The sequence below is a fragment of the Eriocheir sinensis genome, chromosome 5 (genome assembly GCF_024679095.1).
Source record: "Eriocheir sinensis breed Jianghai 21 chromosome 5, ASM2467909v1, whole genome shotgun sequence".
In the NCBI taxonomy this organism is placed as follows: domain Eukaryota; kingdom Metazoa; phylum Arthropoda; class Malacostraca; order Decapoda; family Varunidae; genus Eriocheir; species Eriocheir sinensis.
In genome coordinates this window covers 19,639,741-19,698,220 of record NC_066513.1, presented here as the reverse complement: position 1 = coordinate 19,698,220, position 58,480 = coordinate 19,639,741, and the positions used below count along the sequence as shown (strand labels likewise).

At 43.1% G+C, this 58,480-nt stretch overlaps 5 protein-coding genes, 1 long non-coding RNA gene and 2 other non-coding genes across 14 annotated transcripts; 6 read left to right on the top strand and 2 right to left on the bottom strand.

Moving 5' to 3' along the window:
- The first annotated feature begins 5,965 nt into the window (after nt 1–5,965).
- Nucleotides 5,966–11,110, top strand: LOC126985036 (uncharacterized). Of its 5 annotated transcripts, none has more exons than XM_050839317.1 (2): nt 5,966–6,124; nt 9,859–11,110. In XM_050839317.1, exon 2 carries the CDS (start codon nt 9,911–9,913, stop codon nt 10,886–10,888), a length of 978 nt encoding a protein of 325 aa, XP_050695274.1. In that variant the 5' UTR covers nt 5,966–6,124; nt 9,859–9,910; the 3' UTR covers nt 10,889–11,110. The 5 variants fall into 5 exon arrangements, with proteins under 5 accessions (XP_050695274.1, XP_050695264.1, XP_050695284.1 ...); XM_050839307.1 differs by lacking the exon at nt 5,966–6,124 and adding an exon at nt 6,440–6,578; XM_050839327.1 differs by lacking the exon at nt 5,966–6,124 and adding an exon at nt 6,547–6,567.
- A 1,419-nt stretch (nt 11,111–12,529) lies between these two features.
- On the top strand, nt 12,530–18,025 carry LOC126985024 (immunoglobulin A1 protease autotransporter-like). Of its 2 annotated transcripts, none has more exons than XM_050839276.1 (3): nt 12,530–12,951; nt 15,187–15,311; nt 16,496–18,025. In XM_050839276.1, exons 2-3 carry the CDS (start codon nt 15,195–15,197, stop codon nt 18,008–18,010), a joined length of 1,632 nt encoding a protein of 543 aa, XP_050695233.1. In that variant the 5' UTR covers nt 12,530–12,951; nt 15,187–15,194; the 3' UTR covers nt 18,011–18,025. The 2 variants fall into 2 exon arrangements, with proteins under 2 accessions (XP_050695233.1, XP_050695225.1); XM_050839268.1 differs by having other exon boundaries at nt 12,533–12,898.
- A 1,614-nt stretch (nt 18,026–19,639) lies between these two features.
- LOC126985002 (uncharacterized) lies at nt 19,640–32,272 on the top strand. Its single transcript, XM_050839232.1, has 4 exons — nt 19,640–19,779; nt 21,612–21,762; nt 21,940–22,442; nt 30,122–32,272. Exons 1-4 carry the CDS (start codon nt 19,650–19,652, stop codon nt 30,355–30,357), a joined length of 1,020 nt encoding a protein of 339 aa, XP_050695189.1. The 5' UTR covers nt 19,640–19,649; the 3' UTR covers nt 30,358–32,272.
- LOC126985010 (uncharacterized) lies at nt 25,264–27,301 on the top strand. 2 transcript variants are annotated; one of them, XR_007738278.1, is made up of 3 exons: nt 25,264–25,341; nt 25,618–25,875; nt 26,331–27,301. XR_007738278.1 is itself a non-coding variant. In XM_050839245.1 (2 exons), the coding sequence occupies exons 1-2, from the start codon at nt 25,669–25,671 to the stop codon at nt 27,015–27,017; spliced, it is 894 nt and encodes a 297-aa protein (XP_050695202.1). In that variant the 5' UTR covers nt 25,587–25,668; the 3' UTR covers nt 27,018–27,301. The 2 variants fall into 2 exon arrangements, 1 of the variants encoding a protein (XP_050695202.1); XM_050839245.1 differs by lacking the exon at nt 25,264–25,341 and having other exon boundaries at nt 25,587–25,875.
- LOC126985017 (uncharacterized) lies at nt 30,311–54,892 on the bottom strand. Its single transcript, XR_007738279.1, has 5 exons — nt 54,134–54,892; nt 41,287–41,381; nt 34,913–35,053; nt 31,984–32,119; nt 30,311–30,454 (listed from the first exon to the last, which is right to left on the bottom strand). It is a non-coding gene; the product is annotated as an uncharacterized LOC126985017 (long non-coding RNA).
- On the bottom strand, nt 42,271–42,343 carry Trnav-cac (transfer RNA valine (anticodon CAC)). The gene has a single exon. It is a non-coding gene; the product is annotated as a tRNA-Val (tRNA).
- Nucleotides 42,570–42,642, top strand: Trnav-cac (transfer RNA valine (anticodon CAC)). The gene has a single exon. It is a non-coding gene; the product is annotated as a tRNA-Val (tRNA).
- LOC126984994 (leukocyte elastase inhibitor-like) lies at nt 45,167–51,026 on the top strand. Its single transcript, XM_050839224.1, has 3 exons — nt 45,167–45,520; nt 49,253–49,361; nt 49,481–51,026. Exons 2-3 carry the CDS (start codon nt 49,254–49,256, stop codon nt 50,609–50,611), a joined length of 1,239 nt encoding a protein of 412 aa, XP_050695181.1. The 5' UTR covers nt 45,167–45,520; nt 49,253; the 3' UTR covers nt 50,612–51,026.
- Nucleotides 54,893–58,480: the final 3,588 nt, after the last annotated feature.

The following is a 58,480-nucleotide window of genomic DNA, read 5'->3' as shown; positions in this document are numbered from 1 at the left end:
TGGGAGATGAAATGTCTTATAATACAACCCAAAGAGCATTAAGTCATTTTATTAGTTGTAGATTAAAGAATGTTGTGGTAGAATCATCATAGCCATTGGGAGAGTAAAGCAAACACCGATAGATAAATTGATAGATAAAATGAATGTGATGTAAAGATTGGTAAGAGTTGAAAGAAAAGATGGATTGATTGAACATAAGAGCGTAAGGAGTCTGCAAGAGGCCGGTGTAAAAAGATAGATAGATAGGTTGATAGATAGATGGAGTAATGGACAGATAAATAGATAGATAAATACCTTCAATAACAACTAACAGACAAGAGAGGAAGACTTTTAACAATGGCTGAAAATTTATAAAAAGGAGGATAAGAAAAGAAAAAAAAGAGGAAAAAATAGTAGAGAATGCAAAATAAAAAGTAGCCAGTTAAGGGAAGAAGGAAAACAGAGGGAGGAGGAGGAGAAGGAGGAAGAAGAGAAGCAAGAGGAGGAAGAAGAGGAAGGGGAAGGGGAAGGAGGAGGAGGAGGCAGGGGAAGAGGAGGAGGAGGAGGAGGAGGAGGAGGCAGGGAAAAGGGAAGGGGAGGAGGGGAAGGAGGAGGAGGAAGAGCAAGGTTATGTCATTTAAGTGAAGGTGTATTTTTTCGAGTCGTTTTTTCCCTCGTCCGCAGGTCTTTGATGAGTCTTTTTTCCCCCGGCCAAGAAACAGGGCTGAAGAGGCGGCTAATTAGTTTACCTGACGATGCCGCGGGACGGAAAACTCAGGTGGGCGTTTTTGAGCAATGATATGAGTCAGGTGAGGGAGTGGGGTGATTGGCCGGGGCGGGAGGGCGGGAAAGGGGTGGGTAGGGATGGAAGGGGACGGGAAAAGGGGTGGAAGAGAAAGGGAAACAGTATGGTAAGTTAGAGTGGAAGAGGGTGGGTGGAGGGGAGGGTAGAAGAGGGATAGAGGAAGGGAAAGGGTGGAAGAGGAAAGGAAACAGTAGGGTAAGTTCAAGTGGAAGAGGGTGGGTGGAAGGTAGGGTAGAAGAGGGATAGAGGAAGGGAAAGGGTGGAAGAGAGTGGGTGTAGGTGACAGGTGATGGTGGAAGAGGAAGGGAATGGAGGTCGGTAAGAGTGGAAGAGAGCATGAAAAGAGGACAGGTAGAAGGGCAGGTGAGGGTGGAAAAGGGCGGGTGTATAGGTGGATGAGGATGATGGTGGAAGAGAAGGGGACAGGGTGGGGTAACAACAATATCTACCCACAATAACTTTCCCAAACATGTCTTGCCACCCCTGCACCAGAGCGTAAATGAACTACTTATATATACACAACCATACTTAATTACTTGTACATCGCTCCTCACACACATTACCCTTAGAACTTCATCCACTTCATCCTATATACCCATACATAATTATTACTTCCCCTACATCCCCCCCTCACCCCCCCCCCTCACACCACACGGGTCAAGATCTTCAGCCTCTTCATATTACACATTTATACGTTGTTATTTCTTCCCTCACAACGCCTCTACTTCACCACCTCGAATACATCCATACCTCTACCTCTACTAATAAAATAACATAGTGATCTTTTTCTCTCCCTCCTTTCCCTGTCTCCACTATGCAGTTATCAATCAATCAGTTACTCGTTCTTTTAATCCCCCTTCCCGTCCTCCTCCTCCTCTTCCTCCTTATGCACAGTCATGTTCACTTTACGTTCTGAATATACCTGTTGCTTTCTATAACTACCTGCGCACTGATATATTTCTCCCCGCATACGACACCTCTGCACACACACGAAACTTCATTTTATACATCTACATACACTTCATACTCCCCATACACAGAAGCTTAGAAATATGGAACACTTGCCCACTTATATGTCTACCGCGGAGCTTATCAGTCAATATTGAATGGAAAAATGTTGTGTCTATTTGGCTACGAAGATTATGGTGTCCCTTCCTTCCGCCCCTCTTCCCGTTGCCAAATCATGTTCCCTTCGTGTGGCTACCCTGAACGCGGCCTGGTACCCTCCTACTCCCTGTGCCCATGTTTATCGTGTAGGGTGTGTTGTTACATGTTAAATTCTTCCCCTATTATTTACTTCTGAGGTTTGTTATTCCTTCGCTTCCTGTGTTGTTATTCTCGTGTGTTATGGTGTAATCTGAGTAGGCTGAGGGCTGGTACTTTCTGTTGTTTATCATGTGTTTACGTTTATGCTCGGAGGTTGTGATGTTATGTTCAAAATTCTTCTTCTTTATCTGTATCTTAGAGGTCTATACTACTCCATTGCCTCTTATGTTCTTATTCTTGTGGGTTAGGCAGTAATATAAGTCTGGTACTCCATAGATTATTGTGATTATATTATTGTGGGCCTTGTTGTTATCTGCAAAATTATTCCTCTATCTCCATCGCTTCCTGTCTCTTTATCCTTGTGGGTTTTGCTGTAATCTGAGCGCATTTCACCGTACCAGTTCCCTCTTGTCACCATTTACTACTAGGGCGTCTTGCGAAACCCTCTGAAGTGTGTTAGCCCCGACTCACGTGATAGCTATGTTCAATCGATGCCAAGTACCTCCTGTTAAACGTCATTTGGAAAAGAAACAACTACTTTCTTGTACAATTGTTTACTTCACAATATTATGAAAAAGAAATCCTGTAACGAGACATTACACAGCACAGCTCTTTCGTATAAACATCACTTGCTATGGAATTACTATCTTTCACACGTGCAATTTTATTTTTTATCGTGTGTAACTGCAATATTCGTACATTACAATAAAACTACATGATAATATTATCCGCACTTGTGGCGTTCATTCTGCCAACACTTGTATCACCTGTAGAGGATTGTTTTAGTTATTTTCATTCGTCAGACATTGCACCACATAATACCAGGAATCAGGTCTTTTTTTCATGTTGACAACGCTTGAATCACTTACAAGGCGGGAGAGGATCTAGAAAGACATAGCCATTGCATTATTTAAGCCACCTATGTCCGTCAAGCAATGCGCAACACAATTATATACTTACCATGAATCAGTTCTTTACTTCATGTTGCTAACTCTTAAATTACTGGTCAAGAAAAAAATCAAGAAAACATGGCCATTGCACTTTGGATATTTAAGTCACTGTGGTCCGTCAACAACACAATTATACACCATGAATCATTTCTTTACCTGCTTCATTAACAGCTACAGCAACACTCCTTGAGACGCTCGGCAAACAGTGAACCAGCGAGTAGATTTCAGCACCGAGGAGGCCGCGGCTGAGGTCTTCATTTGCCTCGACTCATATTGGACGCTTAGCAGTGATTTTTGTAAAGGTTCTGCGGGAAAGAGTGTCTGCCAATATCCAGAGTAATACGGCACCAGATTAATACGTAATAACTGCTTCCCTTCGCCTTACTGCCGCCGCCTCCCTGCAGAGTACGTTGTGGGTAAGTCCCTCTGTGTTACCATGATCACACACACACACACACACACACACACACACACGCGTAGATGTATACACACACACACGAAGATACATATACACGCAAGGCTTCTTCCACACACACACACACACACACACACACACACACACAGCCACTTCCCTCCACACACAGCGCCACCTCCCTCCACACACACCCACCTCCCTCCGCCCACCACCTCTCCGTGTTGACCAAAGATCTAATCCGACTTAGCCCGGTCTAATAAAATCTGCGCGAGAGCAATAATGGGCGAGGGAGAGTGCTTTACTCTTATTATGTCGGCCCCCCTCCCCCAGGCCCCGCCCAAGACTTTATTAAGGATTATTTTGCCTTCATGTGGCGTGGGAAATGAGCCTAAGCGAGATATATATTTGGGAAAACTACCCGATGAGCTCCCGCCATGTTTGCTGTGGTGAAGGGGAAGGAAGGAAGGGAGGGAGGAAGCAGCGTCTCTCTCTCTCTCTCTCTCTCTCTCTCTCTCTCTCTCTCATCGTCACTTCTGTTCTTTCGTCCTTTTCACTCCTTTTCCTCCCTCTTTCCTTCCCTTTATCATTCCCCGCTTCTCTCATCCCTACCTTCTTCCCTCCCTTCTTCCTCCTCCTCCTCCTCCATCTCCGACACACGCATAAGCACACATATACACGCAGCCCTAGATGAGATATTGGCCTAGGGTTAGTGCACAAAGGTTTAATATCAATCGCCTCTCGGTCCGGAGTTAGAGGGGGAGAAAGATGGGGAGAGGGTCGCCGGTCTTCATTAGTCACCGCTCAAAGGGCTCGTTGGAGTTCGTTTTCTTTAACTTGGCTTGTTTTGGTTGCCATTATGCTGTTGTTGAGTGCGTGTCAACTCGGTTATGAAGACGGTGGAGATATTCAAAGGTAATGCAAGTAAAGAATAAGGTTTGAATTATTGCCTTAAAATTTAGTAGTACTCGATCGGTTATAATCTTGTTTGATCGTTTTATTTGGATCGTTTAATTTATTGATTGATTGATTGATTGTTTTTAAATACTTAAACATGATACAAGCAGAGAACGAGGTGTGTTTCATTGTTTCTTAATATAATAGCACTCGATTATAGTTTTGTTTAATCAGTTATCAGGATAGTTTCATTTCTTGACTGATTGCCTGATTGTTTTTAAATACTCAAACTTGATACAAGCAGAGAACGAGGTGTATTTTATTGTTTCTTAATATAATAGCACTCGATTATAGTTTTGTTTAATCAGTTATCAGGATAGTTTCATTTCTTGACTGATTGCCTGATTGTATTTAAATACTCAAACATGATACAAATAGAGAGAGAGGTGTATAATTTTGTTTCTAAATGTAGAAGTATTGATTGATTGATTGGTGGTCAACTGTTGCCAAAGTACACGACAAAAGGGAAGGGAGGAGCGTGTCATCCCGACCCTCAGACCCCGACGCCCCATAGTGTGATTTGCAGCAATACAAGAATCATGTGCACAGTAAACATATCACTATGCAGAGGAATTAAGAAATGATGAGATTCGCAATATGATAATAGAAAACAGGTAAACAAAACAAGAAAGTGCATGAAACTAATAAAGTAAATAAGTAACTTCCTAAATTGGTAAATAGTTGACTAATGGAAGGGAAACATGCCGTCTCGACCCCAAAATATAAAACAGAAACAGGTGTATATTTTTTTTTATATATATAAATGAAGTAGTGATGAATAATAATCTTGTTTGGTCGTTTATCAGCATCGTTTCATCGTTTGACTGACTGATTGTTTTTAACGTTTCAGGAGAAAAATCAAGAAGGAAAGTCTTTGCTCTCCTAATCCCTAAAACACTAAATAAGTGGTATAAAACAGAGGAAGGTGTTACATAATAGAAAAACACGGATATGACACACGCTTCGTACTGGTTCGAGCCAGGAAAGAACAACCAACGCCAGATGCATCGAGACTCTCAAAACGGCCGTCCCTTCCGCTGACATTTTAATTACCACTCCGTCAACCTCTTGACGAGTTAGTGATAGAACAAGTATTTATGTTGTGTAGAGTTTATACAAATACTGGAGAAGGTGGTTATTGAAAGTATCAACCCAGGAATACAATGTTATGTTCGATGGCTCAGTAATCGAACAGTTATTTACGCTGTGTAAAATATATACAAATAATGGAGAAGGCAATTATTGAAAGTATCAGCATCGGAATTTTATGTTAGTTTCGATGTATATCGGTAATCGAACAAGTATTTATGGTGTGTAGCGTTTATACAAGTACTGGAGAATGCATTTGTTAAAAGTATCAGCATAGGAAAACAATTATGTCATTTTCTTTATTTTTTACGTACGTTACTTTGTCAGCCCTGTGACTCGGGCCACTAAACAAAGGATGTAGCTATGAACTCTCCTTGCTCCGGATATCAAACATGAGTCAAAGGCTCGTACTAACGCCTCTATTTTCCTAGACTTTTTCTAGATGTTAACTTTTGCCTCCCTCGGTCTGGTACGTAGTCATCCATTAGTGAAGAATCGGCGACCCAGTGAGACTGTGAAAGATTGGGACCAGTGCCTTGAAGAACCCCACCCGAAACAACACAAGATCTGTAGCCCAAACCTAAAGGGTCCAAAGGATACCTAATAGCCACTGTATGGACAAAATTTGGACTGGTCTTTCTGGTTGAGGGCGTATCATTGGTAAAGGTAAGTGTTTGCACCTTATTGGGGTAAAAGGGAGTGAACTACAGGAAGGAGAATGGATTGAGGATAGAATATAAGAGGTGGAGGAAGTTTTGATGAAATGGCTGGACTTTATAAGTGGTCAGGTGAGATGAGGTGAGATAAAGTGAAGTTGCATTATCAGGAGGTTAATATATATAAGCTTACGTGCTGTCAAGCTTGGCACTAACACACACACACACACACACACACACACACACACAAACAAACAAACAGGTATATCTATCTTATCACTGTAGCATCCGTGTCTTAGAAAATTCCCACCACGTATCGTAGAGGTGTCAAACAAACCCCTGACGTAAGCCTTCCTCGACGTCACTTCACAACAGGTCCTGGTCTTGGCTCTGCGCTCCACGTCTATCCTCCCGACTTGCGTTAACCTGCACAGGAGGAAATAACTGCAGTGGGTCCGTATAAGGCAGGTAGTATAATGAACATGTGGGGCTGCGAGGGTAAAAGCGTTTGTGACCTTGGGAACTCATTGTGACAACACGCGGAACGATGCCACACGCCACCACTGACCAACACACAAACACACACACACACACGAGGACAACATAGGACAGTGAAGGCTCAGTATTCTTGACATCATCCTGTCGCCCGATTTACAACAGCTCTCCTCCTCCGCCCGAGTTCAGAGAGTGGTGTGGTGAGTGGTGACGGTTGCGGTGGTGGTGGTGGTGGTGGTGGTGTCATAATCGCCAGAGAGTCCCAGTGTGGATAACAGTGTCCGAGCTTCTGGGTGTGTGGACGAGGTATTGCAAGGAGGAATCGAGGTATGGGTCCACTGAAATGTTGTATAGTGGGTGTGGGTGTAGGTGTAGATGTGACAGAGAGAGTGAACGGCCTATATAGCTAAACATTCTATAAATCTGCTTCATGTTCTTATCTTTAATCATAAACAAGAGCAGACTTGAGTTGGTTTTGATTGAATTTAATTACTGTTTCTGCTGACTTAAAAGGGATAACATTATAGAGGAAGTCTTGGAAAGTTTTTATATTATATTTTTTTACAAGGAGAGCAGGAGGGCTTTTTTGTTTTGTTTGTTATTTGTCCATAGTTTTTTATTTTTTATCGCGGTGACTCATTCATTCTCGCGTAAAACGTACAAACTTTACGCAACACAACGTGCCCCAATAATTGTATAGACATACCTCGCCAGTAAAAAAAAAAAAAAAAATGAAAGGAAGAAATGTAGTATATGCCCAAGAGAGTCGATTGAGTCACTTAGGACACTTTATCTTCATTGCTGTTGTTGTTCATTGATTCTATGAAGTGAAGGGAAGGGAAGGGGAGGAAGGGAAGGGTAGGGAATTAAGGGAAGGGTAGAGTATAAGGATGGGAAGGGAAGGGAATTAAAGGTAGGGAAGAGAAGGGAAGGTAAAGGAAAGGGAATGGTAGGGTAGGGAATTAAGGGAAGGGTAGAGTATAGGGATGGGAAGGGAAGGGAATTAAAGGTAGGGAAGATAAGGGAAGGTAAAGGAAAGGGAATGGTAGGGAAGGGAAGAGAAGGGTAGGAAAGGGAAGGGAAGGGGAAGGAAGGGAAGGGGTTCGTTTCGTGTAAGCCTTCCTGTAGAGACGGATGGCTCCTGTGTGACGCCACCGCTCAGACATAACGTGACTCGACCACTGCATCCGCTCATGAAAGCTAAATAAGTAGAGAAACAAAAATAACAACGGTAATAATGGTAACAACAACAACAACAACAACAACAACAACAACAACAGCAACGATGATGATAATATTAAATAAATAAAAAGCCCAACAGGAAAAGAAAGAAAAAAAGTACAGAAAAAATAAATGTTTTCATGGATGTCACCTTGAGAGGAAGTTGGGCGATGCGTGTTTGGCTGCTGCAGAGGACGAGAGGAGGAGGAGGAGGAGGAGGATTAAGAGGAGGATGTGAAAAGTGAGGCTCAGAAAGAGGAAGGTAAAAAATGAAAAAAACAGAAAATACGAATCATGCAGATATGTTGAATACGTTTGCATGTGGGATGAAAAGGAATAAGAGAAGGAAAGAGGAGAAGGAGGAGGAGATGGAGGAGGATATTTAAGGCGTAAGGATATATTGTGGAGATATGCCTAGAGGAGGAGGAGGAGAGGTGGGTGGAGGAAGATATGACATTAAAGTGTAAACGTAAGGCTGAAGGGGGTTGTATGTATGAAAAATGAGGATAAGAAGATGATGATGATGATGAAGAGGAGGAGGAGGAGGAGGATAAGATGATGAGTAAAGATTTCGTTGCATGACTGTGAGATAGTGAAGTGCTAGGCTGCAGAGAGTGATAAGAGAAGGAGAAGACGGACACATATTACAAAGAAAACGAGTACTTGGAGGAGGAGGCGTAGGAGGAGAAGAAGGAGGGAAGAAGAGGGGATGGGGAGGGGTACTCAAAGGGACATTGGCCTGAAAAGAAGGAAAAGAAAAAAGAAAGGACACGGACGTTGAGTATATGCATGGTTTACAAGTATACGCTAATTGGGCAAGGCACGGACGTCATCGCATATCTAAGAAGAGAGAGAGAGAGAGAAAGTAAAATACACATCTTAATCAATTTCGAGGCTGAATGTTTGTGAAGATCAATTTGTCTTAACGAAATAAACAAACAGCTTTCGTAAGAGGGAGGAGCGTTTGTCTGTGTTTGTTGATGTTGGTGATGGCAGCCTCTTGTTAGACTTCATTGTCCTCGGAGCAAAAAACTACTCTCTCTCTCTCTCTCTCTCTCTCTCTCTCTCTCTCTCTCTCTCTCATCACCTGCGGATGGTAGAGTTCAGGTGATATCGTTATGCCTGCCCGTAGCTCCGTGCGCCAGGAGATAACGTGGTGTGATGACTATTGCTTATCACGCTCTTATCACGGGGAGACGGGGGAAGGGGGAGGGAAGGAAGGTACGAGGACGAAGGGAAGGAGGAGGAGGAGGAGGTGATGGTGGTGGTGGAGGAGAGCCGAGGTAGAGAAGAAGGAAAAGGAAGTAAAAGAAGAGAGACAGTGGTGAAGTAGAAAGGGTGAAGGAGGGGTGGATGGCGACACGAGAACGAAGGGAAGGATCGAGGAGGAGGAGGAGGAGGTGGAAGAGAACAGGGGTAGAAAAGGAGGAAAGAAAGATTAAAAGAAGACAGACAGTGGTGAAAAGGAAAGGTGAAGGAGAGAAGGGGGCCGAGACACTAGGACGAAGAGAAGGAGAGGAACAAGAGGAAGAGGAGGAGGAGATGGAAGAGAATCGGAGTAGAGGATGAGGAAAATAAAGGAGGATAAATGAGGAGACAGACAGACAGACTTCTTCTATGCCAACCATGGACGCCCGAGGAGTTTGAAGTTAATAATTGTCCTGACTCAATACAACAGTTTCAAAATTAACGTCGATTGGGACGCTTCAAGTCAACAGAGGATAAACTTGACTCGGCACGTGTCGCTAACAATGAAGTTTATATGACCGACGCTCACGAACTTACGCGGAGGACTGCCATTTATTAGGCTTTCCTGGGGGGCCTCCCCTCGCCTACCTGCTGAAGAGACGGGCTAACACGATTGACAGCATAAGCAGGGTGCCTGTAACTTACGTGCGCTCCTTTAGTTTTGAGAATCTCCCCTTCGCTAATGTAGATTCTTTGTGTGTTGCAGGATTTATATTGTTCATCTTTTGTTTTATCTTCGTTGGTAGTTTTTGAAGTCACAGTCTGACATCTCTTTTGCAGGTCCGAGAAAACGCTTCAGACCACAGCCTTCTTTCTGAGGTCATCGGCGGGGATGCGGCAACTCCCTCAAGAGAGTCCGCCCTTCGTGGATGGCGAGGGCTTCCCGCAGGGCACTGAGGTGGGGTTGGCTGATAGGCGGGACCAGGAGAGCGGGGAACTGCTGTGCACCAAAGTCATGTGTGTAAGGAAGCGGCCAGAGTTCCGTGTGTCGCCCAGAATCCAGTCTTATCTGTCTTCCAAGGAGTTGTACCGGAGCCACGGAGATGGGCGGCAGTTCAGCGGCTTCAGGATACCACAGTTCCACAGCGACAGGATGCGGGTTTGCCGCCCCGGCAGACCCAAAAACCTGGTGGGTCCACAACTCCAGACGTGCGTGTACCTGGAGGGAGGAATGCCAGTCCACTACACCAGGAGGCCCCTAGACCCTCACGGACCGTCCTTGGGAGTGGTGAGAAGGCATGACGGCTCAGTGAGGGAGGCCTTTCGAGTGCCCAAAGACAGCCTACCCAAAGCCACCGATGAGCAGCCCTTCAGGAACCCAAACACCCTCTACGTCAACATCTGGGAGGAGTTCATCTTCGGCAAGTCTGTGATCCCCAAGAGTAAGACAAGCAGAGCACACGTGAGGGAAGTTGAGGAGGAAGGATGCTTCAAGTTCATTCATAGAATCCTCAGTTCATTTTTACCAAAGTTCGCCGTCGATTTGTTGACCTACATTGTCTACTTCTTTTTGTTTTTCGTCTCATGCGTCGGGTACAACATGTTCTGTGATCTGGGCTGCTACATCCTGTTCGCCCAGCACCTCAAGATCCACGAGAGGGCGGACGAGGAGAAGCTGGAAGTGGTGTTCACCGGCAGCCTCTTCCAGGGGCCCCTGTACGCCATGACGAGGAACTGGTGTGAGCACTGCAACCAGCGGGAGCGAGCGAAGGTCATGTGGAAGCTGATGAGGAAGATGAAGACTGATATCCTGCCTCCCTCCAACCCGCCTGACGCTCCTCTGACGGGCGCCGTGCAGGCCCCCTCCTGAGGACCACTGCAGACGTGTGTACACAGCGAAGAACTAGATGCTTAAAGTCAGTGTAACATGTGTCGTGTTTCCTCAGGACTCGCATTTTTTATGTTAAATATATTATTATCATTATTGGCGCTATCGTTGTCGCTCTCTTCATTATAGGCCGCATTATTTCATAAAGGGCTTGGTGTGATCACACTCTGGCAGGAGATCTATACAGTGTTGCACTGCTGCCCACCCATGGGACGCTCTCTGGAGTATATCTAAATTGCAGAATCAACAAGATCTCAAGGTAGAAGAAGATAATACTAGTGAGTCTGGACCCCAGGGGCGAAACGAGATCCGGATGCACACCAACCTCCCTTGAGATGTCAGTGAAAGTTGTGTGCTTGCTATGTGAGCCGAGGCTGATCTCGGTAATCAGAGGTTTGGCGTTTGTGGCTCGTACTGTAACTGTTATAGTAACTCACTGTGCTGCTGCAGGGAATACTGTGCGGGTCACTGTGTCCTCAAAGTGAATGGAATAGCTTAGACGCATTCCGCATCCATGTACATGAAAGAGTTCAGTGATAAGACTACTAGTAGTTGTCCCATTGAAGTTGATACAGTGTGAGGAGAGAGAGAGAGAGAGAGAGAGAGAGAGAGAGAGAGAGAGAGATTTACATAGATATTTAGACCACAGACTCTACGGTCCAGACTAGGTGGTCTGTCCAGAGAGAGAGAGAGACCTTGTTACTTCTTGTTACAGATGTATTTAATAAATTATTTTTTTCTTATCCTTGTGTCTATTTACATAATCACACATCTTTATAGCTTATAATGTTATATTGATTAAATAGTAGTAGTGGTAGTAGTAGTAGTAGTTATGTATAGAATAGTAGTTATAGCAGTTCTATCCACCCTTTCCCAATATATGACATGGGACAAACGAATGCGACACGGAAAAATTGATGAATGAGAGAAAAGGCATATTTTGAAAATTTACTTGAAGAATATGCATGACAGCTGTTACAGGAAAAGTTAAAATTACAAACAGGTTAGGTGAAAAATACAGAGGGTGACGCAAGGGGGCTCCTTTGCATCATCACCTGTAATTTTCACCTTCCTCAGTGTTACCTGTTACGGAGTCCACCCCGATACCACGAAAGGAGGCGTAGAACAAGAACACAGAAGTAAAAAAAAATAACAGGAAAAAAGTAAAGAAAACTCAACAGAGCAGGAAATAAAAAAGAACAAGGACAACTTTTTTGGGAGCCGTTGTAAAGGCTCGCCCCACGACGACCACCACAATTTTACGAGAAATACCTCCTCGCAGAAATAAGTCGCTCTGCTATCCACTACGCATGCGCACTGGGGAATACACAGTCGGAAAACCTATCAATTTACCTGGTTCTGTCCTACTTTTGTCCACTTGTGATCTTTGTAATGGCTGATATTGTCGTCAGGAAAATAACACACCAGACTAACACACCAAACCAGCAGGAACTGAGTGAACATTAACGTGCGGGTAATTCTGTCTAAAAATCTGCCCTACTCGTTTGTTATAAAGCCTTTTCTTAATTAAAAGTGTTGCTCTGGTGTTTATGCCGTACATTAGATCCGTAACTGAAGTAAACGATAGCGAAGAGTAAAATAAATAAACGGTAAGCTAGTTGAACCTCTCTCTGCGAGCTATTTTCCGGATGCGAAGTATTCCTCCAGCCGCGGCCGCCCGCCCCGCCACAACAACACGCCGCCGCCGCTGATCAATGCCACGCCTCGCCCCTCAGGGCCCAGCCAGCGCCATGACGGCCTGAACGCGCGCCGAGGCCTGCCTGAAGCACCGAGCAGGTCACGACAAGGGACAGGCGCGGTAGCCTAGGCCGCGCCCTCCCTCCCCGGGGCGTGGGGCGCAGGGCCGCGTGTGCCGCCGGGCCTGTCACTGCCGTGGCCTTGACGCCCAGGGCTCGTGTCGTCAGCCTGTCCAGTGTTGTTACCTCTCCTGGCCCAGCCATGTGCTCCTAGCCCTCACCTGCTGCTGCCCAGGTGTGTGTGTGTGTTGCTGAGGGACTCGGGTCAGTGGACGACACAGTTCTGGGGTAAGTTTCGGTTTTATTCCCTAGCACGCCCCGCTGCGAGGACAGCTTTGTGTCATACGTATGAAGTACTTCGTGCACATGGAACACTGCCGTAATGCCTTGCCTTAGCCAGTCACGGTAAAACTCCAGTCTCCAGGTGATATAAGTAAAGTACTGAGAATTAGCCAGCAGGATAGAACTCGCAGTAATGGATTTAAATTAGAAAAGTATAGATTTAGGAGAGATATAGGCAAGCATTGGTTTAGTAATAGGGTGGTGGGGGAATGGAATAGACTCAGCAATCACATAGTGCGGGGACGATAGCTTGTTTTAAGAGTAGACTGGATAGCTACATGGACGAGGACGACAGGTGGCAGTGAGGTGTGGGTGCAGTAAGGTGACGGGGTGCTGGATGCGTGCCTAGGTACCGCCGGTATAACGAGGATCAAGCCTCTACCTGTAACCCCTGTAACTACACCTCACCCACCGTGAGTAGTGGGGGGGATTCTGGAGCTGCCCTGTGTAGGCCACCCGGCCTCTTGCAGTTTCCCTATGTTCTTATGTTCTTATGTTCTCCAGTCCTACACTGACCTCACTCATGTTGACTGATTGGCTGCACCAGGTTGCCACACACAGTGTTGCCAACTCAAAATTTTTAAATCCGCTAGGATGGCCTAAAAAATCCGCCAGATGATAGGTGAAGCTATAAAAATTTGCCGCTAGATTGGACTTGAAAATCCACCAGTTACTCTTGTCAATTCCAAAATTTTTCCCGCTAGATAACATGCAATTCCACCAGATCTAGTGGAAAATCCGCTAAAATGGCATCACTGCACACACAGCCAGGCTCATGGTAGCTAGTATTAAAAGACAGGCAGTTTATAACTGATGCCATGCCAGCCCAATATTAGACAAACAACAAAGAGTGCACCATGGCATAGTGTTTAGGATCATGTGCCATGTGCAGAGTGATGCAAGTCACCACTACGTGAGTCATTGGCACTTTTTAACACCAGACGTAACTTAATCTTACCACTGATTGTTTGCCATGCCATGTTTTGTCCCAAGTTGCCATTTCTTGCCAGTCACTGTCAGAACAAGCCACAATTACAGACAATGAAATGGGTTGCAAACAGGTATCAAATTTAATTATATAAATCTTACAAATAGATCTAGACTAAGTCCTAGCTGGAGGGTTTTGCCCCCCTTTATCCCCACCATCACCTCCTATGATGGTTTTGTCCCCATCTCACCCCCTCCTCCCCACTCCATTTTAGTGAACACAAAAAAAAAAAAAAAAAAAAATCAGAGAAATGAGGAATTTGTGACAGGCTGTATTATTGAAGGACTTAGGACACATTGAGATCTGCTGGAAAAAAAAATAGTGTACCACCCGAGTGAGGTTGGTGTAAGACTGGAATATATAATACTCTAATCACTTGTTCATAAGATACTAATTACTTAAAATAGGGTCTGTTGGTTTCCCCGAAAGGGTAACAGGTAGGATGGCCCATGCTCTCCGAGGATAATAGAATATGGGAGAGTTGGAGGTATGTCTCTACGGGGACATTGTGGAATAGTGCACCAAAATGGGTCACTGTCTAAAAAAAAAAGGTCTCAATACACAGAAATTAATCTACATAGGGGGGAAAGCCATGTAGTGCGGCGACGGCCTGATGAACGAGCCTCCCATAACCCACTTAGCCAGGGGGGTACCTCTTTGGCCGACTTGGTAAGGAGTGGCTCTCCCGTCACGCTGGTCGCTGGTTCAATTCCCGCCCAGGCAGCCGGCGAATACCCTCACCTTGTTGTGATTAATTTCTCATGTGTTTCGATACACGCAGAGGACGTGTGGGACCGAGAGAGTAATAGAAAAAAGAGAATAGAAAATCTCGTCATTAAACTAATACTGTAATGGTAGTTACATTGTAGACTTTAATTACATTGTTTTGTCAGTGTAGGTTAGTTTGAGAACTGGTCATAAACTATGCTCCAACACAAAACAAAATGATACTTATTCATTCAAAACTCGCAAATTTTTTACCTAATACAAAAGTTTAGAAAAAAACTTATGTTGATGTATTATCTGAATCTTCACTGACACTCTTTACCTAGGTACCAATTATACTAGGCATCTTTCACTGTGCCTTGCATTATTGTGATTGTACTAAATGTACCACTACTCTGTGTGTATGACTGAAGCAAAGTTATCTGCATCATGCTAAACCTGCTCACTTTTCTATTCCTGATTCACAGATACAAAAATGATGCGACGTATGAAAATTCGACCCAAACCCAACTTTGGGGGTGGTGGCGCAGCATCCCGGAGCAGTGCAGCAAAGCCTGCCAGTCAGGGCAGTGCTGCATGCCAGGAGCCTCAGGTATATATGCACCTAGTTGTAGTATGCACTATGCAGGATCATGGTTAGTCTGATACTGTCCTGCATCCATATGCATTTTTAATTTATTATCCATTTTAGCTTTAAAATTCTGGATGTTCCTTGTCTGTATGTACCACTCTTCATCTAGTTTATTCCAAACATCAATATTTCTATAAATTAGATTTCTTGACATTATTACTACCTATAGATTTCTTCTAGAGCACCTCCAAGGTAATGTTATGCTGCTTTTCACCAAAGTGGACAAATTTATTGTTTTTTTGTTTTTGCACATTTCATTTGTTAGAATCATCTGATAATTGCTTCTTTGTTAATTTTTGTTTGATTTCTACAAAATTTGCTCCTTTAAAATGAGGCAGCAGTATTTTTTTTTTTTTTTTATCAAGCATGAGCTCAGTTTTATACCAATGACATTATAGGATCTCTCAATAAACTCAAAAGTATTAATTTGCAATAATAAATAAAATCATTTAAAGTAAAAAAGTACAAAATGAAAAAGTTATGAACCTCAGAATTAAGAAATTGGAAAAGAACTTAGAAACTCCTCTTCCTCACTCAAGTGAGTGTAGTGAGGCGATCTGACACTGGGAGGAGTTATAAGATTTTGGTTGCTCACTTTAATCAGAGAAAAAGAATATCAACTTAATCTGAGTCTTTACCTTCTTTCTGGTCTTGTACATTTGGAAGGAAGGTGCCAATGTCTTAATTTTGTGCACGACAGTGCAACTGCATGTTTTATTTGGACCCAACTCTTTCATGAAATCTGAACCAATAGGCATAGTGTTGCTCTCTATTTACAGAGCTTTGGAAGTCCCTCATTCTCCAGAAAGTGGTTGGTTTAGCTGCCAAGTATACTTACCTACCCCTTTCTTCCACTCCCTGAACAGTCTCTTCTCTCACTGCAGTTTTGACTCATTTCTCCACCATTTCACCTCGTAACTAATAAGACAAAGCAGACCAAAGTGTTAAAATAGGTCTTTGAATGAAAGTTATCTTAATTAGTCTGAATACTGTTGGAAGCAGCCACATGCTGGCAAGAGGAAGCTGATGAAAGGATTACATTTTAAACAAGTATGTCATTGCATGATTTTATTTCTTTACATTCTTTGTAGATTTATTATATATATCAATAGATCATTATTGAATTTATGTAATATTTTTTTCAGGAGAACCTCAGCCCACCCAAGGATGATGAAGTAGCCACTCAGCCATCAAGCAGTGACAAGCCTGTGGAAGAGAGCGTGGAGGTGATCTCTACAACAGAGAGTGTGGGCAAGGCTACTGATGCCTTGGGTGCAGAGTTTCAAGAGGAAAGCCGTCAGTCTTGCGACAACACTTCTTCAGTCTCCCCACTGGACATGACTCTTTCATCAAATAAACCAGATTTACAAAAAAAAGAATCAATTAAAGCTGCAGAGGATAGTGAGGAGCATCAGCAGGCAGCTCCAGGATTAAATAGTACAGTAACTCCTGTTACAGAGACTAATGTGAGCTCTGAGGTCACAGAATCAAATAACTCTCCAGTGCCATCCCCTCAAGCCCAGCAATCACCACAAGAGCATTCAGATGACGCTGTGCCTACAATTATTTCTCAGTCCATGACCCAAACTCTGGAAGTGATTGATGACAAATCAGTGGACAGTGTTCCCTCTAGTGCTGAAACACCTTCAAGTGACAAATCAAGTGAGGCATCTAAAGAGACTCAACAAGACATTGAGGCAAAGTCCATAGTATCTGTGAGGAGGAAGAAGCTGAAGGTTAAACCAGTGTTTGGTGGTACAAGGAAGGTTGGGGTGATGGACAAGCCCAAGATGAGGGGGTCAGATCAGACTATCAATGAATCTGGTGTAAAAACTGAATGTGTTACAGAGAAAGTTTCACATAAAAATACCGTGGAATTGTCAGATGTGAAGAGTGAATGTGTTAAAGATAAAACAACAAGTCAGGCAACCAGTCAAGATGCGGGTAATCCTGGAAAAACACATATTAGAATCATGAACGTAGAATCACCGATAGAAATAGATGCCGATGTTAGTATTGTATCAAGAGATCCTATAGATAGTCAACCAGTGGAGATATTAGAATCTGACAAAAAGGCAGACATAACCTCAGGGCCTTCAGATCCCTGGAAGGTGTGCCCCTCTGAAGAGAAAGTACCTGTTGTAAGAAAACTCGCCATGAATCAGGAAAGTAAAACCCCTGCAGTGGAGGACAAAACTGACACCCCTGTGATCGTGAACGAGAAGCCAAGACCTGTGGGGGAGAGTAAGCCCCTGCACACTCCCCTTGACAGTAGTGCCCCAGTGGTGGGCAGCAAAAGGCGACCAAGGATCCGTGCATTGCCCACAATTGTAACCAAAAAGAAAAAACAGGAGGACAAGGTTGTAACAGCAGAACTTTCTAAGGAAAGCTCAGAAGTACAGTCATCCAGGGAAGTGTCACCCCATGAAATTTCAAAAGGAAGTGACGGTGCAGAACCCAGCACGGCCCCAGTAGAGTTGGGTGCTGAGAGCAGTGCAGATAATCAAACAGAACAACCAAAAGTAGAATCCCGTTTTGCTGCCTCAAAGAAACAGGTGAGTTTTGTTAAAAGAGAAGTGGTGGACAGGAAGCACACTCATCTAGTTGATTTGACAGACAATAAGATAGAAAGCAAGGGTCGAGAGCAAGCAAAATATTAAGAAATGAAGGACTTAATGTCACATGCAAAGAAAAGGCTGAGAGTCCTCTTCAAAGCAACATCAAACCATGTAGGAAAAGAAACTTATTGAAAATAATGAAGCAGATCCAGAATTAGAAGTAGTTAATGTTGTGAACAGTGATGCAGATAAACAAGGAAAGAAAAGATTACAGAAAGAACATTGTGAAGAAATAGGAACAGTGATGATAGCACTGGAGACAAGGAAAATGCTTCATCAGCCATTACAGAAGTGTCCAATCAGGAAAGGGCTGTCAGAGAAAACAAACCACTCACCACACAGAAACCCAAAGTAAAGACTCCATCAGAATTTAGTTCCGAGAAGTTATTTGGGAAACTTGAAAGGAAAATTAAAGTTGAAGACTACTGAAAAGGCAGCCAACCAGGTGTTCAGGAAAAGGAAAGATGAATTTAGGAAAAAGCCGTCAAAACGAGACCTGGAGCCAGGCAAGATGACAATGTTTGACCTTAATTACTGGAACCCAGCAAGCAATCCTATGCCTGGCCGCACCGCCTCCCCCAAGATGCCAGTCCTCTGGCAGTAGTGACACAGACAGCATTGCATCGGAAACATTAGAGGATCAGAAGGTTGATGACCTTTGACTGTACCCAAAAGACTCTGAACACCAGTCTCGTCCAGAGTCCCCAGAGGTGGTAGAGGTAAGACTCAAGAAAAGCCCCTGGAGGAAAACAATGATGTGGAAGAGGAAAAAAGGGACCCAGAGGAGGATGCAGCCACCAATGAAGAGGATTCATCAGCAGCAAAGGATATTTTTCCCCAAAGGGTAAAAATTGGGCCCAATGGGGACATTATGATTGATGAGCAGAGCATCAAGATTCAGACCACAGCTGCCAAGAACCGAGATGAGGTGCTGAAGAAGGCAGTGGTCGTGGAGGAGAGTGGAGACTCGTCCCACACTACGGGAAATGGAGCAAGAGGCGCGAAGGTCATTTGAGTGGACAGTGAAGGAGACGGCACTGTTCTACAAAGCGCTGTCAACTGTAGGGACGGATTTCTCCCTCATGGAGACACTCATCAAGTGGAGGACCAGCTGAGCTCAAGACCAAGTTTAAGGAGGAGCGCAACAACAGGGAGCTGTTGGACATTGCACTCAATGACTCCACACAGTTTGACATGACTGTGTATGAGGACGACTCATGAGACCTGTATTCTTGCTCAGTAGGGATCTAGTTAGATTCAGTTAGCACGCATTTCTACTGAGACTAACTATTTTCTTGTTTCTCCCTAAGTTTAAAGCATTGCACTGTTTGAAGAAAAATGTGAACTGGCATGGGTAGTGGCATAGTGCATGAAAACCTCGTGGCATGATACCCTCTTGAGGGAAAATCCCTTGAGTAATAAAGCATCACAAGTATGAACAAAGAAGTGTAATGAAGCACATGCATTTGTTAGTAGTATGAAACTTTAAAGGCCAGAATCATTGAATTACATAATAATTTTCATAACACCTTTCTTCTTACAAAAACTTCAGTAGCATTTTTTTACTCACTCAGATGACAGAAGTAACTTGTTTTTTCCCTCAAAAAGGTTACGATCCTAAGGAGGACCGGAAGGCTGCACGGCAGGCTGAGAGAGCTGAGGCGGGCGGAGACGCTTGGAGATGAAGCAACAGGACAAGATAAAGGAGATGGAAAGGAAGAAACAGGAAAACAAGAAAAATAAAGTTGAAACCATGAATCGCAAGAAAATGCTTCGCAAGGCATACAGGAGCAGGGCAAAGAAAAGAAAAGGTATGTATGAAGAGGCTGTTTGGCATTTATCACAGTGCCAAAGAAAGTAGTGTAAATTGAAGACAGAAGATTACAAAAGCTGCTTATTAAACTTGTAGAAAAGTGAGTGGCAGAAAAAAATATCCATTGCAGCATAACAAAACCATTTTTTTTTTTTTTCTTGTAAAATCAAATAAGAATGAGAAGATCCAAAGAATGGAAATGTAAGTGTTTGCATTTTAGGTATCACTAACAGAACCAAATTAAGTTTGGCAGAGTTGATTCAGTCAAGGTTTTCAGACTTTGAATCCTAGTGAAAGAATGACTCGGGACATATCTTATTGGCAAGTTCCTCATGATATATTTTCTTTAAAATGTAAAATGTGATGGCAAGTTCCTCATGATATATCTTCTCTAAAATGTTTAATGTGATGGCAATTTCCTCATCATATATTTTCTTTAAAATGTAAAATGTGATGGCAAGTTCCTCATGATATATCTTCTCTAAAATGTTTAATGTGATGGCAATTTCCTCATCATATATTTTCTTTAAAATGTAAAATGTGATGGCAAGTTCCTCATTTTATATTTTCTTTAAAATTTCCTGTAGGATTGTCTTGTTCTCTTTACTTAATATGGTGATGACTTCATTTGGCATCTTGTTGCTGAATCATGATTTTGAATCCCTGACCCTTCAAGGGTATTGGAGTGAGATGTCTCCTTGGTGGTTGAGATGAGAATGGCTGAGGCAGGCAGCCTGCACTGAATTTTAGGTGTGGCTTTGTCTGCCTCCGTGGTCTAGTGGTCAGCGTGCCTGGCTTCTACTCCACGGGCCCGGGTTCGAATCCTGGCCCGGGCAGTCGGCGTGCAGCTCACCCAGCTGTTCATCCTCCCTCTTGGGCTGGTCAATAAATGGGTACCTGGGGAAACCCGGATGTCACACTGGCCCTGTGTCCCGGGATAATGGGCTCCCTCCCACCACAGGCTTAAGGGCCAATGTTACAGAGATGAGCACCAAGGCCACGCACTGCTACAGCGTATGCCCCCAACTTTACCTACCTTACCTTTGTCTGCTCAAGCACACACCCTTACTGCTGATCGCCTGGATAGAGAGGTTGCATTTCTTTTCATGTGAGGGAGGGCTACTAGGTCCTCAGCTTGTTTGTTTATCTGTTGAGAGTGGGCTCCATGTCTTTGATGTACAGGACTTATGGAATGGGGAGGTATCATGAAGCAGTTTTGATGATATTTGTGGATTTTTCTATAAAATAAAAGCACACTGACAAACACTGGAAGAATCCACAGATATCACAGTGTGTACCAACTAATGACACCTCCCCATTCTAGAATCCAAATATTTCAAAGACATGGAGCCCACCCTCTACACACAAGCCGACAGCCTGCAAGCCCTTCATTGTCAGTGAAGAAAGTAGACCTCTCATTCCAACCAGTCAGTGGGACTTTGTCTGCCTCCAGCAAGCTCACAATTAACCAGTGTCTGTAGTTTGTCTGCTAGTTGTACCATACACTCACTATCTGATTGGAAATTATCAAGGCCTGGGGCATTCATTGTATCCCATTTTCTAATAAATTATTTACCTGTGAGTGTATAAATAATAGTAATAATGATGATAATAAATGGTGTATTCAGTATTGACAGCTGTTAGGCTGAAAATGCATGTTACCCATAATAAGTACATTCTGCAGAAAATAAATATATAACTACAAAATTGAAGGGATTAGGGACTGGCTGGGCTTAGATATCTGGAAGAGTCAGGGTGACGGTGGAGCAAGTGGATGTGTTGTGTGTGTGTGTGCATGTTCAGATGAATAAAAGATCCCTTTACATTCAGCAACCTTTGAGAGTGACAATGAAGACTCACCCAGCCTCTATGACTCGGAGAATAACCTTTCTGAGGACTCGGCACCAGAGCAGCCAAACCAAGTTGTCAAGGTGGAAGTGAACCCAAGACCAAGACTTAGAGGGCGGCAGCCAAAGAGGCGGTAGGTATCAAGGACATCAGAAGTTTTCCTGATATTTACAAACTGCCGATTCAAAATTACTTCTGATCCTCATGAACAAAGTCTCCAAGACAGTCCCAAATATTTCTTATAATCTGTAGTACATACATTCTTAACTTTTCATGTGATACTTGTATGAAAAAATTATTGTTATTTCAGAAACTCCTTGGTGATCAGTGAAGTGACTGTTACAATGGAAACTGTGAAATATGACAAGCCAGCAGAACAGACAATAGAAGAATCTGAAGCATCTCAAAAAAGCAAACCACCCTCCCCAGGGGCAGGAGAACCCATCAAGGGTGATGACCACAATCCTCAGGAGGACCCACAACAAAGCAGGTTGCCAGAGTGCATCACCCTGGAGATGGGTGATGAACATGTTTCCAGGGAAGAACAGAGAGATGAAGATGAAATGACCATGCTCGAGTACTATGATCCTGTGAATGAAGGACTGCCGGAAAGCAACATTATTGAGAGCATAATCTCGGATAATGATGAAACCAACCCAGATATCAACCAGATGGATGACTTGGAGGACAATGTTCCCAGCAGGAATGAGGCCAGGTCTGGTGATGAGGATGGGGGTGCCTTGAGTGGCGAGACCACCACTGTTCTGGAACCTTATACCCCTGCAGTAGAACCTGCAGCAGAACCAGCATGTGGTGAGTACTCAACCCCATTGATAAGTTTTTTCCATGGTGTAAATATGTAGGTATCTATTATCTAGTCTTCTATCAAAAATATATGCATCACCCTTTACCCTCCAAGAACTCTCCTCGAGTGAATAGCCATGACAGTTCTCTCGAGCTCTCCCTGTATATATGCTCCCTTTAACTATATAGTACTTTGTTATTATTGGAGTCCATTCACCTAAGCTGTATCCATCATACCAGTGACTGGATTCCTCACAGGAGCAAGTAAAGACACTGCTGATTGGCTTGGCTGTTAGCAGGTGGGGTGTCTGATGTCTCCGTTGTCCAATGCAATCACTTGGGTTCAGAAAATATTCACATATCTTTATTTACCTCATTTTACGCAAGATAAATGTTGACACCATTGGATTAAGCAGTGAGCTAAAAGAAATAAGTAATTCTGGTGAGAATAACTTCTAGGTAATGTTTATACTGCTTTTTACAAATCCTTCCTTGTCCCTTCACTCACACTCATCTAATATCTGGAGGTATCATTGTATTCAGGAGGATTTTGAGAGCAAATGGTTTATTCTAAAAGCGATTCTATAATTGCTGCAAACATTGATAAGTAAAAAGTGGTAGAAACATACCAACGAAAATGTATTTTTTCCCTATCGAGTTTTTGAAAATAATGTTATAGTTGTACAATCCCTGCTTGGTCTAAAGATGTCAACACAATTTACCTATTTCATGCAGCAGTTGAGCTAAGTAAAGAAATATGAAGATTTTCTGAATCTATGCTAGTGTATTGGGTGACAGAGATGCTAACGCACCCCGTCTGCTAGCAGACAATCGGCAGCAATCTTACTTACTTGGCTAAGAGCCAAGGATCCAGCTCAAGTGAATGGACTATAGTGAAATTATGTGTGAAGTAGCCCACAGCCCCACACTAAATGAAGATCTTAATTAAATCAACAGAATAATGGCAAATTCATCCTACAGGAGTTGATGAGGTCTTTAGTATGATGATTGTTCCAAGGCATGCAACGTAAGTTTACTGTGGTATACCATCGGCCTCATCCCCATGCCTGGCTCACCCACTGTTGTCAGCATATCATCAGACCCTTACAATTACCACAGAGCACAAGAACTTAACTAGTGGGTGATGTGGCCAAGGACAAGAGATAATGATTGCATTGAACATTGCCATACACTTGCGATCCACATGAATACACAGTATCAAATGTTAATTGTGCAGGAACCCAAACTGTGAGAATGGCCATTTTATGCAGATTAGTGCAGAATGTCATCAGGATGCCACACAAGCCTGTACTTGCATTTGGCTGGACCTGGGTGAAACAATGCTCAGCTAATTACCCTTTGTCTCTTGTCCTCGGTCATAGCCAGGTTACTCTTTGGCCGAGATCTCACACAGTGTGGTTTGATGGTTTCAAGTAATGGTATATGTGCCACAGGGTTGCCAGGTCCGCGGTTTTCCCGCCCAATTGGGCTATTTTTCATTGGAATTGGCGGGAAGAAAATGGTATTCGCGGGTTGGCGGTTTCTTGGGCTGTTTTTATTGTAGTACGCGGTATTTTGGGCTTTTTATATTGGAAAAATTATTTTATATCGTTTTTTCACAAGCTCAGGCACAGCGCCACGCCAGGTGTGTTGTTGTCAGGTGACGATACCTGACGCGCCTGGCCATCTGCCTGGGTGTGACCTCTTTCCCCTCTCCCCAGGGGGATTATCAGTATTTATCATGAGGGCACGACCTCGTTAACACCGTCGCATGACCTCTCCCCGTGACCTGGACAGTATGATGAAGCCAGCAGTCTCTCTTCAACCACCACACAGTCACAACCAGCACCTTGGCTATCAGAAACAGTTTACTCTCTGTCGTGCAGTGAAAATGGGCAAGTGGGCTAAGTACGGCAAGAAATACAAGAAAGAATGGGAAAAAGAAGATGGTCTCAGAGAATGGATTTCTGGTGTGCCTGGTGATGACTCTGTTGCAGCGTGCAAGTTCTGCAAAACAACAATTAGAGCCCATCACAGTGACCTTGTCAGTCATAGCTCAACTGAAAAGCACAGAAAAAATGCAGCCCCATTTTCAAACATGAGAACATTATTTCAATCCGGCATTAGAAAAACAAATGCCAATAACAGCATGAAAATTTGTGAACTGATATTAGCAGCTCACATTGCTTGCCATTCAAGCATTAACACTATTGATCACCTGGCTGAAGTTGTGGGAAAAATTTCAAATAAGGAAATCTCACTACATAGAACGAAGTGCACAGCACTTATAAACAAAGTACTGGGACCCTCTATGCTGAAGGAACTATGCAGTGATATCGGTGATAATGATTACTCATTGATAATTGATGAAAGCACAGACATCACCACAAAAAAGAAACTGTGTGTTGTTGTTCGCTATCCCAGCTACTCAAAGAAGAGAATTATCACTTCGTTCTTGGGTTTGGTGGAATTGGAAAGGGGCACAGCTGAGGTGGTCACAACATCTTTACTTGACTTCATAGAAAATCATGCCAAACTGAACGTCAAAAAATGCAATGGTTTGGCAACTGATGGATGCAACACTATGTGCGGGACACACAACTCTGTTATGTCAAGATTTCGTGCATTAAACCCACACGTGACACACATCAAATGCATATGTCATTCATTGCATTTATGTACGTCATATGCAATGCGAAAGTTGCCCTCTCACCTTGAATTCATGGTGTCACAGACATATAGATATTTTTCACACAGCACGCTTCGTCAACAAAAGTATGCAGAACTCTATTCAACAATCAACGTGGGAGAACAACCACTGAAGTTGCTAGGGACGCGATGGCTGGCTATTGCACCATGTATAACAAGGATTCTGGAGCAGTATGATGAGCTGAAACTCCATTTTGAGGTAAGTTAATTATCGTTCATGTAACCCACTTGAATTACTTGTATATACGCATTTGCCCATCCCCTTAACCTCTGATTGTTTAGTGTGTGTGTGTGTGAGAGAGAGAGAGAGAGAGAGAGAGAGAGAGAGAGAGAGAGAGAGAGAGAGAGAGAGAGAGAGAGAGAGAGAGAGATAAAACATAAGTAGTTATTACAGTGTCTAAGATAACATAAATCATAAATAAGTTATAAAATAATAATAATAATAATAATAATAATAATATGTAACTTCTTCCAGATATCCAAAGATGAGGAGGAGAAGAACTACACTGCCGATTTGTTGTACCAGATGTACTCAGATCCTGCCAACAAGTTGTACTTGGCTTTTCTGCAGCCTGTGGTGTCCCAGGTCAACCGGGTTAACAAATTGTTTGAGTCAGACCGGTGCAATGCCAACAGACTCCTGGAAGATTTGATGTCCCTCTACAAGTCCATTCTCCAGCGACTCATGATGCCGCGAACTTTCTGCACGTGGAAAGCTGTGGCAGATTATGATGTAAGTAGCAAATGTGTTTATTTAACACGATTTAGTTTTCTGTAATAATATTACGAATAATGGTAGTAGTAGCAGCAGTAATAGTAGTAGTAGTAGTAGTAGTAGTAGTAGTAGTAGTAGTAGTAGTAGTAGTAGTGGTAGTGGTAGTAGTAGTATTGTTATATTGTTGTCTCACAGCATTGGCACAACTCTATGTACTCAGGCTATTGTTTTTCTTCGAGGCTGACCTTCAACCTATTCCTATTAGACGAGGAGCTGCTCTGACATGTTGTTAATGGGCCCTGATAACGGTCGGTGTAGGAGTAAACATTCACGTCTCCCCTCCTTATCCTCCCTTCTTCCTATTCTAATCTTATCCTAGCTCTTCTCTCTTCCTTCCCTCTTCTCATTTCGGTTCTTCACATCTATTATTATTATTATTATTATTATTATTATTATTATTATTATATTTATAGGTGAACGACGAACGGAACCATCTGCCGCTGGAAGCTGTGGACTTCGGTGTGAAGTTCTACATCGAACTGGGTCAGAGCAGGTTGGACAGCGGAATTGTTCACACCGTTAAGAAGCACGGGCGTGACTTCCTGATGAAGCTTCTTCAGGAGCTGCAGCAAAGGCTTCCATCAAATATTAACCATCTCCAGAGCTTGGATGCCCTGACCCCAGAAACCGTTCTCGGAGTGAGGAAACCAAGACTGCAGGAGCTGTCTTTCTTACCAAAATATTCGGGGGATATTGGTAAGCTCGACGAGCAGTGGCAAAGACTTGCAACTGTCAGCTGGCCAAAAGATGTGATAAACGACTCCGAAAAGTTTTGGTTAACTGTTCACAGCCACCAGGACGCCTCAGGGGAGCGGGATTTTAAGGAGGTAGGGCAGTTTGCTCTGTCCATGCTTTCGCTGCCCATTAGCAATGCCTCTGTTGAACGGGTTTTTTCCCAAATGAACTTGATAAAGAATAAACTTAGGAACAGGATGCAACACAAGAGTCTAGAAAACACATTACATGTACGTGCATTCATGAATAGAAACAACATGTGTTGTAGGGAGTTCGACCCCACACAGGAAATGCTGTCAATGTTCACAAAGGACATCTATACCAATGTTGATGAGCATGAGTATGTTGAGGTGCCTGATGTATAAATGTACTGAAAATAAACATATAGCATGTATGTTAATATACTCTAGCATGTAAAGTATAATTAGGTAGGCATTAATGTTAATAAAGGTACATAATTTGTCAAATATTTTTTTTCCTGTTATAATATAGCTATACGTCTCAGTCGTCTTGAGCATCATACTACTGATAATTCTAATTTTGGGCTGCTTTTGGGCTGTTTTTTGTGACCGAGGTCGCGGGTTTTGGGCGGGTTTTGGGATGGAATGGCGCGGGATATCAGTCCACGACCTGGCAACTCTGATGTGCCATTGTATTACATTTTTCCCTATAAATAAGTACACTAATCCCCCATCATTTGTGGGTGTCAGGGAACACAGAACGCCGCAAATAGCAAACTTTTGCTAATGTTTGGTGCACCCCCCTCCCCCCAGCACTTTTACACCAACTATACCTAACAGTATTTGTCACCTGAAAGCAACACAAAATATCAAAAAGAATAATTTGTCAGACATAGGCACTGTGAACTTTACTGCCATTTACGTAAACTTCTTACAAATACTACATAGTCATGTTGGGTACTCACTACAAAGTCTCCTCCGTTTTATTTTTCAACTTCAGATGCTGAATTATTTTTTTTAAATTAATATGAATCGGGTAATAAAAAACAACGTTTAGCAGCAGTTCAGCAGAGAACTAAAAAGACTATATTGGCAGGCTCATTTACCCGAGGCAAGTAGAGAGCCAAGTCTAGTAGCCTGCTCTCATTATTGAAAGGCAAGTAGTTATAGCAAGTGGCCAGTGGTGGGCACCGCTAACTGAAAAGTTAGCTTCGCTAACTAGTAATCCACTATAATCTTCCAAACATGTTGAGGCTGTTCTGGCAGGGCCCTGAATGGGGAAGTCCCCTGGTGCGGCGTTGCCAGATGTACTAGCAACAATTAAAGGCTTAGCAATGTTGGGTGGGGGTGAATTAAGTTACCTCAAAACAGAACTGCTGACTATTCACTTGCCTTGCCTGGGTACTTGCCCCTTACTTAACAAATTTTTGGCAGTACACGTGGCATGTAAAGTAATAAATTACGTGCACACTTCACTTGTCTCTCTCCTTGCCCCATGTGAACGAGACTATCGCAGTGCCAAGACATCATTTGTTTGTTTACAGTTTTCAGCTAAATAGCTGCTTGTAGTCTTGATCCAGCTTTTATCACCCATTTCATTTTATTTATTTATTATCATAGAAAACAGCATTTAATAGTAAATATTTTGCATGGCATAATATGCTTAGGCACCTGAGGTAGAAAAAGAAAATGACAGATTTTGTGGTGAGGACCTTATCACTAAAGTGAGATTTTAATGACTACATATTTGCAAGAAGTATACACAATTTATAGTTCATATAGCTGGTGAGTGATGCTCTATGTGATTTTTTATGCTGCTTTATGCTTGTATGCATTGTCCTTTCCATTAATAAAATCCACACTTGCAGATACAAGATGTATGTTTACCAAAACACATCAGTGTACACTGCAACCATCTTCATTGGTGAAACTAAGGAGAGGAAACGAGAAGTCAGTACAGATCTCACTTTATACAAAGACGAATAGGTAAACATGAGTGGGGGGGACAGGACAGGCAAACCACTATCAGACAGATCCTGTAGTGGGAGTCAGATCACCTGTCGCCCCATGCTGTGAGGGACAGGGGTGGGAAGAGACCTTCCACCCCTTAAACCTCCCCTGTCTGTCCATCACAGTGTGTGTGGGGGAAAGTGACGCGACTCCAGCTCTGTGACCTGCCAGATAGGGGTTTGCCCACCCCTCCCCGCCCCACCTTCTTATGTTTACATGATCATCTTCGTATAAAATGAGATCTTTACTGACTTTCTACACCTTCTTTCCACTGAAGATGGTGGCAGTGTCCACCAACTCTACATCTGTCATCTGTAAGTGTAGGTTTCATTCACATCAAGATAAACAAACACGTCAGTGTGATTATCCAAGTATCTTCCATACCTGAGGAATGACGGAATCGTTTGCCGGCGGACTGTGAATGTTTGGGGTGGCGCATTTATGGAACTGGGGTAAAATCCGTGTATGTGCGAATATTGAACCCTCAAATATGGGGGAACAGGTGTAATTGAGGGTTGGCTCTGACTATATATTGATGAAAGTTGTTGAGACAGGCTCGAGAGGACAAATTTGAGACAGGGCGAGAGGCACACCACAGTAACCTCTTATACATAAACTTAAAAAATTATCACACCAAACACCTCATTAACTTCTGAAGACTTAAGTTGTAATATTATTTGTTTTGATTCAATAACCTTTTCTATTACTCAAAGTTAAAAAAATATTGGTCATCTGCCAGGCTGGGACCGAGTAATTCAGGACTGTCACAAAGAACTAGAACCCTTCTGAGGAGGGATAAGGAGAGGTATGTCAGAGGTCTTGCTGAGGGCTGTCTAAATGCAAACAACTTCAGGCCCTCAGACGCAAGGATACTGAGCATATTGAACTGATTTGAGACTCGCTGCATACTCCCGAGTACATGCCAGGTCTTTCAGTCTCAAGATAAAACAGTATAGTTACATCTATTTGACCTGGCATAAAGCTTGAGTGTTGCAACAACAAGCCTATGATCAGTTGCAAATAACTCTGCACTCCGGAAAACCCTGCAGATCTGAAAGATTCTCCAACGAGTGCTTACAAGGGTATGGTCAGTTTACTTCCCTACCCCTCCGGCAGTGCAACTCGGATTTCTGGTACCAAGAACCCGCAATTTTCAATGTCCTGGATTTTGCAAAACTCAGGAGGAGAGAGCTGTTGGTGTACTTGGTACCAAAACCATGGTAACCAACACACACAGTCAACTCTATCAGTGCCAGTATTGTTATGAAGTGATTAATTAAGATGCCGGTAAATAAACACTATTCAAGATGCACCCAGACGCTTCCTTTCAGCGATATAATCTGCTGTTCAAAAGAAAACAAATGTTATTGTAGAAATATGGTATCTATTCTAACTGACAGTTGTCAATAACATTATTTTGGAAAATTGTTGTTGGTGAGATCCTACTTAACTGTGTCATGCCAAAAGGACTTTGGGTGATTGCCTGTTTTTCTCCACAGAGGACGACAACCAGAAGATGTGGCACTTCCCCATCTCAGCCATCCAGACTCTGGAGGACGGCCAGCAGGTCATCCCTGTGCCCACCCCCAATGGGCATTATAGTGTGCCAGTGCCAATACTGCCCCCAGGCACCTCCAATGTGGTGGTGGTGGCCACGAACATGCCAGACTGCCCCGGGGAACACATTTATCATGTTTACGTTGTGTCTCCTCTTGAGGCTGTGGACTCTTCCTAGTGCAGCATCACCGCCTCAGGGGCAGGGTGGGGGTGGCGTGCAGCTCAGCTCAATCCCACACCATCACCAAGTATTGCAGAGGCGCTGCTGTACAGATCTGGTGATGAATTCAAAATGTGATATTAAAACATAAGTATTTTTACTTTGTATAGAGAAGCAAGCTTTGCCTAGCTAGCAATATCAAATGTAATATTGTATAAAAGGAGCATGTTTAAAAGTAAAGTAATTAATGTTTTAAAACTTAAGCTGCCATATTTTATTTATTGTAGTCTCAGGTAAGTATGGGTTGGTGTTACAATGAGAGGGTGCAAAGACTTACAGAAGAGAAAATCAATGAAGAACAAGGAGGCTTCAGGAAGGGAAGGGGATGTGTAGATCAGATATTTGCCTTCGGGATGGTAGTAGAAAAAATATTAGCAAAAGGAAAGAAACTATACGCTGCCTTCATTGATTTGGAAAAAGCTTATGACAGAGTCGATTGGATTGCATTGTGGGATGTTTTAAAGATATATGGTGTGGGAGGAAAACTGCTTAGTGCAATAAAGTCTTTCTATGAGGATGCATCTGCATGTGTCAAAATTAGTGGAGAAACAAGTGAACATTTTGAAATAAAAGTGGGCTCATGGGCTTAAGGCAGGGGTGTGTCATGTCACCATGGTTGTTCAATATTTATATGGATGGTGTTTTTAGAGAAATGAAGGGGGAAGTTGGAGTAAAAATGTACGCTGAGGGACGGAAGTCGGTGCTGAATTAAATCTTATTTGCTGATGACAGTGCTCATTGCAGAAAATGAAAGTGACTAACAAAATTTGGTCAGTGTTTTTGATAGTGTATGCAAAAGGAGAAAGCTGAAAGTAAATGTCAACAAAAGTAAAGTGATGCTTGTGAGCAGAGTAGAAGTGAGGTTGTGGATTTTGTATGCCCATATAGAGTGGGAATTGAATGTGAAAAAAATGCAAAATAATTTTGAATAGTGAAGAAATGGAGGAGGTCAGTGGGTTTAAGTACCTTGGATCAGTTATGTGTAAACATGGTGGTATGGAGGGAGAGATAAGAGAAAGGGCATTGCGAGGAAGAAGGGTGGTAGGGTCTTTGGGACGAATCATGAATGGCAGAAGTGTGAGCATGGAGGTAAAGAGGGATTTGAGAAATACAATAATAGTACCAACCCTCACATATGCAAGTGAAATGTGGGCCTGGAATGAAAGTCAGGTCTAGAGTGCAGGCAGTGGAAATGAGTTATTTGAGGAGTGCTTGTGGTGTGAGTAGAATGGATGGAATGAGTAATGAAAGTGTGTATGAGCGTTTTGGAATGTGTCACGAGGGTGAAAGGAAGAAGTGTGGAGTGGTGGAAGAGGTGAAGCGACAGACTTTATGTATGCAAGTGAGATAGAGGGAGGGAATGTTAGAGGACTACCTCCAGTGAAATGGAGAGAGAGGGTGCAAGACTACGTTAGGGAGAGGGGGGAAAAGATCCTTGAGAAACTTTAAGCAGGCAAGGAAGGAGTGTCTGGATAGAGAAAGTTGGAAACTCTTATTTCTTGGCCATCACCTGGTGTAGTTCCTAGGAGCAGGCGTCGATGAAATGATGATAAATGGTGTTACAATGGTATGAGTGTTACTCACATTCAGGACCAAGTTTTCCTTTCAGGCATGCTGAAGGGTTTGCCAACTTCTTGCCCCACTGGAAGTCTCAAGTACTTATTGAAGCTAGTCACTTTTTAATGGGAAGTCCTTGAGTTTTATTTGCAGACCACACAGCCTGAAAGGAAGAGTATATTGTGAGAACAGTTTGGTTTGGGGGGATTTGGAGAATAAGTACTCTGGAATCATTTTGTATATTAACCGATACAACATATGTATTGACATGTAGTGCTGACTGTGCATACAGAAGTAATATATGTTATTGACATGTCTTATTTTCTCTTTTCAACATTCCTTATTTCAGAGGTGATGTGATTGCATCATACCCCATTTTTTGCATGTGAAAGCCAGGAAGGCCAAGTAAATATTGATGGAATGGTTTCCTCAGGTTCCTCTCGTAACCTATACACTACTCTTAATGTTAAATGTTTCGCTTGTATGGAAAAGGGATCAATTGTAAAATATCTCCATGGAAACCATCTTTAGTTTTATTTCTTATTATTAACCCTCACAGCGTCGGCGTCGTACATGTACGACACAGGCTGAGTCACCTTCCCAGCGTCGGCGTCGTACATATACGACGCGACAATTCTGATTTACACCGTGACTCAGATGTCATTTTTGACACTTTTCATGACTTAAACCTATGTTTTTTCAGCATTTCTTACATAATGGGCGAAAAAAAAAAATTTGAAAAGTGCCGACGCTGGGGGGGGTCACGGGTGGGAAATGTTCCGACTCCATGGGGGTTAAACAACACAGGTTAGCTGAAATCATTCCTACTACAGAGGCCTTCAGGACAACCCAGTAACAAACCTATCCCTAATAACCACTGACACATCCACATCTCTTCACCTTGCCAATAAACTTATCTGCCCAACACCTTACACCTTCTTCCCTGCCATGTTCCCCATTTAGTACTGCCTCTGCACATTTCCCCTGCCCTTTTTCAGCCCCTAACAAACCTAATCTATACAAAATAAAGTAGTGCTGACCTGTATGATGGGTTAGCCTCCATAACTCACTCTGCAAGAAGGGTACCTCTATGGCCGACTGTTTAGGGTGTGGCTTTCCCATCTCACTGGTCATGGGTTTGATCCCTGGCATCATCACCAGCAACACCCTTTCCTGGTCTGGATTAATCTTGTGTGGTTGTGTGGAGATACAGGGAAGTGGGCAATACAAAAGGCACTACCCTAATTATACAAAACTAAAGAAATTTTCCTAATCAATAGCAAACTGAAGACTAAAAATTTATACAAAACTAAAAACCTCATCCTTATTTATACAAAAATACTTATCCTTACTTATATAGTTTTGTAAAGATGTTATCCTAATTTATACAGGACAAAAGACATCCAAATCTTTTGAGCACTTAATTAAGACGGTATACTAATTTAAGACATCCTAATCTATGCAAAATTATAGACCTTATTTCAACCTAAAGGCATTATCCTAAAGTTAAATACTATCCCTATCTATACAAAACTGAAGACAGTCAATCTGTACAATACTAGATATTATTCTAATCTATTCAAAACTAAATGCTTTATTCTGATCTTTACAAAACTAAAAACAAACGGAGCTGAAAAATACCAGACAATCCTAATCTAGACAAAATTAAAGATGCCTTTCTATTTACAAAACTAGAGAAGTTATCTTAATCCATAAAAAAGTGTAGGCACTATATCTACGAAAACTCAACAATGTCCTAATCCAAACAAATCCAAAGATGCTATCCTAATCCTTCCAAAACTCAATGTTATCCTAAATCCAAAGATGCCATCCTAATCCTTCCAAAACTCAATGTTATCCTAAATCTAAAGATGCTATCCTAAACTTTCCAAACCTCAATGTCATCCTAATTCCAAAGAAGCTATCCTAATCCTTCCAAAACTCAATGTCATCCTAAATCCAAAGACGATATTCTAATCTTTCCAAAACTTAACACTGTCCTAATCTATACAAATCCAAGACGCAATCCTAATCCTTCCAAAACTCGATGTCATCCTAAATCCAAAGATGCTATCCTAATCTTTCCAAAAATCGTTATAATCCATACAAAAATAGATTAAAAAATAAAGATGCCATCCAAACCTATACAAAACTACAGACCGTATCCTAATTTCTATATATCAAAGAGGTTATCCTTATTTATACAAGACTGAAGACAACCTATACACAATCTTGAAAAAAATTATCCTAACCTTTACAAAATTAAAAACGTTATCCTAGCCTATTCAAAACTAATTATCTTTTTTATCTATACGAGACTTGAAAACGTTATAATCTATACAAAACTATAAACGTTATCCTAACCTACACAAAATTAAAGATGTTATCCTAGCCTATTCAAAACTAATTATCATTTTTATCTATACAAGACTTGAAAACGTTATAATCTATACAAACTATAAACGTTATCCTAACCTACACAAAATCAAAGATGTTATCCTAGTATATTCAAAACTAATTCTTTGTCATTATCTATACAAGGCTGAAAACGTTATGCTAATCTACACAAATTTATAGACATGCTAAACTATACAAAAATAGTACAAGTTTTCGTACTCTATACAAAACTGACGACATATAATCCCTACAAAAGTAAAAAGACCTTATCCTTACCTATGAAGATAATAGACGCAGTGCTAATCTACACAAACTATGATTATCCAAAAACGTGCAGAAAGATAGTTATTTTTCAGCATTCGATATTTCACTATTTTTTATGTAATGCCCTCTAGTTTACAATTTAATATAAACTGATTTAACTGCCCTTATTAACTAGCCAAGAAAAAAAACCTAAAAGATTCTCATAAATCATATCTTAGCTGCTTTGATCCAGTTAGAATACCAAAGAAGGTTATCGTTCAGAATTTTACATTTGTCATATCGCTGGATTTCTTACCCTCGTGTCAGCCTCCCTCCCAGCATCCTCCTAGGGAAAACCTCATCGCCGCACGCAGGGCCACGGTGCCAGGAAGCAGAGGGTAGACCGGAGCAATGGAGGCGTGCATGACTCACCGCTGACGTGGGAAGTGCCTGGGCTCTGAGGATGGGAACAGAGGGATAACCATGAGACGTGACTGGGAGGGGTAAAGGGGAGGGTTGAGGAGCTTCGAAACATTAAACCCTTCACTTACCCACCAATTAAATTCTTTTCGAGTCCAGGTAAGTCATCCAAACCAGCGTTCAGAATCATGTAGCAACGATCCAAGATTCAATACATACGACGTTAACTATAATACTTTGTCAGGAAGCTTTAACACAGTGATGGGAATGGTTGATGGGCGGAGGAGCTTCGAAACATTAACCCTTTACTACCTACCACTTCCATTTGTTTCCAGATGTCACCCAAACCAGCGTTCAGAGTCATGTAGCAACAATTAAAAGTTTTCAGTACATACCACGCCAGCTATAACATGTCAGGAAGCTTAGCACAGTGATGGGAGGTGGAGCTTCGAAACAATCTGCTCCCTTAGTTAACAAGTCCACCTTTATACTTTATCTCCAAGGACATATTCCAAACAAGTGTTCAGAATCACCACAAAGCAACTATTGCAACTAAAAACTCCGACTCGGGCAACTTTTCACGTAACGAACTTTAAGGCCTATTCTGAAACGCTTTTGCCTCCATTCAATTATATCCAACGGCCGAAAAGGACATCATTTGGGTTATAATGTTTTTTTTTCTTTTTTTTTAAGTTCAACCGCCAAGACGGTCATATAACTACCTACCCCTGGAAATGTCCTAAACTTCTACGAAAGCCTTTTCAAATTAGTGTGCTTGGGCGCCGATATGCTTAATAAGAATTTGACCCTTACTAACATAACTGTGACGAGTGTTGATAGCGGGCAGTGGAGCTTCGAAACAATTGAGCCTCCGGTGCTTCGCTATCAATTTCCTTTTCAGTTACAATCTAGATCAAATGTCCTGAATCGGCATAGAGCAATGATTGGATCGTCAGCATTCATGACGATACCAAACGAATTCCTCATCCAATATCAATCAACCCTGAAATGTTCACCACGCCCGGACTGATGCACTGCCGGGTTAATGAGGTAGTAACGAGGGGGTAATGATATATGCTGAACTGATAAATGCACGCCCGGACTGATGCACTGCCGGGTTAATGAGGTAGTAACGAGGGGGTAATGATATATGCTGAACTGATAAATGCACGCCCTGACTTATGCACTGCAGTGTTAACGAGGTAGCCAATTAAGGTGGATACATGATAGTAATATATGCTGGACTCAAGGACACGCTGAGGACGTTAAGGGTTGTAATGGCAAAAAAGTCATTAACGCTAGAGCTCTGACTGTCGGTCTCTATCCTCGTCTATTTGCAGGAACAGCACTAGCGGGCTTTTTCGCGTTTTTTTCCTTGGGTTGCCTCCTTAAAAAAGGATCTAATTAGAAAGTATCAACCCCAACTCCTTGACACAGCCCCCTAAAATAGTAGCCTAATCTCGTTAAACACTTTTGTTTGTTTGCTTGAAGAGGAAAGGATAGAAGGCGCCGGTCGGGAATCGGTCTCGGAACGAGGAGGAGGAATGGCGGGAGGAAGAAATTGCTAAAATATTATGTACACGAAACGAGGACTTGCTCGTTTAAAAGTAATTGTGAACTACTTCAGTGAAATTTGATCGTATTAAACATTAGAACTTTATTCGTCCTCGCTGTATCTAGGGTACCGATGCAGAAAACGATAGATAGGTGTGTGTGTGTGTGTGTGTGTGTGTGTGTGTGTGTGTGTGTGTGTGTGTGTGTGTGTGTGTAGTTTCTCATAATTGCAGCTGCTATAATGACAGTCGAATTAGATTATTAAAATAAATACGAAAAAAATAAACATTTGGTGTAGTGCACGTAAAGATAAACAAAATCATTACATAATATTCATTGTCCTCAGAATCACCTTCACATGCTTCTTTTAATTATATACTGGCGAGATTCGGAACACTCAAGAATCAGGCGTCATGCTTTTTTCTCAACATTGCTGTGTGGGTGACTGAGGGAGAGGCAGACTTTTCTTCGGTAAATATAGGCATTGGTAGTAATTCCCACCACACCGCCTCTAACGCCTACTAACTAGTCCTCTCTTTCACCCCCTTCAACCCTTCCTTTCTCACCACCTCCTCTCCCTCACTCACCCCTGTGCACCTCTTCCCCTCCCTAGCTCCTCTTCGCCTTCATGCACTTTCCTTCCATCTCTTCAATTCTGATCACTTTCTCTAACTCCTTTGAACATCTCCTCCTCTTCGTCCTCCTCATCTCCTTCATGCACTTCTCCCAACTCTACATATCCTCACACACTCCTTTTCCTCACCCCCTTCCATTTCTTACCATCTCACCACCTACTCTTCCTCACCCTTTTCACTTCTTCTCTTCCCTACCTCCTTCCCTTCGTGCACCTTTTCCAACTATCCTCACATTCTCCTCTTCCTCACCGCGTCCAATTCTTCCATTTCTCCCTTCTTCCTCTCCCACACTCTTTGCACCTCTCCTCCTCTTCCTCCTCCCTATCTCCTCTCTTCCAACTCACCATTTCTTCACCGCTCTAAACTCTTATCATAACTACCTCTTCTGCCTCACCCCTTCCATTTATCTTCCTCATTAGTCCTCCTCGCCCCCTCTACCCTTTCACCACACCCACGCAAGAAATCCAAAACTCACAGGAAATTTTCATTGCCACGCTCAGAAGGATGTAACGGGCGTGGGAATATCCGGTTTCCCACGTGACAATCGGCAGGGCGACAGAAAAGTGACACAATGCAAGAAAACAACCAAATGAAGCACCGCGACTTAGACGAAGGATATTGTGAAATGCGTGGGGGTCGAGGCCAAGGAGACTGACGCACTGGGAAACATGGAAGAAGAGGAAGATTATTATTATAGAGCAGTTAATGTTAAAAAGATGAATGTAAGAGGAATTTGAGAGTAAGAATGTAAAAAATGTAAAATGAATATAAAACAGAAGAATGTAAGAGGAGTTTAAGAGTAAGAATGTAAAAATGTAAAATGAGTGCAAAATAGAAGAATATACGAGGAATTTATGAGTAAGAATATAAAAAGAATGTAAAATAGAAGAATGTAAGAATGTAAAAAGATTGTTGAAAGAATGGGAGAAGAATGTAAAACGATGATTGATAGAAAAAAAAAGAAAACGAAGGAGACAAGACGAAAACGACAAGGACGAAGGAGGAGACGGAGAAGAAAGAATACAAGACGATAACGACCAAGATGACGTAAGACGAAGAAAACGAAGACGAAAATGAATAAAAGAAACATCAAAAAGAAAGAAAAGGAATGAAAATAAAATGGAAAACAGAAAACAAAAAAAAAAAGATGGAGAACGAAACAAGACGGAGAATAAAAGATTAAAAAAAAAAGGCGAATGGAAAAAAAGCAAATGAATAAAACGATTGGAATAGATCAGTTTTTGAGGGGGATGGAGTTGAACAAGATAATTGGGATTCTGAATCAGTGAAAGCGACCTCGACATATTTTCCGTGTACGTCCCATCTCGCCTCTTAGTTGCGTAAGGCGTCTATGAGTCTCGTGCAAGAACTGAATTACCAACTCGGGAGGCGCGGCGCAGCGTGGTGGGGCATTGCGGGGCCTTCCGGTCTGATTTGTGACGCCGCGGGAAGACCGGGGCAATGATGGGCGTGGAGGACCGGTTAGTTAGGCGCGGGCATGTCTCTTCGTGGATCCACACACGTACCCTTGATAAATGAAAGTCGTAACTATGACCGTCACCTCACCCCACTCACTCATATTCCTCACTACAGCTCTTTTTCTCGCCTCTCCTGTATAGTCTACCTCCTCCCCTAATCCTCGCTAGCTCTTTCTCGCCTCTCCTGTATAGTCTACCTCCTCCCCTAATCCTCGCTAGCTCTTTCTCGCCTCTCCTGTATAGTCTACCTCCTCCCCTAATCCTCGCTAGCTCTCTCTCGCCTCTCCTTTGCCTCCTCCCTTTTCTCTCTCCTCCAATATATCATGATTGCCTTCAACAGTCGCTACTATTCCTTATTTTCGTCTCTCCCCTGCCTCTTCCCCTCCAAACTGCTTTCGCTACCTCACCCCATCCAATTCTGTTCCCCACCAGCTCTTTCTCCCTCGTGACTAATGCCCTTTAATGTAATGGTAAAAAAACATGTGGCTCCATTATGAAGGCCAACCGATCCTGGGTCTTTCGGTTACTCACTGTCCACTTTTTTTTTTTTCCTTGAGCTGCCTCCTTTACTGTCAAACAAAGAACCATGATTTTATACAGCTCACCGACACTACGCCATTTCTTCTGACTCTCGGCTACTCTCACTGTCCACCACGTTCTTTCTTTCCTTGAACTGCCTCTAATGTATACCCATGTACTGTGACGCTATGGACTACTTACCGTCACTAGACCGCCACCACTTCACGAACAGACGATAAACACCAAATGCAGGAAGCCACGCCGCTCTCAGCACGGTGGGGCATCGAAGCGGGAGTATCGACACACCTTTCGAACCGTTTCTGAATCTTTAGAAAGTCTCACTCGCTGTTTCGTTTGGGGAGGGAGTAGTTATGGGGTCTTGTTTTCCCCGTTATTTTTTTTTTTGTTGTTGGTTTGCTCCTGACTGCTTCCTCTGATGTAAACAATAAATAAATAAACGAAGGATCGGTTTGCAGAGGGAACAGTTTAAAGAAATGATGGAAAAAAGCGCCCTCATCTCCTTCCTTGCTGACTTATGCGCTGTCGTCATGGCCTCTTCTCTAACATTCTCTCTCTTGTTCCTCATTTCTCCTCCCCTCAATATTATTTCCAGTAATTCATGATCCGGATTCAGCCGGCTCGAGGTCCTTCAGTGGGTATTCCAAGCGTAAGATCGTCCGGGAACGGCGCATGCGTAGGTGTTTTCTTTTCCGACTCTGTGTAAAAAGTTGACTGAACAGACTGACCTGCGCGACCTGTTTTGGTTCCCCGTTTCATAACCGACAAGTTTTCTCACCGAACCTCAGGGATGAACCTTGGGATATCCCGCGACTGCACCAGTATGAACTAGTAACAAGATTTAGCCCCAAACTCTATTTTACTATTTCTTGTTAATGGTTACGAGTCCACTCTCAGCTCTCGGCGTAGGAATTGTATAGACGAAGAAAAACTCCGGTCGTAAACATGCTATAAGGAAATATAGTTACAAGTCAAGCACAACCGAAGTTATAAAAGGTGAAGATTAGCAGTCATCAAAAGTAGTAGTAGTAGGAGGAGGAGGAGGAGTAATAGTAGTAGGAGGAGGAGTAATAGTAGTAGTAGGAGGAGGAGGAGTAATAGTAGTAGTAGGAGGAGGAGGAGTAATAGTAGTAGTAGGAGGAGGAGGAGGAAATGAAGAAGAAAAAGAAGAAAAAGAAAAAGTAGAAAAAAAGAAAGAAAAAGAAAAAGTAAAAAGAAGAAGAAGAAGAAGAAAGAAGAAAAAAGGAAGAAATAATTATGAAGTGAATGTTCAAATTTCTTACTAACAGGTTACGACAACGCAGGTAGAGAAAACGAGGCGGTATGTAATATGGACATGTAACATTTAACCTAACTTTCACTTTTTACTGTGTGTGTGTGTGTGTGTGTGTGTGTGTGTGTGTGTGTGTGTGTGTGTACGCGCGCGCATATGAAAGGACTGTACCGCACTATACCAGCCAAAATAAAAAGAACAAATAAACTGACAAACAAACTAGACAAACAAATAAAAACAAGACCGCCACTTTATCTTTCTGATCACGTGAAGACCCCGAGGCACCAAGTAACTGGAAGGACTTTACCTGTTGCTCCTCTGCCCGTCTACCTGCCGTCCTTAGTTGCCTAGCGCAGGTAAGACAGGTGTGTGTGTGTGTGTGTGTGTGGTGTGGGGGGGTGGGGGTGGGGGGGAGAGGTGAGACAGCATCCCATCCCCTAAAGTCAATGAGGACAAGGAGCGAAGGAAGACTAGAGGGAGGATGAGAAGGGAGAAAAAAACCTCCGGAACCTTCATATGCACGTGAATCATACCTTATTTTTTTTAGTAGTAGTAGTAGTAGTAGTAGTAGTAGTAGTAGTAGTAGCAGCAAATATCAATCATTAAAAACTACCAAAGCTATTCCTTAATCCAACTTTCTTCTCACATCCTTAGCTCAACAGTATCCCACGCTTCGCCTTACTCATTTCCTGTCCCTTGCTTTCTCCCTCACCCCCCATGAAGTAACAACAGAATAATACAGAAAACACACACACACACACACACACACACACACACACACACACACACATACCTGCTCCACTTGTCCGTTCACCTGGCAGGCTTAAACACGAGGCCTGGTTTGCTTTCATTGTGGCGCGGTTGACCCATCGCTCAGCTTTTCCTGTCCTGAAACATGAGCGAAAGTAAGGTCGGTGGGTGCCTTCCAACTCTCTCTACGGTGCAAGGTTATCATGTTTTCTATTTTCCCCTCGTGTCTCTCATTGTCTGTTGTGGATAATGATAATGATTTAGTGGGAAATGTTAACTACTTCACGCTGTTATTAAACTGGTATATACTAGTTAATATCACTTTACTACTACTACTTCTACTTCTACCACGACTGCTACTACTACTACAATTATAACTATACTACAACAATAACTACTATAGTGCTGTTAGTGTTACAACTATTATGTATTATAACAACAACAACAACAACAACAACAGCAACCTTATTATGCCAAACCCTGTGGTGTGTGTGTGTGTGTGTGTGTGTGTGTGTGTGTGTGAGAGAGAGAGAGAGAGAGAGAGAGAGAGAGAGAGAGAGAGAGAAAATACAAACCCAGTCCATGGTGAAACGGATCGGTTCACGTAAACGAGGCGGACTTCCCACCACTCACCATTCAAACACACACACACACACACACACACACACACACACAGGTTCCCAGGGCCAGCGATAATAATGATTGACGGCGGGAGGGGAGACAACTAAGCTTCCTGGCACTCCCCCGACAAGAAGTTGCATTGGTTTTAGTGAGTCAGGAAACAGAGGGAGTGGCCTGGTAAGCTGGTATTGGTTTTGAGTGTGATAAGAAATCTGAGGGTGAATGTGGTTAATAAGAGGCTGACATTGGTTGATGAAATAAGCTGGAATACGATAGGTAGTGAGAGCTAAACCAAGGCTGGCGATAAATCAAAACGTACAGCGCAACCAACTCCATCAACCACGTCCGCGGTGTACACACGCGGCCACTTATTTTCGGAGCCACCAAATATAAAATTTACAATAAGTGTTTTCGCCCGGGATCGAACCGGGGACCTTGCGCGTGTGAGGCGCACGTGATAACCACTACACTACGAAAACATAGAAATAATGTGGAAGACATTATGGGTTATGTTTGATTTCAAGTTATTTCATGAAATGTGTGTGTGTGTGTGTGTGTGTGTGTGTGTGTGTGTGTGTGTGTGTGAAGATCCATACAACAAAAGACGAAGTTCATAAATCAATTTTGGTCGGAGAAGCTTGTGTTTTGATTTAATTTCATGAAATAACTTGAAATTAAACATAATTTCTTCATGCACTTCTCTACGTTTTCGTAGTGTAGTGGTTATCACGTGCGCCTCACACGCGCAAGGTCCCCGGTTCGATCCCGGGCGAAAACATTTATTTATAAATTCTGTATTTGGTATCTCCAAAAATAAGTGGCCGCGTGTGTACACCGGGGACGTGGTTGATGGAGCTGGTTGCGCTGTACGTTTTGATTTGTCGCCAGCCTTGGTCTGGCTCACACTACCTATCGTATTACAGCTTATTTCATCAAAACATCTTAGTGTTTGTAAGTTTATTTGATTGCAACAAGGAAAAAAAAGACAAAAGAAGGCTGATTCATAGTTTACCAGCGCAAGGGATGAAAGAATAAAGATAAACTGTTTAGCTCTTCCATCAAGAACTTAGAAAGCGATGAGGCTGGATGGAAACTCGTGGGAAGTGAGGCAGCACGAGGGTTCACGGCATGCTGTTGGCAAATTCAAAGGAGCATTTAGCATAAAAATAGCAATCAAAACTTTAATCTAGCAAGAAAAGCAACGATTCCGTGAACTTCAAGGAGTAGAAGACAATAAGCGGAGGGGAGTCGACGACAGTTCTCTGTGAATGGAGTCCCTCACAGATGATGCAAAATCCATTCAGTAAAGTTTCTAAAGATGGAAGATGCTCGATAGTTGAATGGCCACTACAGCGTTGCTTTTTTCCCTCTTATCTAATTGCCGTACAATAAGATTCATGCGCCAGGAGGTGGTTGTTTCATATCAACAAAAACCGGTTTTCATACTTCGTTTCTTGCCCTTCAGAACAGTGTCTTTTAACATGTAAATATTATGTAACAGATTGAAAACAAACACTTGGTGATATGGTAATATAATGAGTGGTCTGAAGATTTTTATTGTTAATACGTATTCGAAATTCACGAGCTATTGAGAGAGAGAGAGAGAGAGAGAGAGAGAGAGAGAGAGAGAGAGAGAGAGAGAGAGAGAGAGAGAGAGAGAGACGCATCCATACGCACTTGAGTAGCCTGAGTAAACATTAGCAGGTGGTCGCTATAGTCTGTTCGGAGCATGAAGGCGGTTCAAGGCGTGGCAGATTCCAGAATTCCCATGAGTGCAGCGCTGCCAGTTCGACTGCCAATTATCAGCTTAGCACTCTCTCCCGGCCTATCCACCCACAACCCACCTGTTTATCTCTCTCTCTCTCCTCTCTCCTCTCTACCAGGGGAGGGACCTAGGGGGACACACCGACCACCACCACCACCACCACTGCCAACACCACAACGTGGTAACATGGGAAAAAATCGCTGCCACATGTCATAGAATTTATACAAATCGTTGTTATAATCCTAAACATCGACACTCATTGTACTATGTACCTTCCTTTACTATATACAGAATATATAAAAATATCACTTTCAAATAGCACATGGATGGGAAATAAGAGAGACGCATGTACGAAGGCTGATTTGGCAGAATGGGTAGAGGTAAACGACGATACCAGCTCCACCCTGAACCGCCTTCTTGCTCTGAACAGACTATAGTGGTAAAGTCCCAGGGAAACACGATCCACACACACCAACAAACAGCATCCCATGCAGGGATGGCCCGAGCGGGGGGGGGGGTGGGGGGGGGGCACCCCCCCCCAATGTTTGGTCGGAGTTGGTCAAAAAGTCCTAGTGAGTTGGTCAAAAGTTTTTTTTTTTTTTTTTTTTTTAGGCAGGAATGGCCACAGGCGGGGAGGGATCAGGGAGCATGGATGGCCCGACTGCGTTATTCGAACTGTATACTGGCTCAGTATCATCACTCTTGAACCAGCCTCCTGCAGGGGTTAGCGCTGGCTATGTTTATGATCCTCAAATCCTTCCATGCACATTTTTTTTTTAAGAGCTCAGATGCTATTTGCATTAAAGAGCATAATTTTGGTCATGGGCCATGACCAAAATTATTATACTCTTAAATGCAAATGAAAAGCATCTGAGACTCATAAATGTCCCTACTTAGGCCTTAAAAATGCCCCTAAAAAAGGTGAGTTTTAATACCCCTGTTGAATGAGCCTGCTTGCTCGCCAGGTTGGAGTTGGTCATAAAATGACTGAGTTGGTCATAGTTTACCTTACCCCCCCCCAACTGCATTCCCTTCGGACCATCCCTGATCCCATGAGGTGCGTCGCGGGGTTCAGGCGGCATGGATCAAACACCGGAGGAAATGTAAATGGACGGGAACAAGGAGGAGGAAGGGGGTGAAGAAGAGAGTGGAAGAGGGAAGAATTAAAGAACGAAGTAGAGTAAAGAGAGAAGAGGCAGCGAGACGGAAAGGGAAGGAGGGGGGTGAGGGGTGAGGTGGAGAGAAAGAGAGAAAGGGAGGGAGGAGGAGGAGCATGACGTCACTCTCCGGCGGGTTTTTCCAGCCACACAGAGGCGATCACAATCAGGCCTCTTGGTTGCCATTGCGCCGGTGTTCTTACCTTTATACGTCATGATGTTGCGGGAACCCAGGTGAGGCATCGACAGGTGACAATACAAAGAAGCATTATGCAAGTCCCTGATCACACACACGGGAGACAGGTGCGATGCGGGTCAGTTGCCAAGTATCAGCAAGGAACGCGTCACAACTTTTACCCCAAGTCAGGGCGGGCACTTCCCGTCAGTCGCCAACAGGCAACTCAGGAGTTTCCAGGGGCAGGGCATCCACTTCCTCCTAGTGACGTGCACCAGATTGAGATTTAAAGGCGTGTTGAGGCGTGTAGCGGCAGTATTGCTCAGAACACCGCAGTGGTAACTGAACACCCTCATCTTGCACGCGGCGAGGCCAACAACGTGAGAGTCCTTGTCTGCTTTGGTCGCAGCTTCCACTCCTGCACCGTGATCTACCAGTGGCGCCGTGGTGCTGCAGGATTCTGTCGCCTCAGAGCATTTCGGCCACTCACGGGGTTGAGGCATTGGTCAGTGGCGTCGGTGATCGCTTGTCTGTCAACACTCGACTTGAACGCCATCAGGTTGGTTTATAGATGATTGTTTACCGGTCGTTATTAATCTGTTTATTTATTATAGCGGCCAGTTGTGATTGGTTTTGTTAATTTACTACAATTTACTGTTAAATTTACTTCAATCCTCAATCTTGGATATTAATCTCCCCGTCTGAGGCTGCTTGTTCAAGGCCGTAGAGACAGGTCCTCTCACCAATAGCCACCCACTGACACCCAACATTTTACCTACAATCACTTGCATACAGCTCAGACACTTTGTATAGCTCGGTATATTTTTCAAGGGTAAACTAAATCAATAACGCTGCCACACCGGGACGCAAGAGCCATGTGGTGATAAGAAAACGAGGGCATTGCGACTCGTCACTCGAGAAATTGGCAGTAGACGAAGTGGCGATGAAAAGTCTTGGGGATAAACACACATGAATGGTGGAAGCCTCGCGCTGGGGGAGAAGGGTACGTTTGCCAATCTGTACGCACCAATCCAAATAGAACTCATATCGGATAAAAAAAAAAAAGAGGTCTGGAAAAATGAGTTAAGAATGCGAATTAACTATTGCCTGTATAGCTTGATAAACACTTCATTTTGAGAACGGTTCTTTTTTAATACTTTAGCGAGTATTTTTTTTATTAGAGTACAAATTGGACAGATGCGTACAAACTGGCGAACATACCCAAACACACATAACGCCTCACCCACACAAGACCTTCAGGAGTGTTCTTTAGAAGAGTACAAATTGGAAGGGTGCGTACATACTGGCGAACACACCCAAACAAACATAACCTACAAACGCACACAAGACCTTCAGTAATATTTTTTAGAAGAGTGCCAATTGGAAGGGCGCGTACAAACTGGCGAATATACCCAAATACAAATAGCTTTCACACACACAAGACCTTCACTGGTAAGCCTTATCTCGGCGTTAGGTATGTCGAGGGGCCATGGGGAGCTTCCGTCCGATAACGCTTCCTAAAAATAACTCGTTGGTTTATGTGTGCTTTTCACAATCCTCTCGACTCTCCTTTTTATCTTACATCTTCAGTAAGGTTCCTTTTGCTATTTTTATGTCCAGTGCATCAAACAATATATATAGTTTTTTTTTTTTTCGCGAGGTATTCCAATATATTTAGAAGTTTATTTTTTCACGAGGCATTCCAATATATTTAGAAGTTTTTTTTTTTTCGCGAGGTATTCCAATATATTTAGAAGTTTATTTTTTTCACGAGGTATTCCAATATATATAGAAGTTTATTTTTTTCGTGAGGTATTTCAATATATTTAGAAGTTTATTTTTTCACGAGGTATTCCAATATATTTAGAAGTTTATTTTTTTCGTGAGGTATTCCAATATATTTGGAAGTTTATTTTTTCACGAGGTATTCCAATATATTTGGAAGTTTATTTTTTCACGAGGTATTCCAATATATTTAGAAGTTTATTTTTTCACGAGGTATTCCAATATATTTAGAAGTTTATTTTTTCACGAGGTATTCCAATATATATTTAGAAGTTTATTTTTTTCGCGAGGTATTCCATTATATTTAGAAGTTTTTTATGGCGAGGTGGTCTTCACCGTTTACGATTTTGTGTCTTGCGAAAAACGAGCTTTAATGTATTAGCTAACTTGTATGATTCACGGTGTAGTTTATAGAGAAGCTTCGGGGTCTTCATGGAACGATAAAGAAAGGTACAAACTGTTAATTGATACCCCGAACATACCGATCTCTAATGCATGAAAAAAAGGGGAAACTAAAAAAGATAGAGGGAAGATAACTTAAAATATAATGACAACACAACAGAATGACCAATACACTTCAACCTTTCTAGGAATGTTTCAAATTATCTCAACACACACGGAGAAATCACGTTAAACAGAGAGAGAGAGAGAGAGAGAGAGAGAGAGAGAGAGAGAGAGGACATGAATAAAATATCTGTGCAACGCAAGGGTGGAGAAAGAGAAAACAATATTGCGTATAGCGGAAAGAGGGAAGAGCAGTGCTTTTGCGACGGAACAATGGAAGGACATGAGCAGCGGTGCGTGATTTTTTTTTTGTCATGTTTTAGTTGTCAACGTTAGCAAATTAGCTCGACTGGTCTCGCCTCTTGGTCATCGGTCAGTCATCACGCGCAGGACACTCAGGTCGGTATCAACGTTGCCAGATTGTCGTACTCAGCCTCCCATGTTTGCTGATTTCCGACCCCAAAACTGCCTCCTCGACCCCAGTAACTGCCTTCATATATAGTTATCGTTAAAATGGTTAATAATTGGTGTTTTTTTGGATATAGCCATGGCTCAGACACCGGTAAATACGAGGCTCTGAGTACGATAATCTGGAAACGGTGGTCGGTATCAACGTTGCCAGATTGTCGTACTCAGCCTCCCATGTTTGCCGATTTCCGACCCCAAAACTGCCTTCATATATATTTATCGTTAAAATGGTTAATAATTGGTGTTTTTTGGATATAGCCATGGCTCAGACACCGGTAAATACGAGGCTCTGAGTACGATAATCTGGAAACGGTGGTCGGTATCAACGTTGCCAGATTGTCGTACTCAGCCTCCCATGTTTGCTGATTTCCGACCCCAAAACTGCCTTCATATATAGTTATCGTTAAAATGGTTAATAATTGGTGTTTTTTGGATATAGCTATGGCTCAGACACCGGTAATTACGAGGCTCTGAGTACGACAATCTGGAAACGGTGGTCGGTATGCTCGGACGCTTCAACCTCTCACGTTAACTATTTCCAAAGGCCAAAAAGGAGGTTAATCGGGTTCTAATGAGGGTTTGCTCCACGTTCATGGCACAGAAGAAGGGTCAGACTATCACCAGGGTCATAAAACTATCCCTGGTAAAGACTAAACTCCTATGAATATCTTGTCGACTGTGTGTCCAAGGGCGCCGAAATGTTTAAGAATATGACACTTAAAACCGTATTTACATTTTCTTCTCCCTTCTCTTATTTTCTTATTTATTTTTCTTTTCCTGAATATCACTTCATTCATGCCGGAACTCAAGGGTAAAAAAAAAAGCCTGTGAAAACAACAGAACGGAGCGGCTTCAAGAGAGGTTACGTTTTGTGTTATAGAGACGGCAGCGATTCACCTTCGTCATCGTTTGGTCACAGGAAGCGAACTCAGACTTTTCTGTCCTCTTATACGTAGGACGCTGATAAGTTCGTAGTACCTAAATCCGATTAGTAAATCCGTACCTTAGCGGATCCTTCAAATGTAGGCCAACTTGATTCCCAGTTCGACATTATAGGAAATTTGCGCCTCAAAGATTATTCGAACGTATTCAAATTAGTTTGACTTCATTGAAAATTCATCTACTTAAAAAAAAAATCAAACGTACTTGATTTCCCTTCGACTTTCCGGGAGATTCGTACTTATGAATGTAGATTCCTGGTTCAGCTTCACGGGTTCTTATCCGCGCGACATAGATCATTCTTTCGAATATAATTCACATTCCAACTTCGTACTTCTGTATAGACCATTAGTTTTTGGTTTTGTCAGTTATTTTTGATGGCATGTAGTAAATTAATCTAAGGCAGTTTCATTATTATTATTATTATTATTATTATTATTATTATTATTATTATTATTATTATTATTATTATTATCACAACTATATCATGAATTTCAACAAAAAGTCTATTGATTCTTCAGACACTAACATGAAGCAGCATTTTCTGTCCGTTGACTGCGAGTGTCCACGAGGCTAACCGAGTGTTGTTCCACAGGATGCGAGTTCTGGTGCTGCTGGCGGTGGCTACGGCCTGTATGGGGATGCCGGGATTCTCGGACGTGCGGGGCGGGGGCCAGACCCTGCTGGGGGACATCGTCCAGGAGGTCAGTAAAATGTTAAGTTGTGACACTGTACACTAAGACAAGAACATTATACATTCTGACACACTAATTCACCCCCTGAGCATCACGACGGCTGGTCTGAACATGTCTGTGTCTTGCAGTTCGGTCTGGACGTTTCTGTTGAGCTGCAACGGGGCGGCACGATGGCCATCTCGCCTCTCAGCATCAGCTCCCTCCTCTCCGTGCTGATGATGGGCACCGAGGGCCGGTCTAACCTTGAGCTACGTCGCGCCCTACGCATCCCTGACAACATGAGTGAGGAGGATGTTCACCTGGCCTTCAAGGGGCTGATGGAGACACTTACTAGGACTGGCCCAGACGTCACCCTCAATGTCGCCAACGGCCTCTTCCTACAGACGGGGTCAGGCATTATCAACGAGTACACGCAGAAGGCCCGCACCCACTACAAAAGTGTGGTGCACGCGCTCAACTTCCGAAACAACTCCGGCCAGGCAACCCACGACATCAACAAGTGGGTGAAGCAGTCCACCAACGGCATGATTCCAGAGCTCTACACGCAGCCCCTCAGCCCTGACACAACCTTCGTGGCTGTCAACACTGTCTTCTTCAATGGCAAGTGGCACACGCCCTTCCTCCCGATCTACACCACCGAGCAGGAATTTGACACGGGCAACGGCATGATCAAGGTGCCCATGATGAGTGGCACGGTGCCCGTCGACTACATCGTCATCCCTGAACTAGACGCCCACATGGCCGCCTTCCCCTACAAGGGAGGCCGCCAGTCTATGTTCATCATCCTGCCCAAGGGCCCTGTCACGTCCGACCTGGAGCCGCTGGAGCAAGAGCTATCCGCCGAGAGGATCAACGGACTCATCAGAAACATGACCACGGTGGAGATGCGGGTGTGGGTGCCAAGGATGCGCCTCAGCTTCAAGTCACAACTGAAGAACACCCTCATCAACCTGAGGGTACGCTCCATCTTTGACCAAAGCACAGCAAACTTCACCCGGCTGTCCAGGGAGCCCGTGTTCGTGGACAGCATTGTGCACGAAACCGTCATCGAGATCACCGAGGAGGGCACAAAGGCTGCCGCCGCCACCGGCTCAGACCTCAACAGGATGGGTTCCTCGAGAATCTTCGTCGTCAACCGGCCGGCGATCATATTCATCCGCGACATGGAGTCCGGAATGCCGCTCTTCTGGGCCAAGCTGGTGAAGCCCGAGCCCCTCAGGACTGCTGCCGACGCGACGGCCTCCAGCACTCCTTTCTAGTCCCGAACACCGTAACGCCTTCCATATCTTCCTTCCAGTCCTGAGCCCCATGACACCTTCCATGACTCCTTCCCATCCTTGACACCATGAGTGAAGAGAGAGTCCCGCGTGTGAGCCCTGCGAGCGGGGCGTGTGAAAGGCCGAGTGGTTGTGGACCTATCTAGTGTGCCAGTCTGTCTATATGTTCGATAGTCTATATGTGTGTGTTATCTGCCTGTTGTCTGTCTGTATTTGTCTCCGTGTTTGCAATGTATGAAAGTGTCTGTATATCGATCTGCTCGTGGGTCATTATGTATGTCTATTGGCCAGTCTGTTTGTCGGTGTCTCTCGCTCTCGGACATTACCACTCTATAGTAAATTGTGATGAACTTGTATATTTATTATAGCTATTTAAAAGATTATAAAATTACTATCAATCGAATCCTGGCTTTATTACTGATCAATCGAGTATTTTCGTTTTTTTTTTCTTCACATCCGTTCCTCTACTGATCTAACCATACAGGTTGTTTAACGGCCAGGCAGCGTTTTTTCCCTAAACAGACTCTCGTGAGCCTCACACGTTGGCGAGCTAAGGATGGAGGGGACGGATTGATAATTTTCAGCTGGTCACAAATACTATACAGCGACTACAAGCGTACTTATAGCTGTTCAGAGAGTTTAATTGTGCTTGTTTCTTGCCCATGCATAGCGAAGAATTACCCCCCACCCCCACCCCCCCTCCGCCCTACACACCATATAATCTAAACCAGTGACTCCCAAACTTTTTTACATGATGCCCCCTATTGATTTATAAGAAATCCTCACGCCCCCTATCCTTATTTATATATATATATATATATATATATATATATATATATATATATATATATATATATATATATATATATATATATATATATATATATATATATATATATATATATTGAAACACGTGAGGATGATTCAAACAGTGTTACTCCTTCATGTGTGTGTCTGTGTATGTCTGTGTCTGTGTCTGTGTCTGTCTGTGTGTGTGTGTGTGTGTGTGTGTGTGTGTGTGTGTGTGTGTGTAAGTCACCTCTTGCTCTGCTGCGGGTCTCTCGAGAGACAGCCAGCCTTTCCCCTACGGAAGCGTACAGAGCTCATAGTACCGATCTTTGGGCAGGACTAAGACCACTCACACACAACACACCGCGACAACGAGGTCACAACTCCTTGCCTTACGTCGCGTACCTACTCACTGCTACGTGAACAGGGGCTACACGTGAAAGAAGATAAACCCAACTGATCTTCACCCGGCCGGGGAATCGAATCCCGGTCCTTCTGGTTGTGAGGCAGACGCTCTATCCACTGAGCTACCGGGCCGGGTGTGTGTGTGTGTGTGTGTGTGTGTGTGTGTGTGCGTAAAACTGCAATTTTTGGCAGACGGAATCACGCACGCCCTGTATCCAGCTCACGCTCCCAAGGGGGTCGCGCTCCCCAGTTTGGGAACCACTGATCTAAACGGTACACAATTAAATAACCTCCAGACTAAGTTACTAAAACCACGTATCATTGCAAGGGCCACAAAATAACTCTGCCATTCACTAAAAAAAAAAAAAAAACTATAAGAAAGGCACGAAAAGGTGACTCTATAGTGAAACCAATTGACCACTGTTTCACCGACCCACCTGTCGTCTGTATTTGAAAAGAGTCAGGAGGATACCAAACAGTCTAGTGACTACTATCCATATCAGACCCCATGACGTACAGTTTTCCGCAAATATCTTTCAAACGAAGACTCGGATCCGCATGGGACTTTGGCACAGATTGCTTCACACACTCCGCTAATTTTTGACGCTATTGTGCATTGCCAGATGTGGTTAATTACAGCGTTTACTCGTGACTGTGATGGCAAAACCTGCGTGAGCCACTTACACATTCGAACAGGTGAGGCGTGACGTATTTGTGACGTGTATCCACCGCCTACCTCCACCCCTGGCTTCCCCTACTCCCACCCGCACCCTCTCCTCCCGCCCTCTTTCTCCCCCATACCTGCCCCCCCCCCCTCTCTCTCTTCTCTCTCTTCTCTCGAAAACAAAATTCTTCCAGCTGTAGTTGAGTTCTTGTGAAGCTTTGCACGCATATGACTTGTCTATAATGGCGGATAACTCGAAAGTATATGCCAAGTATGGTCTGGTGTTTTATGCACACGACCTTGATTCCTGTTCCAGCGTAACTGGATGTTGCTTAAGTGCTGTATGAGGTTTATTTGGCAATTATACAACCATTGAAAGTTGTACGAGTATATGACCCTCCTTCCCACAGGTTACGTTGAGCGTATGATGGGATGAAGCACGTAGCTGACGCTTGATCATTTATAGGAAATCGCAAAAGAGACGGAAAGGAATAAGGATGGAATTGAAGCGGGAATTTATTGCAGAGTAAAAACGTGAAACGAAATTGGAGAAATACATGAAAATTTTCTTCGGATGTTAGGAAAAGACTGCTATAAGATATGTGTTCATGTAGATAGCTATGTTAAAAAGTCATAGCATACAAAAATAGACAGCGAGTATATGATGGGTGGATTAATAATGTAAAGAACTGACCACATATGTTACTTCAAAATTCATCACCATCGACAAACAGGTCATCCTCGTCATCACTGTTGATGCTGATGCAGACTTCATATAATTTATATTTATCTGCCATTAATTCATGTCATACGTGTGCATGTATTCATATCTCGTGTACATCGCAAGAGAGAGAGAGAGAGAGAGAGAGAGAGAGAGAGAGAGAGAGAGAGAGAGAGAGAGAGAGAGAGAGAGAGAGAGAGAGAGAGAGAGAGAGAGAGAGAGAGAGAGAGAGAGAGAGGGGAGAGGGGGGAGAAAGAGGGCGGTGGGAGAGAGTGCGGGGAGAAGGAGGGTAGGAGGGAGGGAAAGGGAGGGGTGGGAGTAGGGGAAGCCAGGGGTGGTGGATACACGTCACAAATACGTCACACCTCACTTGTTCGAATGAGTAAGTGGCTCACGCAGGTTTTGCCATCACAGTTACGAGTAAACGCCATAATTAACTGCATCTGGCAATGCACAATAGCGTCAAAAATTAGCGGAGTGTGAAGCAATCTGTGCCAAAGCCCCATGCGGATCCGAGTCTTCGTTTGAAAGATATTTGCGAAAAACGGCACCATGTCATAGGGTCTGATATGGATAGTAGTCAAAAATAATTTGATAACTAAGTAGGCAAAGAAATGTTGGGGGAGCTTTTAAACGATCAAAATAAGAATACAGAAAAGCTATTACAAAAGTTTTAAGATGGTCCGCAAATACAATTTTGAGGGGGTAGGAAGAGCATAGATGGCATAGGTAATGGAGGGGGTCATGGAGCATGAGTGACACGAACATTCGAAGCGGCAGGGTCATGAGTGTCAAATGAGGTCATGGTATCTATTCAGTGGAACACAAACATGATAGAAAGCAAAATGTAAGCGGCAAGTGGGACCCATGGATGGACGAGCCGTTGCAGTGAGAAAATAATATTACTACAAAGATCACAACATACCAGAGAGCTGTGACACGTCTTGCCTTATTCCACCAGGCCATTCCTCGGCTTCAAGAGTTATCCTTCAGCGGCGTTATACACATGTCCTTCGGGGTGATAACTTGTCTCTTGGCGCTCACTGTAATAGAATAAGTAAAGAAATGATAAGTAATCCATCTTCAGAAAGAACGAAAGAACAAAACATACTTCATAAGATAACTACTAATGTGACTGATGGGATGTTAGTGTAATTTGGTGTGTGTTTACCTAGTTGTAGTTTTACAGGGCCTATGCTTTACGCTCGTGAGGTTCCGTCTCCGTATCTGCATTTATCCAACTTTTCCTTAAGGATTTGCACACGCCTCGCCGATACTACATCCTCACTTAGTCTCTGTGTGTGTGTGTGTGTGTGTGTGTGTGTGTGTGTGTGTGTGTGTGTTCCACCCATGGCCGTGTGTGCCCCACCCGCGACGTGTTGTGATACCGCGGTCACGCTTCGAGGCTGCGTCACTCCCTCGTGCTTTTATTTTCACGCCACGCAGAAACGATGGGCTGACCGTCATTATTATTATTATTATTATTATTATTATTACTATTATTATTACCTTCACCACTACTACTTTCATTGTCGCCGGTCTCAGCCTTGTTACAGTAGTGAACTTGTGTATTACTGGCGTTTTATCGTACGCCATCATAGCTACTAAAAAACAGAGTATCGAGCAAGAGCTTTGGGAAACATCACACATTTCCTATCCACCAGTCCCATTACCAATCCTTCCCCTCTCCACCAGTCCCATTACTAATTCTTCCCCTATCCACCAGTCCCATTACTAATTCTTCCCCTCTCCACCAGACTGGTGGATAGGGGAAGGGTTGGTAATGGGACTGGTGGATAGGGGAAGGGTTGGTAATGGGACTGGTGGATAGGGGAAGGGTTGGTAATGGGACTGGTGGAGAGGGGTAAGGATTGGTAATGGGACTGGTGGATAGGGGAAGGATTAGTAATGGGACTGGTGGATAGGGGAAGGATTGGTAATGGGACTGGTGGATAGGGGAAGGGTTGGTAATGGGACTGGTGGAGAGGGGTAAGGATTGGTAATGGGACTGGTGGATAGGGGAAGGGTTGGTAATGGGACTGGTGGACAGGGGAAGGGTTGGTAATGGGACTGGTGGAGTCTTCAAAGCAGCCTAGGTAGCATCACAATCAATACAGTATTGACTATTGCACGTTACTTTGAATACTAATTGTTATTTACATGCAAGAAATGAAATACCAAGCGGTTTGTTAAGGATTTTGAATTTTTTGTGTCGTGGCCTATTGCGCCGTCAGGCTTTTTCACTGGTGGGGCCTGATGGTCGGCCCAGCCCATTGTAGCACAGGCAAGTGTTTTATAGTGGCACCATCTTATTTTGGGACAAAGGGCCCCCCCGGAGCTCATCTTTGAGGCTCTCTTTGGAGAGATAATCTAAAGTCCCGGTTGATCGGTGGTCTTCAGGGCAGCATGTGGGTAGTCTTGACCCACCCGGCGGCGACTGAAAAATCCCAGCTGTGTGACGGCCAGGATTCAAACCCGCGTCCTTCCTGGATCTCCCGGACGCAGCGCCGGCACGCTAACCACTCAGCCACTGCCTCCCCAATATATTATTGAAAAATTAGCTGAAATGTCTATCACAACATTTGAGCTTCACATATTCACAAATTAAAATGCACAGGTGGAATTATGAAAATTCCCGCTATGTTAACATGAAATGAAACTGACCATAGGCTACGCACATTATTATTATTATTACCCTTACTATTATAAGGATTATTATTATTGATTTGTGGTATAGTTGTACATACCAATCTCCACACCAGTTTTTTTTTTTTTAAATGGATATTAAAAAAAAAGGCTCATCAATTTGCTGCTGCCATTTGTCATAGATGTGTAAATATTTCATAAATCATGTTTTAAATAAAATACAATATTTTTCAGTTTATTATGACATATCCGGCAGTAGTAAAATAACTGGAAAAGAGAGTAATATCCATTTACATAAAGCTTATGTGGTCCACTAGCAACATAATCAATGAGAATAAGGTTATTCATTAAGTAATATGTGCACTAGCCTCAAAGTATGTAACTTCAATCTGCTGCTTAATACAAGTCATAATTTAAACTAATAAGGGGAGTGACAGTTTAAAATATGAGCTACTCATAATTTATACCCATGTAACATACTCCATCCTCGAGGGTTATGTTGAGTTAGGTACGTAAAATTAGATTAATATAGATTTGTTAAGTTCATTCATGAAAAATATATGATGCACTCCATATTCCCCTCCATTGATAAAGGCACAGTGTGAAGTGAATCTCACATATTTATGGTAATCAATTAAAGATAATGAAATAAATCTAAACTAACTTAACCCGACTAGGTCTAACTTGACCTAATCTGATGTGCAGATACCTCCTACTTGATGAATACTTTTATTGTCATATATACATGAATTGTACATATATCTTCAAACTTCCTAGAAATCACTGGGAAAGTGTAGAAATCAAAACTGTGAAAATAGCCACGAAATGTGTGTGGGAGTCCACGTGGCCGTGGGCGACAAAGCCCGTAGGTACGTTAGGTCAGGTTAGTTCAGATCTGGCAAGTTTATTTTTAATGATAAATATGCAGTAAATCAATTTCACCAGCGGCAGAGTAAGCTACAGTGGTGAGCCACGGGTTTGCACCACCCGTGGCAATGCGAGTTCCTAAGCATATTCCAGTCTTTCACAATTGTTTTAATTTCTAAAATCTTTCTGGGAGGTCTGAAGGTTACTAGGATACAGATATGACAGACGAGCAGTTGGTTGTGTAGGGGACAAGATATTGACCTGAAACGCCAGAATTTACTCTTTACTACACTCCCACACGACTCCTGCGTGTAACGAAACACACAAGAAATTAATCCAGACAAGGAAAGGTTTTGCCGCCAGGGATCAAACTATTGACCAGCAACGCGGGAGAGCCACTTCTTAACCAGTCGCCCAAAGAAGTACCACCACTCGCAGAGTGAGTTATGAGAGGCTTAACCATCAAGCAAGTCGCTGCATTACAGACACTTTGATAAAACCAGTGCACCCAAAGAGAAACTAAATACAACACAAAGTTAGTTTTAACCGACACCTGAGGTCAACTAACTAAACTATCGGGTATTGCGATGAAACTAAGTAGGCATCTATGTTCCCTACATTTTGTAGGAGCCAGAACAATGTATGTATACTTATATGTATACTCATACGTATACATGTGCATATACGTGTAGCGACACGTAAAATTACACAGCACCATTAATACGTAGCCAATCACTTTCATCTTTTGGCTGTTAATAGTCTTTAGGTACGCCTAGAGCCCTATGGAAAATATTCTGAAGGTTTCCCATACAGAAAGGCATAATGGCATTTCTTTTATGCTCATCGAACATCACGTAAATGTGTTTTTGTCAATTTTTCCTCTTAATACTAACTCTTTTACCCTATCAACAATATCTAAACATAAGTCCCTAGCTATTTGTACAATCAATATTCCCTGCACTTTTCACGTAAAACCGATTGATTTTAGATTTTCTGCGATTAAAAAAAAAAAAAAAGACAAAATTTAACCTTTGACTCGGTCCATTTAAACCCACACCAGACATTTAAAATTTCCGCTACGATGAGTATCCCACCGCTCAGTCAGTATGCTAGGGAACCTGTGGGGGTGACGTCCAGACGGTGTGTGAGTGACAATTCACTCTTTAAGTAACATTAACATTGTATCAAAATACACTAACAAGCTTGGTCCCTAGGAGCTGGGTTCAACGTACCTGTGGCGGTGAGGTCCAGACGGTGTGTGAGGGAAACAACCTCACACAGTCGGCTTATCACCTCCCCTCCCACTGCCCGCGGCTAGCCAGCGGCTAGTAAACGCATTTATCGGTGGTTTAGTTAACATCCAATTGGCCTGTTCCGCCAGTTCAGCAAGAGTTTCGAAGTAACTGGTTCTCTCACTCAATACAGGTGAAAAATTCTGCTCGTCAATCCTCCATGAAAAAACTAACTATGATCCTTCGGCCGAGGCGTTGTCACGCCACCAGCTCCACATCTGGTTCGTCCGTCTGTCTTGCGGTTCGTAGCCACCTGATTCACAAGCACACATCGGTTATTACTGGCTATCGATTTTCCTAGTTTTCCCCGCATTACAGCTATACATTCTCAAGCACGTTCCTGTTGATATTGATGGTGATGACCTCCGAGGCTCCGACTCGGTACAAGCGTCACCAAATTATCGTACTCAGAGCATTGCATTTATCAGTTTCAGATCCAAAACTGTCGTCCCCACAAAAAACAATAC

Bases quoted from the DNA above. Each gene is read 5' to 3' on its own strand.
- LOC126984994 (XM_050839224.1), top strand. From the start codon at position 49,254: ATGCGAGTTCTGGTGCTGCTGGCGGTGGCTACGGCCTGTATGGGGATG. The intron at 49,362-49,480 runs GTCAGTAAAATG...TGTGTCTTGCAG, and splicing joins TGGGGGACATCGTCCAGGAG to TTCGGTCTGGACGTTTCTGT.
- LOC126985010 (XM_050839245.1), top strand. From the start codon at position 25,669: ATGTACTCAGATCCTGCCAACAAGTTGTACTTGGCTTTTCTGCAGCCT. The intron at 25,876-26,330 runs GTAAGTAGCAAA...TTATATTTATAG, and splicing joins AAGCTGTGGCAGATTATGAT to GTGAACGACGAACGGAACCA.
- LOC126985024 (XM_050839276.1), top strand. From the start codon at position 15,195: ATGATGCGACGTATGAAAATTCGACCCAAACCCAACTTTGGGGGTGGT. The intron at 15,312-16,495 runs GTATATATGCAC...TATTTTTTTCAG, and splicing joins CTGCATGCCAGGAGCCTCAG to GAGAACCTCAGCCCACCCAA.
- LOC126985036 (XM_050839317.1), top strand. From the start codon at position 9,911: ATGCGGCAACTCCCTCAAGAGAGTCCGCCCTTCGTGGATGGCGAGGGC.
- LOC126985002 (XM_050839232.1), top strand. From the start codon at position 19,650: ATGAAGCAACAGGACAAGATAAAGGAGATGGAAAGGAAGAAACAGGAA. The intron at 19,780-21,611 runs GTATGTATGAAG...CTTTACATTCAG, and splicing joins CAGGGCAAAGAAAAGAAAAG to CAACCTTTGAGAGTGACAAT. The intron at 22,443-30,121 runs GTGAGTACTCAA...TTTTCTCCACAG, and splicing joins TGCAGCAGAACCAGCATGTG to AGGACGACAACCAGAAGATG.